Genomic DNA, 72,089 nt, shown 5'->3' on the forward strand with positions numbered 1-72,089 from the left:
TTCAAATTTTCTTGTAATCAGACCATATTTTTCGGTATATTAGATGGAATTTTTACCTGACATGTTTCGACTGTCATCTGCAGTCTTCTTCAGAAGGGTCACCTGACCACTGTGACGTGTTGCCTTTCAGCTGTACTTATGGGCGTGGCCAACCAGAAAGTAACAGATTCAAACGATGGATTAAGGAGGCGATCGAACTAAGGAATCAGCCCAAGGAAACCATCAATCGAGATGAGGGAGCATTCATGCTCTCGCATACCTGGGACTCCCTCCTCCATTGACCATTAAGCGGCGGGGGGGTCTAGTCTACCTGGTTTGTCAACCAGGTAGACTTGACAGGTCTGCCTGGTTGGCCACGCCTATAAGAACAGCTAAAAGGCAACACGTCACTGTGGTCAGGTGACCCTTCTGAAGAAGCACTATATGGAGCCTACTGACCAACTGCATCTCTGTCTGGACTGGAGCCTGCAGTGCCTCAGACTGGAAGTCTCTGCAGAGAGTGGCGAGGATGGCGGAAAAGATCACCAGAACTCCTCTTCCTCCTATCCAGGAAATCGCAAAAAGCCGCTGCCTGACCAGGGCTCAGAAAATCTGCAGAGACTCCTCCCACCCCCACCAAGGACTGTTTTCACAGCTGGACTCTAGAAAGAGGTTCCTCAGCCTCCGTAGCTGAACCTCAAGGTTCTGTAACAGCTTCTTCCCTCAGGCCATAAGACTCTTGAACGCATGATAATAATCCCCTCCATTCCCCCCCAAAAACTGATTAAGTCGTTGGAATATAAAGACAATATAACATACATCCATAAACATGGATGCATATACAAAAGTGTAATATATTTATCTGTAATCTATGTATTTATATTTGCACCTTATTGCTCTTTTATCCTGCACTACAACGAGCTAATGCAACAAAATGTTGTTCTTATCTGTACTGTAAAGTTCAAATTCGAATGACAGTAAAAAGAAGTCTAAGAAACATGTCAGGTAAATATTTAATCTAATATGCCGAAAAATATGGTCTGATTACAACAAAATTTGAAAGAGTATATGAATAAGAAGACATAATGAACCTTCTTGAGCAGGATCATTTTTTCATTTTAGTACACAGATATCAAACTCAAGGACTGGGGGCAAGATCTGGCTTGCCATGTCATTTTATGTGTTCCTCCACGTCGTTTTATGTGGCCGTTTTATGTATGATGAGGCTATTATCGTATTTTTCGGACTATAAGTCGCAGTTTTTTTTCATAGTTTGGCCGGGGGTGCGACTTATACTCTGGAGCGACTACATTACCGTAAAATATAAAATAATATTATTTAGCTCATTCACGTAAGAGACTAGACGAATACGATTTCATGGGATTTAGCGATTAGGAGTGACAGATTGTTTGGTAAACGTATAGCATGTTCTATATGTTATAGTTATTTGAATGACTCTTACCATAATATGTTACGTTAACATACCAGGCACGTTCTCAGTTGGTTATTTATGCGTCATATAACGTACACTTATTCAGCCTGTTGTTCACTATTCTTTATTTATTTTAAATTGCCTTTCAAATGTCTATTAAATTTCCCCCAAAAATGCGACTTATACTCCAGCGCGACTTATATATGTTTTTTCCCTTCTTTATTATGCATTTTCGGCCGATGCGACTTATACTCCGAAAAATACGGTATATGTTTATATTTACTGTTACAAGCGGTCCCTCTGGGGAATAACTGCAATGAGGAGAATCAGAATATTAGTCCTTGTTGTCATCCCATGTTTAGGTGTAAGAATGTATTTTAAGAGCAACAAAAAGACAGGAAAGTCATCTTACGTAAGGTTAAACCTAAAATTGAACTGCCAAGTTGATGTTCCCGGCGGGTATTCCCCATGTTCGTTCATAAATGTGAGGCCCAGTTGGATTATCTTCAGCAAGTCCACATTGCAGCGCATTAACTGGTACTGATAATCAGCATTGCTTCGGAATTCCCCGATGGGTCTGGCTACCACGCCTGGGAACTCGGTGTCCTGTCAACGACAAACAAAAAGGTCAAGACATACGTCACACGCCCCAGCGAGCATCACTCACCATGGCGATGTAGTTGTACTTTCGGATGATATTTCTTATTCTCTTCAGCTCCTCCTCCAGGTTGTCGGCCCAAACCTCACATATTCTTTGGCTGTGATCCACGGTCGCTGCGGGCATAGTGCCACTTCAACATGCAAACATACATAGTGTTATAAAAACTAGACTAATGCAATGGGAAAGTAATGTCAACCAACTGTTAGCTGTAAGAAAGACATGATAAATGGTGAGTATTAGTGAGGTTGGCAGTGATAAGTTAAGCAAACATTGTGAAGATCACTGATCAGCTGTGTCTTTGGAAGCTTAACATTAGCTTAGAGGAGCACTTTGGGCTAGCTGGGAGCTAGCAGGTCCCACAGTACAAATCATGTTTAGGACAGTTGGCTCTCAGGTTTGACTTCTTCACAACTGTATGACACTTTTAAAGAGTGCTGCTTCGACGTCAGAAGCAGAGTAACAAACACACACACACTATCTCACACACCCACACACTATCTCACACACAATGTTTCGTTAACTTACCCTTCCCTAAAACCGCGCGCTTTGAGTGTTTAAAGGGTGTACTAGCTTAACCTCTTAAATTCACCTGGGTTACCGCGCCACGGCTTTCCCCCGCTAACTTTGTTTGGTAGTCTACAATTCAGCATGGAAGATAAGTCAACCTGCGGGTTGCCATCATACTAGCTAACCTACAGTGTGACGTCATCACGCACATCCTTACGCCAAGTGCGTACGTAATACGTTGTCCCGGTGCGTTTCTCTGAGAATGCCCAGGCCTGCAGACGATGATGTTAATAATAGACCAACACTTTCTACTTACAAGTAGAAACTGTTTGAATAGATCGGGCCAATTAACAGCCATATAATTATATATATATATATATATATATATATATATATATATATATATATATATATATATATATATATATATATATATATATATATATATATATATATATATATATATATATATATATATATTAGGGGTGTGGGAAAAAATCGATTCGAACAATTTTTTTTTTTCCCACACCCCTAATATATATATATATATATATATATATATATTAGGGGTGTGGGAAAAAATCGATTCGAATTCGAATCGCGATTCTCACGTTGTGCGATTCAGAATCGATTCTCATTTTAAAAAAATCTATTTATTTATTTATTTTTTAACTAATCAATCCAACAAAACAATACACAGCAATACCATAACAATGCAATCCAATTCCAAAACCAAACCCGACCCAGCAACACTCAGAACTGCAATAAACAGAGCAATTGAGAGGAGACACAAACACGACACAGAACAAACCAAAAGTAGTGAAACAAAAATGAATATTATCAACAACAGTATCAATATTAGTTACAATTTCGTCATAGCAGTGATTAAAAATCCCTCATTGACATTATCATTAGACATTTATAAAAATTTAAAAAAAGAACAATAGTGTCACAGTGGCTTACACTTGCATCGCATCTCATACGCTTGACAACACACTGTGTCCAATATTTTCACAAAGATAAAATAAGTCATATGTTTGGTTCATTTAATGGTTAAAACAAATGTTTACATTATTGCAATCAGTTGATAAAACATTGTCCTTTACAATTATAAAAGCTTTTTACAAAATATACTACTCTGCTTGCATGTCAGCAGACTGGGGTAGATCCTGCTGATGTATTGAATGAATAGAGAATCGTTTTGAATCGGGAAAAATATCGTTTTTGAATCGAGAATCGTGTTGAATTGAAAAAAAAAAAAAATCGATTTTGAATCGAATCGTGACCCCAAGAATCGATATTGAATCGAATCGTGGGCCACCCAAAGACTCACAGCCCTAATATATATAGCTTTTATTTTTTATTTTTTTTTACCGGATTTTCATTTTTAATCAACTCTTATTTAAATATTTACTTGTTTAGTAGGCTGCGTCATGCGACCAAAGTCAGCCCATTCTAAAAAAATATATATATACAATTACCCAAGACAACTAAAAAAGACACCAATAATGGGGGAAAATAACGTAATATTTACAAAAATAAAGTAGAAATAATACATTTTTATTTACTTAATATCCGATTGATATGAACAACTGCCGTGTCATCCAACCAGAGTAAAAAACATTTCCAAGTTGTATAAAACACATTTTGAAATAATCCAGTTTTATTAGTCATATTTGCAGACTTTAACTAAACAAAACTCCTCTCTATTCATTAAGTATTCAGATTCAGTGGGGGGCCTTCAGTGATGTCTGCACTAAAAGAACACCTCCAGGCAACTTCAACCCTAAACTAACACCCTCCCTTCCACATCCTACCTCCCCGGATTGTAAATAATCAAATGTAAATAATCAAATGTAAATAATCAAATGTAGATACTTCTTCTTATGCTTTCTGGTCTCCCTCTCTATGTCCACTACTTGCTGTACATATCCTACCAAGTCAATCCTACACTGTTCTAATGTCCATTTTTCTGATGATGCAATTGTTGATGACTGAAGTGTTGATATCAACCAACCCCAACCCCCCCCTCCACATCCCACACCCCGGATTGTAAATAATGTAAATAATTCAATGTACATACTCTGATGATTATCTTGTGTGATGACTGTATTATGATGATAGTATATATCTATATCATGAATCAATTTAAGTGGACCCCGACTTAATCAAGTTGAAAAACTTATTCGGGTGTTACCATTTAGTGGTCAATTGTACGGAATATGCACTGTACTGTGCAATCTACTAATAAAAGTTTCAATCAATCAATTCAAAGATTACCTCTCCAAATACCATCATTTATGTCACCACATGACCATTGTTGGAGAAATACTATAAAGGAACACATTTACGCACTACTGGTCATTGAATCACCTCAACAGCGTACAAAACGGCTTATTTTCTGGCGCATTTAAAAATCAATAAACTCGCATCAGCAATTAAAACATATCTTATGTGGTACTGTCAAAATTAAAATTGCAAAAAACATACTAAATGTGAAAAAATAAAGAAATAAAATATTTGAACTCACAATTTGTAGCACCCATTCGACGCCATATAACGTTGATTCGTGTGGAAATGGCGGGCATTTCCCCATTTAATCGCGGACATCGTCTCACAAGATGTAGTTTCTCTTTAAATATCCTTCTTGAAAACGGCCTTGCAAATATATATCTGCCACCTAATCAACATTTTGTTTTCCTTCTTTGTGGGTCAACACTAACTGCTTCCTGCTAAATTGCAACTTGTGATTGGATACTCACTTTGGAATGACAAGTGAGTATCCAATCGCAGTCTCGTTAACATCAGGCTACCTAGATAGGCTACTGTCAACAACTTGTGATCTGATTGGGTATCGCATATGTCTGTCAACTGTATGTGTTCTCAAATTCATTCGCTAACGGTCCAGGTGAGTATACAATCACAGGACGCGTAAACGTCACGTTCAACGTGAGGCCAGCTAGAAGGCCTTACTGACAACAACTCGTGATCTGATTGGCTATCGCAATTATCTATCAACTGTACGTGTTCGTTCACTTATAGTGCTTGGACGCCTGCATTGTTGATTCTGAAGGCCCCGGGCAGATATCGTACAGCATGAATAGCTGAATTCTGATTGGGTACAAACTCTAACCTAAGAACAACAGCACTGGAAGGAGCATAATATGATATGAATACTTTTAGATATTTAGGGAAATTAAATTAAAAAGTACTTTTATCTTTAATTATTGGTTATGTTAGGTAGGCAGAGAAGGCCTTGCTGGCCCACCACTGTTTAGATCCGACCCAAATTAAACGGACAGCTTTTGCTACATATTTTTTACGTGATTACAGTAATGTATTTATTATCGGTCTACTGTACTGTTTCTCTTCATGTATTATCTATTGGATTTAAAACGCATTAATAAAAATATTCACATGTGGATCATGTGCAAATATAATCCAAAGATCTAACGCTATTTTGACACTTTATCAGTGTTTAGAATTCAAATTATTACTACAAGAATAAAGAACAGGGTCATCGATAAAACTACCAAGTTTAGTATTGAGTTAGATGGGTAACCTATATTCTGTTAAAGTATTTCAATGCCTTTACAACCTGAAGTTAATAACGCCAATGTATTTTTATGAATTTAATCCATTTGGAAGATAGCATTGCAATTTAATCCATTTGGTCCGCATTGCCCCGGCAGTAAGTCGGACACGTTTCCAGTGAGGGTTGGACTCCGCCAAGGCTGCCCTTTGTCACAGATTCTGTTCATAACTTTTATGGACAGAATTTCTAGGCACAGTCAAGGCGTTGAGGGGATCCGGTTTGGTGGCTGCAGGATTAGGTCTCTGCTTTTTGCAGATGATGTGGTCCTGATGGCTTCATCTGGCCAGGATCTTCAGCTCTCACTGGATCGGTTCGCAGCCGAGTGTGAAGCGACTGGGATGAGAATCAGCACCTCCAAGTCCGAGTCCATGGGTCTCGTCCGGAAAAGGGTGGAGTGCCATCTCCGGATTGCGGAGGAGACCCTGCCCCATGTGGAGGAGTTCAAGTACCTCGTAGTCTTGTTCACGAGTGAGGGAAGAGTGGATCGTGAGATCGACAGGCGGATCGGTGCGGCGTCTTCAGTAATGCGGACGCTGTATCGATCCGTTGTGGTGAAGAAGGAGCTGAGCCGGAAGGCAAAGCTCTCAATTTACCGGTCGATCTACGTTCCCATCCTCACCTATGGTCATGAGCTTTGGGTTATGACCAAAAGGACAAGATCACGGGTACAAGGGGCCGAAATGAGTTTCCTCCGCCGGGTGGCGGGGCTCTCCCTTAGAGATAGGGTGAGAAGCTCTGCCATCTGGGAGGAACTCAAAGTAAAGCCACTGCTCCTCCACATCGAGAGGAGCCAGATGAGGTGGTTCGGGCATCTGGTCAGGATGCCACCCGAACGCCTCCCTAGGGAGGTGTTTAGGGCATGTCCGACCGGTAGGAGGCCACAGGGAAGACCCAGGACACGTTGGGAAGACTATGTCTCCCGGCTGGCCTGGGAACGCCTCGGGATCCCCCGGGAAGAGCTGGACGAAGTGGCTGGGGAGAGGGAAGTCTGGCCTTCCCTGCTTAGGCTGCTGCCCCCGCGACCCGACCTCGGATAAGCGGAAGAAGATGGATGGATGGAAGATAGCATAAATAATGGGGAGTCAATGGGATAGGTGACAGTGATATCTTATTTTATTTGACCAAAAAATTACAATTAACAACACCAGAGTTCAATAATATTATTCACAGGGACATTCATTCCACATCAACAAATACATCCCCTTATCATGAGGTCGGACAAAATAATTTAAACATTTTGGATAGAACAAAATGACATGCATGCAAGGAGGATTACAAACCAAAAAAATACAGTACAAAAATATACTTGCATGCTGCATTGTTCATCGGCAATGTTATACAGTACAATAATAGGCAGATTCTCCTACTAACACAGTGATACTTTGTGTTCACATGCGGTCCACGGTTGGCGCCATCCACTAAATGTTCCACATGAAGGCTTCGAGTGACAATGTCACTATAGCAACAAAAAAAAAAATGACAAACCATATTCACCTTGTATCATGATTAAAATATTTGTTCCATTTGATAAGATGACTTTCTTCCATACATGATTGAAGCCCATTCAAGTAAATACCATTTGTTGCAATGCATCAACTATTATCAGGTTACTTCTGGTCTTTTTTTTTTTTTTGCATGTGTTTGCATTGTGAAGTAAACCATCTGCTGCATAAATACACCGAAGAGGCGATGTACATAAACACCCACTTCACATGCACTCTGAAGTCTGAAGTGTTTTGGCTCCTCACTCAAGATAATGTTTTTTTGGAGTGTATAATGGGCCTACAAAATGGCCCAGGAGGCACTTGACTATTTTAAACTGTCTGCACAGAGTAACGGTTTACTTTGGGAAAAAATATTCCATCCATCTGACACTTTGTTCTTTGTGTGGAAACTACAATGTGGTCCGCTACGGTAAACAGTGTTCAAGTATATGTTCAACACCACATGCAAACAAAACTTATTTATGCAACCTGAATATGACTTTAAAATGAAATTAGAAAAAAAGCCAGTTTTTTTTGAGTACATAATTATATAGGTAGTGTTTGTTCAGCGCTCCAGTGAGATTTCAGTAGCTGCTTACATTTTTTTAAGCAGCTGAGTAGGCGGTATCGTCAGAGTCTTGATCCCTGGCGCTGTCCTCGCTGAAGGGTGAACGGCAGCTCAGGTCCGCTATTCCAGACTCCCGGTCGCTGCCGTTGGAGTTGTTGGAGTCGAACGTTCGATTCAAATCTTGGGGCGAGAGGGTCAGGCCGCTGCGTAGCGCTTTGGGCTGACAGGGGCTGCTGGTGAGGAAGCCTGAGGTGTAGTCTTGAGGGGTGTTTGCCAAGCCCAGGTCGTTACTAACAACCCAGGCCGTGGGGCTTTTATCATAGGTGGTGGCTTTACGGGTGCATCTCCACACCTGCTCCTCTTCCAGTTCAGCAATTTTCTGTTGATCAGGTAAAATCATAGCAAATGTTTTAACTAGCAGTGTCGAGATACAACTTTTTCACTCCCGATGCGATACCGATATTGGAGCCTTAAAGGGGAACTGCACTTTTAGGGTAATTTTGCCTATCGTATACCTATACAATCATTATGAGACACAAGAACACACGTCTTTTTTAAATAATAATTTTAAATAGGTTAAAAAAAACACTTGGAAGATGCGGCTAATGGGAGCCACCGTTGTAGCCTTCAAAACCCTCTAAGACATGGGTGTCAAACGGCCGGATCAGGCCCGCGAACTGGTTTTATGCGGCCCGTGATATGAGTTTGCTAAGTATAAAATTGAGCTGAAATTGTTTATCGAAAGAAAGTGCTGTTCTAAATGCGTCCACTGGGGGTCGCAATAACAACTCTGTTGGGCAAGCAAACGCTTGATACCAGAGCCAAGCAAGAGGTACGCAGTAAAGCGCATATCGCTATGGTAGCGCGTGGCTGTGGCTCCTCTCCTCGAACAAATGAAACGCAAAACCTGCAGTTTTAGGTCTTCTGCTTCAAACGCATTGTTCATTGCCCCTAAATATCTGTCAAAAATGAGAAAAGTGAGTGTAACTCAACCATCTTCAACAGTTTCTACATCCGTATGTGTAGTTTGTTGAGTTAGCACATGGTTAATACCTGTACATGACAAATGAGGTATTTGACACCTAGAAGTTTATTTATTTTGTTCAATCCCAGATAGGCTGTGACTTTGTTTATCGGCTTTGAAGATACACTGAGACAAAGTCACACAAACATTTTTTTTTCCCTCAGAATTTTAAGTGTTTTGTCAAAAGGATTGTTTGTGAATTGTACATTTTCAGAATGTGCTTGTTCTATTTTTGGCCAAAGTAAGACAAAGAAAACAATCTGAAATCGTCTCTGTTTTTAAGTTATCATGCCATGATTTTACCATCACGGCCAACCTGGGAATAGATTTTCCTCCATGTGGCCCCTGAGCTAAAATGAGTTTGACACCCCTGCTCTAAGACAACATCAAACGCCTCCAATGTCCTCATATAATGTAGTAACAGACACGTTCATAACCATATGTAATATGTTCAATATTTACCATATTTTTCGGACTATAAGTCGCAGTTTTTTTCATAGTTTGGCCGGGGGTGCGACTTATACTCAGGAGCGACTTATGTGTGAAATTATTAACACATTACCGTAAAATATCAAATAATATTACTTAGCTCATTCACGTAAGGGACTAGACGTATAAGATTTCATGGGATTTAGCGATTAGGAGTGACAGATTGTTTGGTAAACGTATAGCATGTTCTATATGTTATAGTTATTTGAATGACTCTTACTATAATATGTTACGTTAACATACCAGGCACGTTCTCAGTTAGTCATTTATGCCTCATATAACGTACACTTATTCAGCCTGTTGTTCACTATTCTTTATTTATTTTAAATTGCCTTTCAAATGTCTATTCTTGGTGTTGGGTTTTATCAAATACATTTCCCCCAAAAATGCGACTTATACTCCGGTGCGACTTATATATGTTTTTTTCCTTCTTTATTATGCATTTTCGGCCGGTGCAATTTATACTCCGAAGCAACTTATACTCCGAAAAATACGGTACCGTATTTTGATAATTTTAATCAATTCCGGAGCTGACTTCTTCCGCGCATTGATATCTGTTTCCATAGCAGCATATGTCCGACTTCTGGCAACAATATGTGTTTTACTTCCGGATATAAAACGCTTGTGTGTGTTTTAATCATGGCAGACTTGGTAACAAACAATAACGGTGACTATTTGTGGACAAATTAGGATTCACAACCTTATCTGATTGAACATGAATGAACCGAGGATCCCCGTGACTGTGTGGGTTCCCTCCGGGTACTCCGGCTTCCTCCCACCTCCAAAGACATGCACCTGGGGATAGGTTGATTGGCAACACTAAATTGGCCCTAGTGTGTGAATGTGAGTGTGAATGTTGTCTGTCTATCTGTGTTGGCCCTGCGATGAGCTGGCAACTTGTCCAGGGTGTAACCCGCCTTCCGCCCGATTGTAGCTGAGATAGGCTTCAGCGCCCCCCGCGACCCCAAAGGGAAAAAGCGCTAGAAAATGGATGGATGGATGGATGGATGAACCGAGGATGAACTGATGCTTCTAGAAGCGAGCACAAAAAAAAAAGAGTGAAACGTTGGAGCAGACGGAAGCCGATAGAGTGAGGTGAAAGCCACTAAAAGCTGCAAATGCGGAATTTGAAGACAAGCTATTTCAACATAAATGGCGTGCTTACCCCACATCAACCAGAAAAACGTGCCTGTCCAGCTGGACCAAAGAGACAATTGTCCATCGAGTGAGTCACAATTTATATTGATCATGATACACACAGCACATCAAGCGTGTTATTACAACTACAGTACATACACTGTCTGGCTAGCTGTGTACAAACAAAACATCAAATGTAGGCTAATACTTTAGAAATACTGTAATATGATTGTTCATGTTTTTAAGTCAGTACAGATTATTGTCTTATCGCAGTATTGTGCATTACAAACTCAAATGTGTTTCGTGTTGATGTAGAAGCTAGCTTATCTCTTGCCGTAGTTAGCATTTACGGCTAATACCAAAGCACACCGATGTGTTACTACGCTAGAAAGAGAGTTCCTCAGTGTTCGCTCTTACAATAAATTTGACGATACAGCTTGGTTATTATACAGGTTACAGAACGTAAATGAAGTATTGGTGACAGATTTTGAATGCATTTTTAAAACGAGTTAGAGTATAATTGATTGCTCCCATTAGCTACATTGCTAGCTACCTAGAATGAGAGAGAATGCAAAAAAAACCTTTGTGATGATTGTTAACTATTTAAAAAAAGTGCAGTTTCTCCTTAAGTATTGGCCGACACTAGAGATGTCCGATATCGGCAGTCCGATATTATCGGCCAATAAATGCTTTAAAATGTAATATCGGAAATGATCGGTATCGGTTTTAAAATTACCGGTATCGGTTTCAAAAAGTAAAATTCATGACTTTTTAAAACGCCGCTGTACACAGACGTAGAGAGAAGTACAGAGCGCCAATAAACCTTAAAGGCACTGCCTTTGCGTGTCGGCCCAATCACATAATATCTACGGCTTTTCACACACACAAGTGAATGCATGCATACTTGGTCAACAGCCATACAGGTCACACTGAGGGTGGCCGTATAAACAACTTTAACACTGTTAAAAATATGCGCCACACTGTGAACCCACACCAAACAAGAATGACAAACACATTTCGGGAGAACATCCGCACTGTAACACAACATAAACACAACAGAACAAATACCCAGAACCCCTTGCAGTACTAACTCTTCCGGGACGCTACAATATACACACCCCGCTACCTCAACCCCCCCAACCCCACCCACCTCAACCTCCTCATGCTCTCTCAGGGAGAGCAGGTCCCAAATTCCAAGCTGCTGTTTTGAGGCATGTTAAAAAAAATAATGCACTTTGGGACTTCAATAATAAATATGGCAGTGCCATGTTGGCATTTTTTTTCCATAACTTGAGTTGATTTATTTTGGAAAACCTTGTTACATTGTTTAATGCATCAAGCGGGGCATCATAACAAAATTAGGCATAATAATGTGTTAATTCCACGACTGTATATATCGGTATCGGTTGATATCGGTATCGGTAATTAAGAGTTGGACAATATCGGAATATCGGCAAAAAAGCTATTATCGGACATCTCTAGCTGATACCAATATTGATTTGATACGAGCACGAATCAGACATACTTTTAATAATTTGGAGGTATGAAAAACTCTGACCTATTTATTATTAGGTGTCTGAAATGGACGTATGCGGTCTTTCAGTTGAAGTGGAGTGGTAATTGTTTTTGGCGACACCTAGTGGCCAAAATAACTCATTAGGTTTTCAGCCCTTTGAGACACTCGTGATTTAGGGCTATATAAGTAAACTTTGATTGATTGGAGTTCTTAACACAGTATGTTGAATGATGTGGACACTGGTTACTGGATACTTTCTAATATGCTTGTGCTTTGGAGATTTTATATCTTTAAGTAATACACAATTATGATTATTTGATATGTGTTTAGATTGACAAATGTGTATTGGACTCCAATATTGTTCATCGAAGGACACTTATAACTTGATTGCATGGACTCAATCTGCACCTTTTTCTAAGGGCTTAGACTTTCCTTGAAACAAATGTATTTGTATGGCTACTGTGTAATTCTACATTAGTATACTGTAAAAAACGTTTGTAAAAAATGTTGCGCAGTTGTTTTATTTTGAAGGTGGTGTTATTGTCATGTATAAATGTGTGTATTCTCCTTTGCTTTATTGAATTAAAGGGTTTTTAAAATGTTAGACCTCAGGAAGAATAGCCACTAGCAGTTAATGGGGATCTTGAACAAACTATCAATTTCAATTGCAGGTCAAATGTAGTGACTTTTTTAATCCAGCAGATGGCGAATGAACATTATCAAACACTAACACGCGCCGATACAGGTAGTGAGTATGCCATACACTCACCAAGGCACCATTTACCCATCAGTAGATAATACGGTTACCGAGCTTTGAGCAAAGAAATGTGTATTCACATAAAAACCTTTAAAAAATGTTTATGACTTTCTGAAAATCACATTGCTTTGTGTCAAAATATTGGTGTCTTTTTTTAAAGTTAATTTTAATTATGCGAGCAAGTAATATACCGTGAATAATTGAGATTAATCGAAAATACCAAATGTGATTATTTCTGATTGAGAAATTAATCATTTGACAGCACTCATATTTAACTTAAAGTCACTTAAACAAATACACTTTTAAATTATTGCATCCGACCTGCTTATGTGAGGCGAGCAGCTCCTCCAACTGCTGTGTTTCCTCTTGAATGGCCCTCAGGTAATCCTCGACAGATTGACGAGGATGCATCCCGCGGTCAAACCGGTTGTACAAACCCCTCCAAAATCTGCAAGACAAGAAGAGCCTTTCAACTCACAAATGACTAACATATTGTATTTGAAGTAATATTTCACAAATACAGTACAGTGGAATCTCCACGGGCAAATTAATCAGAGTGTTTGTTTTATATTACTGGTAAAATGTAACCCAATAATTACTGCATAAAAAAAAAGAAAAAACAGAGTGGCAGTATCTTGGAGCAGGTTATGTTTGACCTTAGAGCATGGGTGTCAAAACTCTGGCCCGCCGTGTAATTTCATTTGGCCCTAGAGGCAAAATCAAATTAACATTAGAGCTGGCCCGCCGGTACTATACCGCGGCGGTGCCGCTATAACACCGCATTCACCGCTAATACTCATACTTGTCAACCCTCCCGATTTTCAGTGCCCCTCTCGAAAGTCTCCCGGGGCAACCATTCTCTCGAATTTCTCCCGATTTCCACCCGGACAACAATATTGGGAGCGTGCCTTAAAGGCAATGCCTTTAGCGTCCTCTACAACCTGTCGTCACGTCTGCTTTTCCTCCATACAAACAGCGTATATGTGATATATGCGGCTTCTACACACACATAAGTGAATGTAAGGCATACTTGATCAACAGCCATACAGGTCACACTGAGGGTGGCCCCATAAACAACTTTAACACTGTTACAAATATGCGCCACACTGTGAAACCACACCAAACAAGAATGACAAACACATTTCGGGAGAACATCCGCACCGTAACACAACATAAACACAACAGAACAAATACTTTCTCTTGCTACTTCTAGGCTTGAATGTTTGATTCATTCATTATTGTTATTTAATTTTCAAATGTATTATTAGCTTGTGGAAACAGTTTATTTTGATGTTTACCTCAGAAGGCTGCAAATAGAAAAGAGGCATTCAATTTTTATGTAAATTTTATTTGATATGCCATTGATATTTTTGAATGATTATTATTATTATTTGAAACTCGATTTTGCATGTCACTATAAAGTTATATAAGCCTTGCTTGTTCAATATTCAATGCAAAACTTGTTTGGGTCCCTATTAAAAGGTTAATTTGTTCAACCTTGGCCCGCGGCTTTGTTAGTTTTAAATTTTGGCCCACTCTGTATTTGAGTTTGACACCCCTGCCTTAGAGGTTCTGTTGTGTTTTAGCCGAGCAAGGTGTTTACTGTATGGGTGGTACATACTTAAACCTGCAGGGGGCAGTAGATGGCCGCAGGAGGCCCTGTGCCTGGCTGTGGTTTGGTCTGTACAAGGGGTTGGCGTAATCTGCACGGTTTGACCACAGATAACTCCACAGAGAGTGGGTCCTTGTACAAAGTCTGCATTAATATCAAGTAAGGTGAAGAAAGGGGAAAGTCAAATATGAAAACAAGGAAAGGGATTTGGAACATTATCCAGTCATTTATAAACACTGTTAGAAGGAGAAACAAATAATGATCGCACCCCAGTTCTATCCTCTCCCGCTGGTTGTTTCCAATAAAGTTGCCATACTGGCAGGAGTAGATGTGGCTGTGAATGGTGATTAGGAACCGCTCATTGAACTCAAAGGCGCAGGGAAACTGCTCCATCAGCTGCCATACACACTCCAGGAACTGGTCGATAATAGGAGACACCTCTTTCGGGTCTCCAACCCGATGGTTGCATCTGGACAGGAGATGGAGATTGTCAGACCAAAACAAACCAAACAATCAATGGTGTGAATCAAATGCCTTCAAGTCAAACCTGTGAGAGAACTTGTGACCAAATGAGACCCAGTCTTTCTCGATTAGAACCTAAAAGTGGGTAAAAAAAACCATGTCAAAGTTATGTAATAAAAGTTGTTTTGCGTCACTCAGAATAAAAGTAATGGTGCCCACTTTTTCTCTGTGGAATGTAAACATTTTTTAGTGCATCATTATGTACAAAAGTATTGAGACGCACTTCTAAATCATATAGTCACTCAATCAGGGGCATACTTGCCAACCTTGAGACCTCCGAATTCGGGAGATAATAATAATACAATAGGTTATTTTGTCTTAACTTTAGACTCTTCTTCAAAAGGGACACAGTTCGACGGCAACAGTACCCTTGGATTAGCTCAGACCAAGAGGCAGTAGTATGGCGTCACATTAGTGCCAAAAATCCGAGCGCATAAAAACTGTTATCGCGCGCTGATTCTCCACTTATCGCGCGCTGATTCTCCACTTCGTGCGCGCGCGCGACACCCTTTTGCGCGCGCGTGGTGTCTTTTTGCGCGCGCGCGGTGCCTTTCTGTGCGCGCGCGGTGCCTTTTTGTGCGCGCGCGGTGCCTTTTTGCGCGCGCGCGCGGTGCCTTTCTGCGCGCTCTCTGTGTACTCCTGGCATCTCTCCTCACGCTGTCATGTTTCTTTTTGGCACTTTGGGGGCGGGTATGCTTAGACGGCCCCTTCTTTCTGATTGGTCAGGCGAAAAATGCTGAAAAATGCTCAGAGCCAATCAGAAGTATAGCAGGGCGGGTCATCGTCAATATGTATCAAGATTTACGGAGGAAGAAGTGGATAAAAAAATGTCGCGCGCTGATGAAGGTTATTTCATACCACATAAACACAATACAGGGTAATACAAAATGTGACCCAAATAAATAACAATACAACAAACACCATAATCACATCTTTCAGCCAGAACTGGTCCACCAGCAATAACATCCAACCATAACATTATTTTATATTTTCACTTCTTCTTGAACATTTGTTTTCTAATTTATGGAATTTCTTTTGATTCAGCCATAAAATGAATTAAATAATCTTTGAATTTTGTTTTTAAAATGTTAAAAATAGCTTTTAATAATGTATTCTGAAACAGTTTAAAATAATCAGAGAACTGACTAACACTGACCCTACACAACTATGTTGCACAATTAAGTCTTTTTTTTTTAAAGCGAAAGAGGTAATTTCAACAGGTACAGCATCCTATGTCATATCTACATGTAATAAGATTTGTAACAAGGCAAACCGTTTGTAAATTGGTCGAAAATCGAGCAAGTTATGGTAATTTAATTAGTACATGTACCATTGACATCAATGTAATGATTGAGGCTAGCTGTCCGAGGTAAGATGGCTACAACGTTGCTACACTGGAGAATGATTGGTCATATGAAAAATGCTCACAGCCAATCAGAAAGGAGGGGCCGTCTAAGCATACCCGCCCCCAAAATGCCAAAAAGAAACATGACAGCGCGAGGAGAGATGCCAGGAGTACACAGAGAGCGCGCAGAAAGGCACCGCGCGCGCGCAAAAAGGCACCACGCGCGCGCACAAAGTGGAGAATCAGCGCGCGATAACAGTTTTTATGCGCTCGGATTTTTGGCACTAATGTGACGCCATGCAGTAGGCGTTTAAAGTGATCAATCAGAAAGGATTTGCTTGGCCGTCTATTTAATGCTTGCCAAAAGGGTGGAACGCCGCACGTGTAGAAAAATACATCACAGGCGCAAACCAACAAGTCAGTGTGCGGGCAAAAAGACGCTGCGTGCAAAGAGGCCACACAAGTGTAAAGTGAGTCCGCATCTGCGTACAGGGGGCCACGCAGAGTGTTTTTATGTGCAACGATTGTGGTATTGTTTTGGTCCCCATATAATCCCATTGACATAAAAAAAAAACTAAGACATTTTAGACAATTGTATGATTAGAAAAATCTACACAACCTTGTAGAACGTATTTTCATATTATATGAAATCTGTAATAGCTGCAAAGGGAAGATTATTGTCATGTTTTCTGCCATTGTCATAAGTGTAGTGACCAGGTGTCTTATTACTTTTGTCTATATGTATATATTCATACAGTACTCTATATTTCCAAAATATTAATATGCTATATTTAAAAAAATCTGTTTATTTGTACCATGAGTCCTTTGATGGTCCGGTAGTAAGGCTCCAGCAGCACACAGGCCACTGAGCACACCTGAGCAGTACGATCCCAACCATCTGAACAGTGAATTAGGACGCTGACACCATCCTCTGCAACAGCCTGCACACAAACACGGCACTAAAAATTAAATTGACATCAACAAACATAAATTTTGTTTATGACATATCAAATTGATATAGGGTTAGGTCTTAGGGCTGTCCTGAGGCTCTCTGGCAGGCTGTTCCACAGGTGAGGGAAATAGTGTCTTACTGTGGGTCTTTGTTCTGGTATTTGGTAAAGATAAAAGGCCAGTCCCAGAGGATCTCAGGATCCGCGAGGGGTGATAAAAGCAGGTCAGATAGATAAGATGGCGCAAGGCAATTAAGACATTTAAGAACTAATAATAGAACTTTAAAATCGACCCTGAAGCGGACAGGGAGTCAATGCAACGACTTTAAAACTGCTGTAATGTACTTTGCAGTATATTGTTTAAAATACTTACGTTATTTGAAGTTGCATGAAGTGTAGAGTCATTTGCATATATAGTTATAGATGCACTTTTTACATGGAAAAAAGATCATTAGTAAAAAATAGAGAAGAGCAGAGGAACAAGGCAGCTTTTGGGGGGAACTCTGCAGTCTAATCTTCCTGCATTAGAAAGGTTACCATTAAAATACAAAGATTGAGACCTATTATTTTAAATAGCTCTCCATCAAATTAATTGCACAATTCCTAAACCCACATGCAAGAAGGTTTCTCAATGGTAAACCATGATCTAAACCGTCTGCACTAAAATCTAGTAAAACAGCATAAATTTGTTGCTGCCAATCATCAGTCATATAGACAATTGCTGTAGTTGCAGAGTGACCATATTTGGAGGCATGCTGGAACCAAGAGCATGATTAAAATAGTTAAAAATTTGAGAAACAAGTTTTTCCATGATTTTACTATGAACAGGAAGAATATTAATTGGTCTACTATTGGCACAACAGAAGTCTGTATAATTACGTTTTATTTTCCAACCTTGGGGAAATATACATCTTATTTGTTTTATATTTTGTATTTGTTTTATGGGTATCACTTTGGCTACTTTCCAAGCTTGGGGGAATATACAATATTTTAAACTCAGATTAAAAATATAACAACCAGGTTCGGAAATGTAATCTGACATATAATGTATTCATTTTCCATCAAGACAACGTAGCCCAAACTTATTTTGCACAGTGCCCAAAGGTTTTTCACATCATATGGTGATATTGGTCAAAAGGTGAAGTTGCAATTTTTCTCAAAATTTAGTATGCTTAAATTGTCCATTCATCAAATCGATTGTATTATTTTCTATTTGATGTACCTTACTCATAAACAAATATTAAAACAGTTGGCAATTTCACCAGATAGATTTGATTTGAATGTTTTTTCTGCTTGATCATGTTAGTCACCATATTTTTCCGTTTACGGTACCTGGATCATCAGATCTTACAGCAGCTTGCTTTGAATCATCTCGGTGAGCCATTCACGTTTTTAGTTATGTATCAAGGTGCTGTGGTCTTTTTATCATACATTTTCTTTAAAAGGTGCATGTTTATTGGCTACTTTCTGAAGCATCTTTACAAACACATTTGGAGCAACATTGGTCTGTTTTTCTGAATAAATATTATCCCAAATTAGTGACTTCATGCCGGGATTAAAACTTAAAAAATGATTTAAGAGATCTATGTGAGACAATTGTAGGCCCAGTCTTAGGAAGTCTCACTCTTATAATCAAGGGTATCAGGACTTTAAAGTAACTGTGCAAATGTATGTGTTTGGAGGAATAAATATGAACATATACAGTACATGGATGTATTGTATTATATAATTATATCTCCTGTTCATACAGTGGCTGTCAGGTAGTAGGGAGAAGTTATTGGGCTCAGACTGCAGCATTATGCTTTTGCATGGATTTTGGCTGTATTCCTAAAATAATATTCACAAGCTATATCACTCTTATAACTAAATGTGATGTGAATTAGAAATATACATTTTATTCTTATCATAATACTTCCTAATCATTTGTGCATACAATAATGTTTGTAAATTGTTTTCAGGAGTCTTAACTGCATTAAAGCAGACACACATGATGCAACACTAACAAGATAATAATGAAAATAGCGGTAATACAGACAGCAGGGATTACACTGCAGACTGACCTTGGCGATGAAGACGCTTGCATCCAAAACAGCTTTAATGTGTTTCAGCCAGCCTGAGCTCTCCAGGCCCTCCAGGAAGTCAGACATGGAGGGGGAACGCAGCTCACACACTGAAATAGCAACACAGCTGTCTCAGTGGCAGGAAACACAAGGAATAGCTTACGCACTTTATCAAACTACACACTTCTTCTACATAGGTACCGGTAAGTGTGAGGTGCCATTTAACTTCATAATCGTTCTTTGGACATTTTAAACCTATACTCCCTGCATTAAATAACTTTTTCAACAGCAGCAAGAACGATCACATTTAAAGCAAAGCCCCTTACTGGTAAATATATTTTTTCTGTCAAAGGGTTCTGTGTGCAATGAAACGTAAAACTGTGTTTGGCAGAAGATACAATGACTTCAATGTTATTTTTTTTGTTTATTACATTTCAATTTGAGACAAAAAAAATTCTGCCTACCTTTTGTCCCAGTTTTTGTTTATCGTCTCGATTATAGTACAGCCAAACATTGCGCCTAACAAACTAGTCCGTTTTTTGCATGCATATCATACCGCGAATCAAGTGCCCAAGAATTTAAGCCATAAGTGGCTCAGTCTCTGTGTTTGTTTATAGGATAGGATAGGATTAGAGATGTCCGATAATGGCTTTTTTGCCGATATCCGATATTCCGATATTGTCCAACTCTTAATTACCGATTCCGATATCAACCGATACCGATATATACAGTCGTGGAATCAACACATTATTATGCCTAATTTTGTTGTGATGCCCCGCTGGATCCATTAAACAATGTAACAAGGTTTTCCAAAATAAATCAACCCAAGTTATGGAAAAAAATGCCAACATGGCACTGCCATATTTATTATTGAAGTCACAAAGTGCATTATTTTTTGTAACATGCCTCAAAACAGCAGCTTGGAATGTGGGACATGCTCTCCCTGAGAGAGCATGAGGAGGTTGAGGTGGGCGGGGTTGGGGGGGGCGGGGTTGAGGTGGGGGTAGGGGGTAGCGGGTAGCGGGGGGTGTATATTGTAGCATCCCGGGAGAGTTAGTGCTGCAAGGGTTTCTGGATATTTGTTCTGTTGTATTTATGTTGTGTTACGGTGCGGATGTTCTCCCGAAATGTGTTTGTCATTCTTGTTTGGTGTGGGTTCACAGTGTGGCGCATATTTGTAACAATGTTAAAGTTGTTTATACGGCCACCCTCAGTGTGACCTGTATGGCTGTTGACCAAGTATGCCTTGCATTCACTTGTGTGTGTGAAAAGCCATAGATATTATGTGACTGGGCCGGTACGCAAAGGCAGTGCCTTTAAGGTTTTTTGGCGATCTGTACTTCTCCCTACGTCCGTGTACACAGCAGCGTTTTAAAAAGTTATACATTTTACTTTTTGAAACCGATACAGATAATTTTGAAACCGATACGGATAATTTCCAGCATTATATTTTAAAGCATTTATCGGCTGATAATATCGGCAGTCCGATATTATCGGACATCTCTAGATAGGATAGGACAGAGGTATTCATCCCACAATAAGGAAATTATGTGGTCGCAGTGCAGATTTTACAAAAAGTAATAAAAACTGAAAAAAACTAAAATGAGTAATAGTAATGATAATAACTAATTATATGTATGACCTTTTGGAGATAATAACAAAAACCGAGGTACCACTGTGCACTTTTACTTTCATTAGCAATTACCACACTGTCTGTGTTCCTGGGTCTATGAGTGAGCAGGTGAACAAGTTCTCTCCACCTTTAATGACTTTTGAAGAGCATTGCTACAAGCTAAATAACCCAAAGTTGATGCTGCCAGAAATTGTATTTAAGCGTGCAAAAGGACACGCTAGCAATCCCTAAAGGCCAAAGGCTTTGTCTCAAAACGTCATAAGACTTCTTCTGAGCTGCCAGGACGCCAAGAGTTATAACAAGTAAAGAGCGGCTACAACTTTTCAGACCACAAATCACATCATTCTCACGCCCTCAGTTTTGCTTTGGTGGGGTAGGTCGCAGATTGTGCTCTCCAGGAAACCAAAATAGCTCAGAAATAAAACCCAGATGGATTCAAAGTCTTCTTAGGAGAACCCCTGCATGATACCCAGAAATTCTCCAGTGGGCTCAGTGCAGTCTCGCTGAGTGCATCTGAGAGCCAAAGGGGTAACATGGGGCTGTGCCGCAATCATGTAAAGAAACAACACAGTTCTAAAGATGATGCCAAATATGATACATTTTGTTCCACAAATACTGAAGTGATGAAATATTCCTGACACACTAATGGATTCACTGCCAAGGAAATGTTCCAACAACAAATGAAGTCTCTGTGAGAATTTGTAATTACTGTACCTTCCAGCATTTTTTGTTGGCTGTTCCTCATTACATGGATGTTCTCGATGGCGACAAACTGGAATTTAATGTGAGCGTAGTTGTCCTCGTTTTCATAGCCTTTTCCTGCTGCTCGATTGGCCATCGCATTCAACTATAAAAGACATTTGGGAGATTGAAAGAACATTTAGTTATTCTAACAACCCATGGCGTACAAATGACCAACATTTCACCAAAAAATTCTCCTATGTATTTTTTACTTTTGAAAATGAATCTGACAGTCATTTCCATTAATATTAATTCGTTTTTGAGTTATTATTAAATAACTAATTTTGCTAGGAATGCCTCCTTTCAATCGCCAGACTCGATATGCTGCCCCCTCTTGGTGTGTCTTTGAATGTCTTTGGCGCCCTGGTCAATAAATACTTCAAAACTAGTTTTAACATCCATCCATCCATCCATTTTCTACCGCTTATTCCCTTTGGGGTCGCGGTACCAAAGGGAATAAGCGATGTTAAAACATCATGTTTTCCTAATGATGTTTTAACATCATTAGGAAAACATAAATATAAAATAATCGCTATTTCCAGGAGTCCTGCTCTTCCATCTCCTCTTCTAAAGACACCATAGCCTGTGTTTTCTCATGCTCTTACGGTATTTCCTCCAGAATCTTGAGAAAAAATCAGCAGAAGAGGAGACAAAATAGAATACTAAAGGCTTACTATCCTTGTTTTTCGTTTTTGAGTGTCGGGTCTGCTCTTCTTTGTCCGTTTTCCCCACATGTTCTGACTCAGTCTTTTGCTCCTCGAAGGTACTCCTGATTTTTGGGATCCCATTGGGCTGGAATCTTTTCAAAATGTTCCATTCAAACTCAGACTAAAACCCTTTTTCAAAATCAGTCATTAAAATGATCTCTGCAAATTACACTCTTTTCGCTTAGTCAATCCCATTTTGTGCCAGTCAAATTGCGAGGAAATGTTAATCTATTCTTCATATTTACATAATTTGGAAATGTATGCAGCCCGATCCCTTCTTTTGTTGTATTGCTACAACCTCCAACAATACATCTGGCAGACATATTTAAATTGTTCTTAAATTCTGTGCAAAAGTAATGTGATCCGTGATGAAGATGCTACCAAAACACATACCACACAATAGGGCTCGTGATTTCGCAATGCCCTGTGGGGCTGGGTAGCCATGGTTGCTGGACAAAGTATTTGTTTACATGGCTGTACTCGACCAGTGGTATTGTGAGAGAGCAACAAACTAGATTAAAATGGATTGTACAAAAGAAAAACATCTCGGGACTGTACCGAAGCAAACTGGACCCTGTTCCAAAGACTTGCCACCTTAAAAAATAAGTGAAATTGGTGGTCGAATGTGTCCTGTATCTCGATCGTCAACAAAGTCAGTTTGTATACAGTCCAAACATTTCAAAATACAAAGTTGATAAAGTGTCACGGACAAACCAACTTTGGGTGTGCGCAAGATCTCAGAATTTTACATTAAAAAAGGAAAACTGTCGTCCGTTCAGAGGTAAGCCAACAGGACTTCACTTTGTGGGTCTCCTGGAGAAATGTGTTACAAACTAAATATATTTCAAGTCTGAAATAAACTGTGCATTAATGTGGGAAATATTTAAAGTCTTCTCAGTTATTGATTTATGAATAGGGGTATTGCTTTTTTCCCCGAAATACTGGATGTTGTTCATGACCCGCAGCTAACGCTAATAGCCTACTAAGTGCAACTTGTGCAAATGAATAGAATGTTTTGATTCAAAAGTCTCAAGCTTGCTATCGAGGCTATTCATCGTCTCTTTATTAGCTCATTAACCCAACTTTCTTGGCTTTGCTTCTAGGCTTGAAGTAGACAGGTCTCACCAAATCCTTTTTTTTCCTCTGACGCGATCATGACTATCATTGTGGCAGTTAATTATGTCGCACGTTTGCACCATGTTCTTCACTTGTTAAAGAAAAGAACAACTTTATTTACATGGCTGAAGGCAAGACTGTGTCCTAATCTATTCAGAGGCCAGCAAGAACCACGATGAATTGCGTTTCCACGTCACACTTTCAAGCCCTGTATAAAATTGGCTCCAGTTTTCTGTAGGTGACGTCAGCAAGCTGATGCCCGCCCACAATTTGGATTCATAAAGTTAAAGTCCCAATGATTGTCACACACACACTAAGTGTGGTGAAATTTGTCCTCTGCATTTGACCCATCCCCTTGTCCACCCGCTGTGAGGTTAGGGTAGCAGTGAGCAGCAGCGTGTGCCGCGCTTGGTGTGGGTGTTCCCTAATTTGCTGTAACTCGTTTGACATGCCTAAAATCACTACGGTGTCTATTTTTTTTTAATCATTTTGAGGTACACAACTATGAAATGAGTGCCGCGATTGACAGCATTAGAGGGGCCCTTTAAAGGGGAACATTATCACCAGACCTATGTAAGCGTCAATATATACCTTGATGTTGCAGAAAAAAGACCATATATTTTTTTAACCGATTTCCGAACTCTAAATGGGTGAATTTTGGCAAATTAAACGCCTTTCTATTATTCGCTCTCGGAGCAATGACGTCACAACGTGACGTCACATCGGGAAGCAATCCGCCATTTTCTCAAACACATTACAAAACACTGAGTCAAATCAGCTCTGTTATTTTACGTTTTTTTGACTGTTTTCTGTATCTTGGAGACATCATGCCTCGTCGGTGTGTTGTCGAAGGGTGTAACAACACGAACAGGGACGGATTCAAGTTGCACCAGTGGCCCAAAGATGCGAAAGTGGCAAGAAATTGGACGTTTGTTCCGCACACTTTACCGACGAAAGCTATGCTACGACAGAGATGGCAAGAATGTGTGGATATCCTGCGACACTCAAAGCAGATGCATTTCCAACGATAAAGTCAAAGAAATCTGCCGCCAGACCCCCATTGAATCTGCCGGAGTGTGTGAGCAATTCAGGGACAAAGGACCTCAGTAGCACGGCAAGTAATGGCGGCAGTTTGTTCCCGCAGACGAGCGAGCTAAACCCCCTGGATGTCTTGGCTCACACCATCCCTTATGCCACCGAAGATGATCAAGAGAAGAATATCGACCCTAGCTTTCCTGGCCTGCTGACATCAACTCCAAAACTGGACAGATCAGCTTTCAGAAAAAGAGCGCGGATGAGGGTATGTCTACAGAATATATTAATTGATGAAAATTGGGCTGTCTGCACTCTCAAAGTGCATGTTGTTGCCAAATGTATTTCATATGCTGTAAACCTAGTTCATAGTTGTTAGTTTCCTTTACAAATGTATTTCATATGCTGTAAACCTACTTCATAGTTGCTAGTTTCCTTTAATACCAAACAAACACATACCAATCGTTGGTTAGAAGGCGATCGCCGAATTCGTCCTCGCTTTCTCCCGTGTCGCTGGCTGTCGTGTCGTTTTCGTCGGTTTCGCTTGCATACTGTTCAAACCGATATGGCTCAATAGCTTCAGTTTCTTCTTCAATTTCGTTTTCGCTACCTGCCTCCACACTACAACCATCCGTTTCAGTACATGCGTAATCTGTTGAATCGCTTAAACCGCTGAAATCCGAGTCTGAATCCGAGCTAATGTCGCTATAGCTTGCTGTTGTTCTATGCGCCATGTTTGTTTGAGTTGGCATCACTATGTGACGTCACAGGAAAATGGACGGGTGTATATAACGATGGTTAAAATCAGGCACTTTGAAGCTTTTTTTAGGGATATTGTGTGATGGGTAAAATTTAAAAAAAAATCTTCGAAAAATAAAATAAGCCACTGGGAACTGATTTTTAATGGTTTTAACCCTTCTGAAATTGTGATAATGTTCCCCTTTAAGACCTACTTAGTTGCATAATCCTGGTCACGGCTTAGTTAGACCAGAGGTAAGATGTTTCCACAAGTCACCTCCGTCCAGCTGCAAAAAGGCGGTATGGAAAAGCAACCACCTGAACATATAACACAATACAGCATGGCTTATGTTATTACAGTGTGTCCTTTCCATTCATGGGGCTCACCTTGGGCCTGGTGTCCACCACATACATGAAGTCTCTGCGGGGATTGGACCTCAGAATGGCCTTCAACATCTGCTCATCCTCCAGGCAGCGAGCGCTGAAGCCTGACAGGGGCTGACTGCTGCGGCAGATGGCAGCCTGGGAGGACCCAAGAAAAAGCTTCATATGTGGATCTCTTCCCCCCATAAGCTCATCTTAAGGACATTATTGCTTTACATGGATGTTTTGGGGAAAGAAAAACATCAACAAATAACCACAGTCCTTTTCTTGACACACATTAAAATGAATCATTTTCTCATATCTCCATTTATTATCCACCAGGGGACCAGACCAAGAATTATTATGTGGTTCACCCTTAAGGCCAATGAACCAAACATAAGATCGTTGTATGTTTGGGCTTGACGCATTGGACCCTCAACCCTGGGAAGTTGACCCAACACTCATAAAGCACTCCCAACTGTTCTGTTAAGTATTAACAAAATGAAATATGAACATTAGTCCTGATCACACTGGACCTCTGACAGAACCCCAGGCACATTTGCTGTTTTATACAGTGGCTGTAATCACCAGTGTTGGGTTAGTTACTGAAAACCAGTAACTAGTTACAGTTACTAGTTACTTTATTTCAAAAGTAACTCAGTTACTAACTATGTTACTTAAACCAAAAAGTAATGCGTTACTGTGAAAAGTAACTATTTAGTTACTTATATATATTTTTTATTTTTTTAAGGCCCCATTTAATGCCCTTTTAGCCTTCATTTCAGTACTGTTATTGCACTGGAGAATAATACAATGTGTTGATCAACTTGACATGCATTTGCATCACTGAACTCTGCTAAGCAATGTGGTCTACATACAACACACAAAGACAAAGATATGTTTCAAAGGGCCAATTTGTTTCAGGCCAGAACAAATTGACAAAACTATTTTAAATAGCTGCAACATAACATACATAAGTAACAAACAGCATAATAACAACATAGCTGTAAACCAAGGAAGGCACACACGACATACATAAAGCCTAACCAGGCCTTTTTTTCTCTCAAGGAATTCTGAAATAAAATCATGTCTGAAGCCCAGAACACTCTACACATTTCCCCACTTAGTTTAGAGAAAAGGAAAGATTGGCCTGGCCCACTAGCATCCCTCTTTATGTTTGTGAACTTTATAGTCTAAACATTTACAGTGATGTGATAATCAAACACTCTAGAAGTCTAGAATGAAAGAGTATATAAGAGAATTGACATAGTGTGTGTACCTTCAGTGTGCAGTGCCTCGTTAAAATTCAGCCGCTGTTGGAGGTGGATGTGAAGTGTGTGTCTCTTTACTAGCTTCGTCGAAGCATGTTGTTTTTGTAGCGGTTTCAGCATATTTGAATTGCTAGGATAGGATCTTTGATCCAAGACACAACTTACATTCATCTAAAATGTTATTTTCTTTGTGGTCGACAAAAGAAAAGTACTGAAAAGATCTCAATTTTAAGAAACTCGGCTTCGGGCTTCGCCATGACGTCTTGTTAGTAAACACAGACACGCCCCCTCCCCCACACACACACACATACACACACATTCACGTACACAGACAGCGCACGGCGCGCCTCTTTCTTGTTGCCTCTTCTGCAGCGCTGCAATAAAACACTCAGATCTTCTCAGTTTCTAGCCGATACTACATAAAAAATAACGCAAAAATAACGCAGTAACGCATGATGTAGTAACGGTAACTGAGTTACTGAATATAAAAAATAACGCGTTAGATTACTATTTACCGCCGATAGATTTAACGCTTTGTAACGCGTTAGTCCCAACACTGGTAATCACTATAGTTAGTAACTCTGGATTGCCGCTATTACTGGATGGTATAAACATGCACCTGAGTCTCACAAAAGAAAGGATGGAAGAAAAAAAGGGGTACGAAGTAGGAATCCATACTGAAACTTGCTGACGTCAACAGCTGTACCCAGTAGGTATGGACCACATGGCCTAAAATCTATATTGTGATATATATTACAGCCGTTTGCGATAACAATATAAATCACGATGTATAATTTGGCATATAAATGATAATAACTATTACAGTATGTAACGGGTTACAAATTAATTTGGCTGCTGACATATGCAAAAACGTATTGCGTCATTTCCGGTTTAATTATTTTATCAAAACTATTAATAATATACTTGCTAGTTTAATATTATTAGCTGGTTACTTTCAATTGTAAAATCTTTCCATCTAAGCTTATGTTAAAATGTACTTAATTGTATTGTTCTGTTGTTTAGTTAGTTAGTTTTGGGCAACACTAGACATTTGGGTATCGACCCAATACCACGTAGTTACCGTACATGGGCAAAACGAATGTGGATACCAACATGTTTAAGATCATTTAACTACGGTACTTATTTTTGGATCACAATTAGGGCTGCAACAACTAATCGATTAAAATCGATTATAAAAATAGTTGGCGATTAATTTAGTCATCGATTTGTTGGATCTATGCTGTGCGCAGAGGCTTTTTTTTTTTTTTTTTTAAATAAACCTTTATTTATAAACTGCAACATTTACAAACAGCTGAGAAACAATAATCAAAATAAGTATGGTGCCAGTATAGTGCCAGTATGCTGGTTTTTTTTCCAATAAAATACTCATCGATTAATCGAAGTAATAATCGACAGATTAATCGATTATCAAATTAGTTGTTAGTTGCAGCCCTAATGGTAAATGGTAAATGGGTCGTACTTGTATAGCGCTTTTCTACCTTTTTAAGGAACTCAAAGCGCTTTGACACTATTTTCCACATTCACCCATTCACACACACACATTCACACACTGATGGCAATTATAATCAGACAAAAACACAGGATGGCGGTGTATCAATCAGTTAAATACTCAAATAGTTTCCTTAGTCCCTTACATTACATGCAATATTTTGAGCAAAATAAAGTCAATAGTGCAAAATAACTAAACACAAGCAAAACTACGTTTGGTCTGATTTAAATCCTTTGTTTTTTTCCCTGAAAGACCTTAAAATTACGTATTTTTCTGCGTTTGTAAACAATAACAAAACTACAAAAAATATTTTGTGATAATAAAAAATATCGGTTTAATCACTGTAGTATTGACCATTTATTTATACTATATTCAGTATTGTTACTGTCAATATTTGTCGCCATCCGCCCAACTTTGTTTACATTCAAGAGCTCTTGAGGTTGAGCATTAGACTCCCTTCCTGTATCCTCCAATGATGTATAGTACAGCATGTCTAGCTAATCCTCATTCTCCAGTGATAATAATACTTGTAAGAAACATAATTTCTTTGTTGCCATTGAGGCAAGGATTAGTGATTTAAAGACAGTTTCTCAATGAGGACGGAGGTGGAGTCGTTAGCGAGGACGCAACATTGCGGTGAGGAAGCAGCTGTTTGATTGTCACTGTCAAATTTGTAGGACACAGCGAGAATGTGTCATCAACATACATTATCACAATATGATGATATATAAAAATAATGTTTTCACATTGTCATTATGGGTTATTGTCTGTAAAAATTTGAGGACAAAAATACATTTATTCCATTTTGGAATAAGGCTGTAACATAACAAAATGTGGAAAAAGTGAAGCGCTGTGAATACTTTCCGAATGCACTGTATAACAACGGTTGTGCTGTTCTGTGGGTGTTCAGCGAAGACTGTCAGGCATATACGAAAGGGGAAGACGGCTCGATCCATATATCGACGATGTTGATACCGAAGCATGATTAGATCAATATTTTTATTATCCCTAAAATCTTTTTTTTTCCTCATTTTTGTTTAAGTTTACAAACTCAGATAATTCCCTGGCACTTTGAGGGCAAAAGCCAAACGATTTACATGATTGGTAAATAGTAGTTTTTGCTTCTGTTTAGTTATTGTGTAATACTGACTTTTGATCAAACAATTGAATGTAATAAAATAAAATAAGGGACTAGTTAAAAAAATTGTGCTGATATTGTTACACCGTCAATAGCACTCACCTCTAACACATTTTAAAAATTATGGTAAATATATGCAATCGGTATCTGCCAATTTCACTCATTGATGATTGGAATCGACAGTAAAACCCTGATCAGAACATCTCTTATCTTTAACACAGGTACAACAGGAAATGTACCGTATAAATATTTTTTAATTAGATTTTCAAAATTAAAGTGAATCTTTGTGAAAGTGTACGTATGTGGAAAGAAACTTCTAAACATATTATATTCAAGTAAAGAGGATTGTAAATTGTAAATTGAACAGTACATTTTTGACCCTGCCTTTGAAAAGAATCAGAATCAAGAATCGCTGGGAACCAAATACAAACAATTCCCAACCCTAGATTTGAGAAAATACAACCAGATACGACACAATCTGTTAGCCCATACATCAGCATCTAAATAAGGAGCCATTTTAACTTGCTATCATTTATAACTCAAATAATATTGTGGTATATAAATTATCATCACAAGAGGCTGCAATATATATCTCAATATGGGTATTAGCCCATCCCTATTAGGTACCCGTATCAAATCGTATTTAAACAATACCCAACCCTAATAACAAAAAGCTCTTTCTCATAATTTTACATCCTCAGACTGCTGTAAGAAAAAAAAAACACTGATAGTAGCAAATTAGTTTCCTAAAAATACTCAAAATGACACGCACGCTGTCAACTTACATGATTGTCTTTGGAGTAGTACGACAGAGTAGGAAATCGACCTCTGCTCCTGAACTTGGAGCTTCCTGCGATGACCGAAGGAGTTGTTGACTCAGGGACAAAGAGTTCAGCAGGGTAAGTGTCACTCACCTAGGAAAAATAAACACAAATCAGTTATTGCATGATCCACAGTAGTATGACTATGATGTGCCTGGTCACTTCTTCACCTTGTAGTGCCGGTTGACCGAGGAGAGTTTCCACAGGGAGTTTGGGAGTCCCATTCTGCTGTACTCAGCTCGGAGGTCCACAAAGTCCCATTCCTGTCCTTTCTCATTCTCATCCATGTTCGGTTTATAGGAAAAACAATACAGCTCCTCATAGCGCTCTGCAAGGTAACAATAAAGTTGTCAGATGGCAGTCTGAGGAGAAGCATCGCATCTGGCATGTCTGTGATGGGTGACACCAGAAACTTTCAGATCTAAATATCCCTAAAAATATCATTACTAGCTATTAATTTGGGAGGTACTACAAATCTGGGGTATCGATCCAATACCAAGTAGTTACACAGGCAGGCAGTACTGGTCATACCAATGCTGATAAAACATTCAAGATCATTGAATGATTAAATTTGTTATCATAATTATAATTGGACAAAAACTGAGGATGCTATGTCAATTATATATTTAAATAATTTCATTATTCTTTTTCATTATCGTATTTACCAGACTATAAGCCGCTACTTTTTTCCAACGCTTTGAACCCTGCGGCTTATAAAACGGTAAGACTAATTTATAGATTTTTCTTCGCTAACAGCAACAATGTTTTGTATTTAACAAATAGTTCTCATATTACACCGACAGAGACACTGAAAAGGTGTGTTATTGTTTGTGCTATGGCAACATATTTTGGACGAGTTTGTTCACTGCAGGTGCTGCCGGTTGAAAATGTACTTCCTGTTTCGTGCCTTGACCCGAAATTATAACCGTGCATAGCATTTTTTTTAAATTTTTTGTCCTGTCCAGCTTTTCAGGCAATTCATGTAGTTGATGTAGATGCCCATATCGGCTGTACAAATGTACTTTACAAAAGAGAAGTGTGGGATACTTCTCTTGTTGCCTTATTTGTATTTGACTTTATTAAATGTATTTATATTATCATTTGGTGCTGTCGAGTCAGAGCAGGAGGGGATAGAAAGAGAAAAAAAGGAAGACAGAGGGGGAAATTGTGGGGACTAGAGGGGGATAAGACAGAGAGACAAAAACAACAACAACAGAACAACATCAGCAAATACAATATGTACAAATATGATAGTAAAAGTGATAGTAAAGAAGCAGTTAGTGAAATAAATAATAATACAGAAATGAAAATTAACATTATTGCATAGCATTTCTGCTCGAAAAGATTCTTCATTTATCACTCCAAGCAACGTTTTCAAGTTTTACAATATAGCAAGCTATTCATACTTACTAAACCGTCCAATGTGTGATGTAGGTAGAAGTGTTTTTCATGCATATTTAGACTTAGAGACTTAGACTTCCTTTTTATTGTCATTCAAATTTGAACTTTACAGTACAGATAAGAACAAAATGTCATTGCATTAGCTCATGGTAGTGCAGGATAAAAAAGCAATAAGGTGCAGATATAAATAAATAGATTACTGTACAGATAAATATATTGCACTTTTGCATATGCATCCAGGTTTATGGATGTATATTATATTGTCGTTATATTCCAGCGAGTTAATCCATATTTGTACGTCCTATCGTAATAATATAATGAAGCTAGTGTTCTTAGCATTAGCGAATATGCTAACACATTTACAAATGTCTGTGTTAGTATTAATAATTTACAATGGCATTATTTTTGCATTGTTTAATTTTCGTAAATTCACAGTGGAGTTATTGAGTCTGTTTAGCTGATTGGAGCGCTAGCATTCGCAGCCCGTGGGTCCATGACAAGGACTTCTGTTTTGTTTTATTCCCCGTTTTACTGCCATGTGACAGGCACCGTTTAGAAACAATTAAGGTATGCAAATAAACATTTACAAATGTCTCATTTTACAACGTATATAGCTGTGTCTTATAATCCAGTCCAACTAATATATGTAAAAAAAAAAAGGTTTTCTTCTAAAATTCGGGTGCAGCTTAAATATCGGTGCACTCAATAGCCCGGAAAATACGGTATATACAAATTTTGAGCAAAATAAAGTAAATAGTGCAAAATGACTAAACATAAGCAAAAACTATAATTGGCTTGGATTTAAATCCTTTGTTCTTGCACTTAGTCCTTCTGTGTCCAGGGACTTATTTTCCGTTGTGTCCTTGGGCAGGACACTTCACCCTTGCCCCCGGTGCCGCTCACACTGGTGAATGAATGATGAATGAATGATAGGTGGTGGTCGGAGGGGCCGTAGGCGCAAACTGGCAGCCTCGCTTCCGTCAGTCTACCCCAGGGCAGCTGTGGCTACAAATGTAGCTTACCACCACCAGGTGTGAATGAATGATGGGTCCTCACTTCTCTGTGAGCGCTTTGAGTACCGGTATCTAATAATAGAAAAGCGCTATATAAAATCTAATCCATTATTATTATTTTTTTTTTTTTCTTGAGTTTGTAAACCAAAACGACAAAAAATAGGATTTCATTATACTAAAAATGTTTGATCTAATCACTGTAGTATTGGCCATATACATTGTCCTTTCCATCCTTACACTTTCCATCATTGTAACTGAGCTACTGTGTTGAACAATTTCCCTTGTGGATCATTAAAGTTTGTCTAAGTCTAAGTCTATACTGATACTATACTTGGTATCATTACTGGCTGTTAGCTGAGGCGAATCGTATTTTTCACTTTGAAATGTCCTAATAGGCGGGGGGGCGAACCTGAAGTCAACTTGTCAAAGGTTTTCATACATAATTTCACGTCGCTGACAAAAATGGATGAGGACATGCTGATTCTAAAAGGTCCATATCAAAGAATCACATTACAGGCATATCCTGCACAGCTATTTAGGGGCATGTATCAAATACCAGCTAATGCGGAGGATGGGGAAACAGGGGAGTACTTAGCAGAGGTTGAATGTGTGTGTGTGTGGTTGTACATGTGTATGCGTGTGCGTGTGCGAATGTGTTTGTATGTATGCGTGTGTGTGTACAACGCTCGCCAGGGATAATGTTACTGTTGTGTTGTTACTTGCTACCAAAAAAATGTATATGTCATTCTACAGGGCAAAACTGTCATCTTTTTTACGAGTCAAATCTACCGTATTTTTCGGACAATAATTCGCAGTTTTTTTCATAGTTTGGCCGGGTTGCGACTTATACTCAGGAGCGACTTATGTGTGAAATTATTAACACATTACCGTAAAATATCAAATAATATTATTTAGCTCATTCACGTAAGACTAGATGTATAAGATTTCATGGGATTTAGCGATTAGGAGTGACAGATTGTTTGGTAAACGTATAGCATGTTCTATATGTTATAGTTATTTGAATGACTCTTACCATAATATGTTACGTTAACATACCAGGCACGTTCTCAGTTGGTTATTTATGCGTCATATAACGTACACTTATTCAGCCTGTTGTTCACTATTCTTTATTTATTTTAAATTGCCTTTCAAATGTCTATTCTTGGTGTTGGGTTTTATCAAATAAATTTCCCCAAAAAATGCGACTTATACTCCAGTGCGACTTATATGTGTTTTTTTCTTTCTTTGTTATGCATTTTCGGCCGGTGCGACTTATACTCTGGAGCGACTTATACTCCGAAAAATACGGTACATAGGCCCCGAAGGAACGTTTCCCCTGCGCCCCTCAACTACGGTCTGGGAGCTCCCACCCGGCCCCACCCACACAAAGCACGCCTTTTCTTTTCCTTGTGACACAGAAGGACGACACCGCAGCGCTCCAATAAAACACACTCAGATCTTCTGTTTCTAGCCGATACTACATAAAAAATAACATCATGTAGTAACGGTAACTGAGTTACTGAATATAAAAAATAACGCGTTAGATTACTAGTTACCACCGTAATTAGTTACTTTGTAACACGCTAGTTCCAACACTGCTTATCACATGATTTCGCGTGGATTCGCAAGATTTCGTAAAAGGCCACGCTAGACGTTCCATGGTGTCGCCGTTCTGCAGCAGTTATGCATCCAGTGGAAATCCGGGGTTGTATCCCACTACGGTGTGTAGTGTAGCATGTTAAACTATTCCTTGTCCTCCAATGATAATAACACTTGTAAGAAACAGTTTATTTGCCACCTTCATCATCATGGCAGCCTAGGAAACGAGGATCCGTTCTCCTTCATCATTAATTTCTTCACCTTCTGGACTCTCTGAGCTAGCTGGACTCACTGTCTGTGTGCATGCTAGTGACTGTGCAGTCCAAGGTGTATGTGGAAAAGCCTGGGGCAGTCTTCGCACTTAAGTGTTGGAGGTAAATGGGGAGGCAAAAGACGATGTAAGAACATCCATGATTGGTTGTTTACTATGATGAGTCACGATTGGTTGAGATTAGGCCAATCAGAGGCAAGATAGGGCGGGTCATCGAACCAGGAAGGGAAATCACAACAGACATCCCAAATGACGGCAAGAGAGTCGTAGAAGAGAAGAGCGATATATATATTAAAAAAACTAGTGGAAGATGGCAGAGGGATTCTTTTCTTTAGATGTTTCTTTTAGCGATGTAGACCACGTCCAGGAAAACTACAATGTGTCTACTTGGCCACATTTAGACAAATGTATGCATCTGGACAAAACATACATTTGAGTTGTTTACCATTTAAGCCCAAATCCAAACTGTTGTCCAGTTGCCAAGCTGGGCATACAGTATTTCGCACGAGAAATGCTGCCAAAAATGTATTATTTGCACAGCTATGTTATTTATTTTACGTAGAAATAATATCTTTCTATTTTATTTATGTTATGTAATTCTGTGCTACTTAACCAGTTTGTTTTCTGTGCTGTTAATACCCATCTTGACTAACTGGTTAATAAAAGTGCCACCGACTGTTTATAAGACAGTTGTCAGTCACTTCAATTTCAGTGAATCTCGCTCAAAAATTAATATCTTTATATGTATACTTTCACCGGAATATACCGTATTTTTCGGAGTATAAGTCGCTCCGGAGTATAAGTCGCACCGGCCGAAAATGCACAATAAAGAAGGAAAAAAACATATATAAGCCGCCCTGGAGTATAGGTCGCATTTTTGGGGGAAATTTATTTGATAAAACCCAACACCAAGAATAGACATTTGAAAGGCAATTTAAAATAAATAAAGAATAGTGAACAACAGTGTTGGTTATATGATGCATAAATAACCAACTGAGAACGTGCCTGGTATGTTAACGTAACATATTATGGTAAGAGTCATTCAAATAACTATAAGATATAGAACATGCTATACGTTTACCAAACAATCTGTCACTCCTAATCGCTAAATCCCATGAAATCTTATACGTCTAGTCTCTTACGTGAATGAGCTAAATAATATTATTTGATATTTTACAGTAATGTGTTAATAATTTCACACATAAGTCGCTCCTGAGTATAAGTCGCACCCCCGGCCAAACTATGAAAAAAACTGCGACTTATAGTCCGAAAAATACGGTAACTGGTTAATAAAAGTGCCACTGACTGTTTACAAGACAGTTGTCAGTCACTTCAATTTCAGTGAATCTCGCTCAAAAATGAATATCTTTATATGTATACTTTCACCGGAAAATATATCGAGATGTATATCGAATATCGAGTTTAAGTAAAATTATATCGAGATATACTTTTCCGTCCATATCTTCCAGCCCTACTTGTAAGAAACAGTTGATTTGTCACCGTAGAGGCAACAATTGGTGGAGGGATGTTAGCCGCTATCTCACTAACAAGGACGCTACATTGCGTTGAGGACACGGCCGTTTGTCGTTATGAAATTTGCATGTCACAGAATATGTCATCAACGTGCATGCATGACAATATTAAAAGCTCTGTCGTTGGCCAAATTTGTATAAGTTATAATTGTATATGGTCTATATTGCACTACCCTAGTGGATCCTGAGAAAGCTGAAATGGACAATAAATAATAATGGGAACCAAAAGTCAATTTTCACGCAACAGTTTGCTTTCGTAGTTAAAGAGAGTATAGTCTAATAAAGCAGGGGTCTGCTTATTTGTTATTACTTTTACCATCATATTTGTACATGTCGTATTTGCTGATGTTGCTCTATTGTTGTTGTTGTGTTTACTGTTGTTGTTTTTGTCTCTCTGTCTAATCCCCCTCTTGTCCCCACAATTTCCCCCTCTGTCTTCTTTTTTTCTCTTTCTATCCCCTCCTGCTCCGGCCCGGCTGCACCAAATGATAATATAAATACATTTAAGAAAGTCAAATACAAATAAGGCAACAAGATAAGTATCCTACACTTCTCTTTTGTAAAGTAAATCTGAACAGCCGACATGTATATGATTACATATATGATTTGCCTGAGAAGCTGGACAAAAAAATAATAAAATAAAAATAAAGCAGGGGTCTGCAATTTGCAGCCCTGCAGCAACTTAGCTATATTTATGGAGTAATCAGACCCATCTAGATACAAATTGTTACAAATGCCACTTTTTAAAAATGTTTTCTAAATGTTTTCTATGAAGAAAAATGGGACCTTTTTGCAACATGCCTGCTTGGTGGAGGCAATAATCTGTGACGTGCTGGTGTGCAAGCATCTCACCTGGCTGGGCGAGGCGCTGCAGAGACACATACACATCATGGCACTCTCGCTCTTGAGGAATGACAAAATAAAGAACTTGGAAGTTCTTGCAGCGCATTAGGAGGGGGCATCCTGATGGTGTGGATGTGTGTTTCTCCACACCAAAAACCAAACTGTGAAGCACCTAAAACAAAAAAGTACATAATCAGTCTGTGATTTGAGATGCAAGCAGGCAAGAGCTTGCTGGTGCTTTAATCAGAATCAGAATAGTTTTTATTGCCATTGTTTGAGAACGGGTTCACAAACTAGGAATTTTAATCCAGTGTTTTTCAACCTTTTTTGAGCCACAGGCAGATTTTTTTCATTGAAGAAATGCTGAGGCACACCACAAGCAGAAATCATTAAAAAACAAAACTCAGTAGCTGATATTTTACAATAAAAAGTTGTTCTCGCAATTGTTGGATATGAATTTAAACCATAACCAAGCATGCATCACTATAGCTCTTGTCTCAAAGTAGGTGTACTGTCACATCACGCCGTGACTTATTTTGAGTTGTTTTGTGTTTTTCTGTGGGTAGTGTTTTAGTCCTTCTCTTCCGCTCTTATTTTGGTGTTTTTTCGGTATTTTCCTGTTGCAGTTTCATGTCTTCCTTGAGCGCTAATCTCCACACCTGCTTTGTTTTCGCAATCCAGACTATTTGTGGGGACACTGTTGATTGTCATGTCATGTACGGATGTACTTCGTGGATGCCGTCTCTGTTCCACACGCTGTAAGTCTTTGCTGTCGTCCAGCATTTTGTGTTTTGTTTACTTTGCAGCCAGTTCAGTTTTAGTTTTGTTTTGCGTAGCCATACCTAAGCTTCAATGCCTTTTCTTTTTGGTTTAAGCATAAGATACCTTATTACCTGCACGCTGCTTCCCGCTGTCGTCTGCATATTGTGATCACGACACGACGTGTTCCCGACATCTACAAGTGAAGTGAATTCTATTTATATAGCGCTTTTCTCTAGTGACTCAAAGCGCTTTTACATAGTGAAACCCAATATCTAAGTTACATTTAAACCAGTGTGGGTGGCACTGGGAGCAGGTGGGTAAAGTGTCTTGCCCAAGGACACAACGGCAGTGACTAGGATGGCGGAAGCGGGGATCGAACCTGGAACTCTCAAGTTGCTGGCACGGCCACTCTACCAACCGAGCTATACCGCCAAAGCAATTAGCTACCTGCTGCCACCTGCTGATATGGAAGAGTATAACGTGGTTACTCTGCCGAGCTCTAGACCAGTGTTTTTCAGCCACTGTGCCGCGGCACACTAGTGTGACGTGAGATACAGTCTGGTGTGCCGTAGGAGATTATCTAATTTCACATATTTGGGTTAAAAAATTTTTTTGCAAACCAGTAATTAGCAAATGATGTGTTGTTGTTGAGTGTCGGTGCTGTCTAGAGCTCGGCAGAGTAACCATGTAATACTCTTCCATATCAATAGGTGGCAGCAGGTTTTGCTTTGTAGATGTCGGAAACAGCGGGAGGCAGCGTGCAGGTAAAAAGGCGTCTAATGCTTAAACCAAAAATAAACAAAAGGTGAGTGCCCCTAAGAAAAGGCAGTGGAACTTAGGGAAGGCTATGCAGAACGAAACTGGCGACAAAGTAAACAAAAACAGAATGCTGGACGACAGCAAAGACTTACTGCGGAGCAAAGACGGCGTCCACAATGTACATCCGAACAGGACGTGACGATCAACAATGTCCACACAAAGAAGGATAAAAACAACTGAAATATTCTTGAATGCTAAAACAAAGTAGATGCGGAAAAAATCGCTCAAAGGAAGACATGAAACTGCTACAGGAAAATACCAAAAAAAAAGGGAAAAGGGCCACCAAAATAGGAGCGCAAGACAAGAACTAAAACACTACACACAGGAAAACGGCAAACAACTCAAAATAAGTCATGGCGTGATGTGACAGGTCGTGACAGTACACCTACTTTGAGACAAGAGCTATAGTGATGCATGGTTGGTTATGCTTTAAAGTCCATCCATCCATTTCTACTGCTTGTCCCTTTCGGGGTCGCTGGAGCCTATCTCAGCTGCCTTCGGGCGGTATGGTTTAAAGTCGTATACAACAATTGCGACAACAACTTTTTACTGCCAACTGAGTTTCGTTTTTTAATGATTTCTGCTGTTTTTCCAACGCAAAAAATGTGCCTTGGCTCAAAAAAGGTTGAAAAACACTGCTCTACACAGTACAGGCACTACTATTATAATTACTTGTGTGCAAAATATTTTTTTAACCCAATCAGGTGAAATTACATAATCTCCCACGGCACACCAGACTGTATTTCACGGCACACTAGTGTGCCGCGGCACAGTGGTTGAAAAACACTGCTTTATTCAACATGAGTCTGCCTACCCATGTTTCATTGCGCATTCCATCACTCTCCACGAAGATGGTGTGAGTGGCCGTCAGGTAGAGGGTGCCCACGCTGCTTCTTCTGGGGAACACTTTGTCAAGCAGCCTCACCTTCTGCACCTGGAATATGCAAATACGGGATCAATCTCAACCATCCTATAGCATGACGTCATCTTCAATCAAATCTGGCACTGCTGGAGCCTGAATTGCCTTACGCTGACACACTGCAGTGGACTGACTGATACACACACCCTGCAACACTCGTCTACGTGGCACTTACTGTTAAAGTCGGTGTTATTATATCTAATATCTAATAAAACCTCAGTAGAGTGGTGGCTTTTCGAGGGTATTAGCGACAGCGAGGGGCTGAAATGCGGAAATGATGACCACAGTCAGACTCTCGTTTACCTTTGGTAGTCGGATGTGCTCCATCAGCAGATATGAACACAAACACAGTGACAATACAATGACCACTGAAGATGAACAAAGAGCAAACGTCACGGATGGGGTCACAACGCGTCGTCAGTGGGTGGCACTCAGGTAAACACCGCCATTGTTGTGTCAATGAGTTAAAGGGCTCCTGAGCGGTGCACCGCTGGGTCCTAAAGCCCGAAATGTCACACAGGGCTCCAGGCAATTTAGAAATCAAAGGTTGTAGAATTGTTTACATATGGAGGGTCAAATGGGACAAAATTAAATAATGTAAAATATTCAAACATACTTAAATGTGTTATTAATAATCAAAATGTATATATTAATTAGGTCATGAAATAATCAATTAAATCATGAAATAATTAAATCAGTAGTTAATTTAAATATTACACCGGGGACAGCGTGGTGCGGTTGGGAGAGTGGCCGTGCCAGCAACGCGAGGGTTTTTGGTTCGATCCCCACCTTCTACCAACCTCGTCATGTTTGTTGTGTCCTTGAGCAAGACACTTCACCCTTGCTCCTGATGGGTCGGGGTTAGGGCCTTGCATGGCAGCTCCTGCCATCAGTGTGTGAATGGGTGAATGTGGAAATAGTGTCAAAGCGCTTTGAGTACCTTGAAGGTAGAAAAGCGCTATACAAGTATAACCCATTTACATCGCTAAATGTAATTTTACATTTAAAAAGACTCATTTAATAACACATTTATGTATTTGATTTCAATTGTAATTAATTCATGACACATTTCATTAATTATTTATAGTAAATTATATTTACATAGCACTTTTTCTCTAGAGTCTCAAAGCACTTTACATGGTTAAACCCTGTGTCTATAATGCAGTTTATGGTCGCAGCTTATTACTCAGTGGCCTAGTGGTTAGAGTGTCCGCCCTGAGATCGGTAGGTTGTGAGTTCAAACCCCGGCCGAGTCATACCAAAGACTATAAAAATGGGACCCATTACCTCCCTGCTTGGCACTCAGCATCAAGGGTTGGAATTGGGGGATAAATCACCAAAATGATTCCCGGGCGCGGCCACCGCTGCTGCCCACTGCTCCCCTCACCTCCCAGGGGGTGATCAAGGGTGATGGGTCAAATGCAGAGAATAATCTTGCCACACCTAGTGTGTGTGTGACAATCATTGGTACTTTAACTTTAACTTTAACTTTATTGTCAATTCTCACCATGTACAAGACATACAAAAATTGAAATTGTGCGTAGTCCCGCTAAGAGCAGACATACATTACAGGGAGAAAAGACAGGACCGCCTAATTACGGCGCCCCTTAAAAAGGTAAGAAATAGGCAACATTTGGGGAAGGGGTGGGAGGGGGGTGAGTAAAAAAAATATTCAGTCTAAGGCTGGACTCCCTAGAGTGATGTCCAGACAGAGACCAAGGAAAAAAACTCATAGCCATAGCACACATAAACAAAAACATATCACATAGAGTCCACAAAACTTGCACAGAGGGGAGGGAGTTAAGGGCCACGATTGCCAGCCGATGCTGTGAGCGTCGCCACGCCGTCCATCACCCCAAGGGATACATATATATATATGTATATAAATATATATGTATATATGATAGACAGACAACATTCACTCTCACAATCACACACTAGGGCCAATTTAGTGTTGCCAATCAACCTATCCCCAGGTGCATGTCTTTGGAGGTGGGAGGAAGCCGGAGTACCCTGAGGAAACCCACACAGTCACGGGGAGAACATGCAAACTCCACACAGAAAGATCCCGAGCCCGGGATTGAACTCAGGAATACTCAAGACCTTCGTATTGTGAGGCACATGCACTAACCCCTGTTCCACTGTGCTGCTCCTACTATATATATATATATATATATATATATATATATATATATATATATATATATATATACAGGTAAAAGCCAGTAAATTAGAATATTTTGAAAAACTTGATTTATTTCAGTAATTGCATTCAAAAGGTGTAACTTGTACATTATATTTATTCATTGCACACAGACTGATGCATTCAAATGTTTATTTCATTTAATTTTGATGATTTGAAGTGGCAACAAATGAAAATCCAAAATTCCGTGTGTCACAAAATTAGAATATTACTTAAGGCTAATACAAAAAAGGGATTTTTAGAAATGTTGGCCAACTGAAAAGTATGAAAATGAAAAATATGAGCATGTACAATACTCAATACTTGGTTGGAGCTCCTTTTGCCTCAATTACTGCGTTAATGCGGCGTGGCATGGAGTCGATGAGTTTCTGGCACTGCTCAGGTGTTATGAGAGCCCAGGTTGCTCTGATAGTGGCCTTCAACTCTTCTGCGTTTTTGGGTCTGGCATTCTGCATCTTCCTTTTCACAATACCCCACAGATTTTCTATGGGGCTAAGGTCAGGGGAGTTGGCGGGCCAATTTAGAACAGAAATACCATGGTCCGTAAACCAGGCACGGGTAGATTTTGCGCTGTGTGCAGGCGCCAAGTCCTGTTGGAACTTGAAATCTCCATCTCCATAGAGCAGGTCAGCAGCAGGAAGCATGAAGTGCTCTAAAACTTGCTGGTAGACGGCTGCGTTGACCCTGGATCTCAGGAAACAGAGTGGACCGACACCAGCAGATGACATGGCACCCCAAACCATCACTGATGGTGGAAACTTTACACTAGACTTCAGGCAACGTGGATCCTGTGCCTCTCCTGTCTTCCTCCAGACTCTGGGACCTCGATTTCCAAAGGAAATGCAAAATTTGCATGGTTGGGTGATGGTTTGGGGTGCCATGTCATCTGCTGGTGTTGGTCCACTCTGTTTCCTGAGATCCAGGGTCAACGCAGCCGTCTACCAGCAAGTTTTAGAGCACTTCATGCTTCCTGCTGCTGACCTGCTCTATGGAGATGGAGATTTCAAGTTCCAACAGGACTTGGCGCCTGCACACAGCGCAAAATCTCTCATAACACCTGAGCAGTGCCAGAAACTCATCGACTCCATGCCACGCCGCATTAACGCAGTAATTGAGGCAAAAGGAGCTCCAACCAAGTATTGAGTATTGTACATGCTCATATTTTTCATTTTCATACTTTTCAGTTGGCCAACATTTCTAAAAATCCCTTTTTTGTATTAGCCTTAAGTAATATTCTAATTTTGTGACACACGGAATTTTGGATTTTCATTTGTTGCCACTTCAAATCATCAAAATTAAATGAAATAAACATTTGAATGCATCAGTCTGTGTGCAATGAATAAATATAATGTACAAGTTACACCTTTTGAATGCAATTACTGAAATAAATCAAGTTTTTCAAAATATTCTAATTTACTGGCTTTTACCTGTATATATATACATATTTACCCTACTATATATATATATATATATATATATATATATATATATATATATATATATACATACACATATTTATATATACATGTATATGTATTAAGTAAAGTTGATTTACTTATTAAACTGCTGAAAGATTACACGTGTGTTGTGATGTGATAATAGGCAAAGACACTGTTTGAATCTTTGATGGCTTTTAGGTTTGTGTCGTATATATCTTGGCCTAAGCACTACCGGTGTACAGTATACATCTACACACAAGCTCAGCATCTACACACAAGCTCAGGATTGATGTTCACCCTCAAGCTGGGCTGTCAACATGAACCGTGTTCTGCATGCTTTCTCAGGTGTCACTACTAAGAAAACGAGCAATGCTGTGTTTTACCATCTGGAAGAGTCTGCACCTAAAAGTGAGGAGAAGATGGTGCACAGGGTCGTGGAAATGATCCTGGAGAAGGCCAGTTTGAAGGTGCATTTGGTTTTGGTTGAGAAAAAAGCAGAGGTCATCATCAACCATCTGCACGAGTGTACCTGGACTGAGGTAAAAGGTGCCGATATTGTGTCCGCAGACCCAGAACTGCTTGTTGAGGTGATCTTTAAAGACCTGCTGGCTGAGTGGGGCAGTGCGATGAAGCTTTTTGTTTCTCTATACTCATGTCCTGAAAGCAACCTCATCTCCGCCAACCTCACCTCCATATTCGCACACCATCTTGTTGCGCCTCCAAAGAAGCGTTCTGCCTTCCAAAGATTTTTCTCTTCTTTGGGCAAGAAAATCTCTAAGTCTTTCACTCAAGCCTTTAAAGTCTGAAAATGGTGGTCCTACTTTGGCAATGGGAACACACAGCCAGAAGACTGTCTTGGGGTTTCCAGCTTTTAAGGCCTTCTGATTCAACATACTAGCTTTATGCTGTCAACTTAATAAATGATTGAAAATTGAGTGATGTCATTTGTACATACTGCTTATTTGATGAAGTATTTATTTTAGTCACTATAGCCATCAGATTTGGTAAATTACCGGTAACAATCTAGGGACATTTGTTTTACTCAACTTTAATGCCAAATAGGACACAACAATTTTGGATTCACATTTTATTTAACTTTGTTTGCTCAATAAGCTTTAGTCAGAAACAAAAATATTACTTACATAATGATTTTTTTTTTTTACATTGCAATCCTTTTGACGGCCTTTTGTCATATGTTAGAATCAGTTATGCAAATTTATACAAACTCAAAACATTTTCATTTGATCAAAATTTAAAGGGTTAACATTACAATTAATAACATTACATGTTTAGTATTTATTTTTGGGCTGAAGTTGAATGCAAAAGAAATACAATTAATTAAAAAAATATATACATATATAAATATATATATACATATATACACCCACACACACACATATATATATATATATATATATATATATATATATATATATATATATATATATATATATATATGTCTTAATAAGGTTATCCAAAAAATAGTGCTCGATACCGTAGTAGAGCGCAATATATGTATGTGTGGGAAAAAAATCACAAGACTACTTCATCTCTACAGGCCTGTTTCATGAGGGGTTTCCTCAATCATCAGGAGATTTTAATGGGAGCATTCACATACCATGGTTTATATAGGGCACAGAGTGGGTGGGTACAGGCTGGCGTAGGGGTGTGGTGATTGGCTCGTGTGTTACCTAGGAGGTGTTTCCGTCTGTGGCGGCATGCTGATACAATTTCGCTGCGCTTGTTGAGGGATGACAGGTCTGGACGATATATAATAAACAGTTTCTCTTTCAAGCATAGGTTGCATCTTTTATTACCACTATTGTAAGGTGTGCTGGATGCAAGAATTTGCCAAGTTATTGAATATTCAACATTATTGTCTTTGAGGTCCCAAATGTGTTTGCTGAGTTCTGTGGTATTCCGCAGGTTTTGGTTCCTGAAAGAAGCCTTGTGATTGTTCCATCTGGTTTTTAATTCTCCCTCGGTTAATCCTACATATGTGTCGGATGTGTTAATGTCCTTGCGTGTTACCTTAGATTGGTAAACAACTGATGTTTGTAAGCACCCACCAGCATCGATAGCCTATCGATGCTGTCATCTAGCAAAGCTGAATTTGACCAAGCAACCCCCCCGTACCAAAAAGCCCTTGATGAAAGCGGATACAATTTCACCCTCACCTATGAACCCACGCCAGGAAACCAACCAAAAAAAGAACAGAAAACGAAACAACATCATCTGGTACAACCCCCCATACAGCAAAAACGTCTCAACTAACATTGGCCACAAATTCCTCAGTCTGATTGACAAACACTTCCCCAAAGGCAACACCCTAAGAAAAGTATTCAACAAGAACAACATTAAATTGAGCTACAGCTGTATGAACAATATACGACAAATTATCTCAAACCACAACAAAACAATTGCAAATGAGCCGTCGGCCCCCGGACAGAGCGACCCCAAAACCAACAAAGGCTGCAACTGCCGCAAGAAACCTGATTGCCCTCTCAACGGTGGGTGCTTACAAACATCAGTTGTTTACCAATCTAAGGTAACACGCAAGGACATTAACACATCCGACACATATGTAGGATTAACCGAGGGAGAATTAAAAACCAGATGGAACAATCACAAGGCTTCTTTCAGGAACAAAAACCTGCGAAATACCACAGAACTCAGCAAACACATTTGGGACCTCAAAGACAATAATGTTGAATATTCAATAACTTGGCAAATTCTTGCATCCAGCACACCTTACAATAGTGGTAATAAAAGATGAAACCTATGCTTGAAAGAGAAACTGTTTATTATATATCGTCCAGACCTGTCATCCCTCAACAAGCGCAGCGAAATTGTATCAGCATGCCGCCACAGACGGAAACACCTCCTAGGTAACACATGAGCCAATCACCACGCCCCTACGCCAGCCTGTACCCACCCACTCTGTGCCCTATATAAACCATGGTATGTGAATGCTCCCATTAAAATCTCCTGATGATTGAGGAAACCCCTCATGAAACAGGCCTGTAGAGATGAAGTAGTCTTATATATATATATATATATACACACACACATATATTGTCGAGGTTTCTGTGGTTTACAGTGCTCAATACCGGGGTAGAGCGGAATATACATTAGGTCAGGATATATCATCCCTACAAGCCTGCTCGTCAGGGGATTTTAAAATAAAATCCCCTGACAATTCTAATAATTGTAAAAACATTTAAAAGAAACTTCAAATAAATCAAAATTTTAAAAAGATCTACTGCAATGTGTTTTCTTTAGTTGGAAGTGGAATTCTTGCCGGCCGAAAATGTTAATATTTCTACCCACACAAATGATGTGATTGATATAAATGTGTTTTGGTAGTTTGTACGTAAATGCCATCATGTCACTTTTTACCATGAATTGATTACGTGGACCCCGACTTAAACAAGTTGAAAAACTTATTTTCGGGTGTTACCATTTAGTGGTCAATTGTACGGAATATGTACTGAACTGTGCAATCTACTAATAAAAGTTTCAATCAATCAATTCTCAATAGGAGATGTTTTGTAAAAAATTCATTGTATGTGATTGGATTAACCATGAATTGATTTACGTGGACCCTGACTTAAACAAGTTGAAAAACTTATTCGGGTGTTACTATTAGTGGTCAATTGTACGGAATATGTACTGTACTGTGCAATCTACTAATAAAAGTTTCAATCAATCAATCAATCAATCAAACAGTGTGAGTCCAACAGTGTGGTCATGTGACAGCCAGGCTCCATTTGATTGGAGAAAAGAGTCAATTGTCTCTAGTGCTTACGTAGGATTGGTGAAACCAAGTCATGTGACAGCGCCCGCATGAAGAAGTAGCTGAGTTAAAGTATAACTTCTTCTTCTCAAAAATACTCAAGTGAAAGTAAAATATGTTGCAGTTAAATTACTCTGACAAGTCAAATTTATCCAAACAGTTACTAAAGTAAATGTAACAGAGTAAATGTAGCTTTTTACTTAGTAGTGCCCATTAAGGAGTGGCCAAAAAATGCAATCAAAGATAAGTTAAAAACACACTAACCTAATGACAGGCGTAAAATATTTTCAATAATATACATAAGTCTGAAAAGTTGTAAATGTAGGATAGTGCCACAAATGTTAACAGTCGAGTAATGACAGTGAAACGAAACAGACAGCTATTAAACAAACACATGGCCAACAACATCTGTTTTATTTCCCCCAAAATACCTTTAATTAGTCTGATATCCACAAAACTTTTGCCAGTGAAAAATATTCATATTTTCACATATTTTTTCAGATTCTGCACTATTGACAGGTACTAGACCTCCTGGCAGGTCAGCCATCTGCTGCAGGACACTAGAGGGAAGAAAAACAATAAAAGTAGTTAGTTAAACTAAGCAGAAGCGATTAACTTACTGATGCACGCCCTCTCCCGATGCTCTGCATTCATGCATGAGGAAAGCTTAATTGTCCACTGATTATATAACAGGGCTCCGTTCTAATGACATCATACAGTACAGAGCAGATGCCTCACCTCTGCTGCTAATTGACAGTCTAATCTTTATTGAACATATGTTTTACGACTGATATTTGTTGCATAACAGGTGCATGTAAGCATTATTAAGTCATGTATAAAAGGTCAAACAAGACACTAAATTACAAATATTGAATTATTGTAGGCTTGTAGTGTCATAAAAGGTTTTTTCATTGATGATCCTGGATAAACATGACCTACTTTTAATCAAACCATTTGGACTACAACGCTTGACTTCATAAGGGATGGAAAGGGAGTGTGAAGGACAGTGCTGAGAAGAAGAACTGGGTGATATACATTGAATTAAAGAAATAAATCATCAAATAGATGTCGCCAACTTGGCAAAGCAATTCGAGCGTATCACTGCTAGTCTGCACCAAACTGAAGCAGAATGTGTCTAACGGCAGCCAAGGATGTTAAAATAATATCTTAAAGGCAGACATTTATCAATGAAAATACGGAGAAGCTGCTGATAGTGTGTTTGACGGAGAAGCAGCTGGAAGGAGAAACCGTAGAATTGCTCAGACTCCAGCAGAAGAGGAAATTTACAGGCATACCAGAACAGTAACGTTAGAGATTAAGAATTAGATTGAAGCGATTAAAAAACACAACACACTAAATATGGCTGTTGTTAATTAATCACAATTACCACAATAACTTGAGACCCCTAACAATGACCACAAAGAAGTTACTAGAATGTCACGTTGTAGAGCTCGCACTTCTGCCAAGGCCTCACGCAAAAGTAAAAAAAAATATGTTATGTTGTGTTTGTCCTTCTGTTTGTTAGTTGGCAGGTTTTTCTTCTGACCTGTTGTCAACAGGTTGTCAACCCTTCTAGGACTTTGATAGTTTGATGACATTGACATGCTGGATTTCACATGACGTCACGGCCAGAGGCCACATCTTCTCATAAAGGGCCAACATGGGTATTCCAAGCAAGAAGTCCATTGAAAGCATTAAGCCTGTGGAACGGGTTAAAATAGGGATTTTGGTAAAAGTTCCTTGAGAGTCCCTGAGATCATGGGTGTCAAACTCTGCCCCGCGGGCCAAAATTGGCCCGCCGTATAATTTCACTTGGCCCTTGAGGCGATATCAAATTAACACTAGAGCTGGCCCGCCGATTATATACAGCGGCGGTGCCGCGGTATCACCACATTCACCGCTAATTCTCATACTTGCCAACACTCCCAGGAGACTCACAAATTTCAGTGCCCCTCCCGAAAATCGTCACGTCCGCTTTTCACCCAGTCCAACGAATGCCGACCTAGTCACATAATACATGCGGCTTCTGCACGCACACACACACACACGTGAATGCAACGCATACTTGACCAACAGCGATACAGGTTACACTGAGGGTGCCCGTATAAATAACTTGAACATTGTTAGAAATATGCGCCACACTGTGAATCCACACCAAACAAGAATGACACACACACATTTCGGGAGAACATCCGCACTGTAACACAACATAAACACAACAAAACAAATACTCAGAATTCCATGCAGCCCTAACTCTTCCGGGCTGCAATATACACCCCTGCTACCACCAAACCCCGCCCCCCGACCCCGCCCACCTCAACCAACGCACGGAGGGGGGGTTGGTGGTAGCGGGGGTGTATATTGCAGCCCGGAAGAGTTAGGGCTGCATGGGATTCTGGGTATTTGTTTTGTTGTGTTTATGTTGTGTTTATGTTGTGTTTCGGTGCGGATGTTCTCCCGAAATGTGTTTGTCATTCTTGTTTGGTGTGGATTCACAGTGTGGCGCATATTTCTAACAGTGTTAAAGTTATCTACACGGGCACCCTCAGTGTAACCTGTATCGCTGTTGGTCAAGTATGCGTGGCATTCACGTGAGTGTGCATACAGAAGCCGCACATATCTTGTGACTGGGCCGGCACGTTGGTAGGAGCGATGAAAAGCGGACTTGACGACAGCTCGTAGAGGACGTTAAACACAGTGCCTTTAAGGCATGCCCCGAAGACTGTGGTCCGGGTGGAATACGAGATATAATGACTGATGAACAACTACGTTCGATAATGAAGGTTGCCTCAGCTCAAAGCCCGAGCCCCGACATTAATGAACTAGCATCCAAGAAAAGATGGCAGGTATCTGGCTTGGGCACATCAGATTAGATCAGTGTGTTGCAAACTGAGCAGTTTAAAGTCCTGAATGGTTGGTTTATTCATTGTTATTTTATTTTCAAATTTTTTAGCCTGTGGAAAAAGTTAATGTTGATATTTACCTCAGAAGGCTGCAAATAGAAAAGAGGCATTCAATTTTTATTTAAATTGTATTTGATATGCCAATGATATTTTTTTATTATTATTATTATTGTTTGAAACTCGATTTTGCATGTCACTATAAAGTTGTATAAGCCTTGCTTGTTCAATATCCAATGCAAAACTTGTTTGGGTCCCTATTAAAAGGTTAATTTGTTCAACCTTGGCCCGCGGATTTGTTCAGTTTTAAATTTTGGCCCACTCTGTATTTGAGTTTGACACCCCTGCCTTAGATAGTTTGCAGCGACCACTTTGTTCATGTCTGTATGAACAGAATGTAGGTGTTATCGCTTGTACAAAAACCTTTGCACCCGTGTGTCATCGACTGTATTGTACTGTATCTGTACTGTGTGACATTGTGTGTGAGACTTTAAAACTGACCATTTTTAAACTGGTTTCCTATGATGCACTATCATAATTATGTAATAGTTGGCATGAAGTTGATGTGTGTAACAACAATATGTGTAGTACTAGTTAGCAGGGGCGCCGCTAGGGATTTTGGGCCCCATGAAAATAATCTTTACAGGGCCCCCAACACAGTGTCATTATTTTTTCTGTATTATAATTTCATCATCATTAGGGGCCTCTCTGGGCCCCCCTCCATCATGGGCCCCTAGAATCCGTCTCCTTTACCCCCCCTTTTCGGCGCCCCTGCTAGTTAGCATCAAAAAAATATGACATTCCTTCAGCGGCGAAGGTATTTATTAACACTCATTAAATATATTTTTTACAGATGCATTAATAAGTCATGGTTTAATGCGTAATTTGTTGACCCATACAGATGTAAAGAATTTATGTACCTCCATACTTTTGGGTTTCGACTCGTTCCAAAAGAAATGCAGTCGACCAGATAGCTTGAAAAGTCTACTTTGGTGATGTTCTAAAAATAAAAATAAAAATGTATTCTTAAAAAAAGCATTGAGCTAGTGATTCCACTTCATCACATCAGCTAGTTTTTTGATTATATAATGCTTGTAAAATCTGCACTGCAGGGGAAATTCATGGAGGACGTTAAGTTAAGGGGAAAATAAACCCCTTCAGGATTTTGCCGTTTTTTGGTTTTTTTGTGATTGTTGCCTTGAATGCCTAAATTCGAGGCAGTCTTTCAAGAAAATTGTGGCAGAAGTTGCAACAAAAGGTGCCATGTATAGAGAGACTAGGTCTGTCAAACCATTAAAATATTTAATCGCGATTAATCACACTTTGTTCATAGTTAACTCAAAGTTAGTCAGGATAGATCGCAGATAGATATGATTTTTAATCATTAGTAACCCTGCATACTTTGACTTTTTAGTCTGTGGCCCTTGTTGGAAAAAAGTTGCGACACCCCTGTAATATTAACATCCATCCATTTTCCACCGCTTATTCCCTTCGGGGTCGCTGGAGCCTATCTCAGCTACAATCGGGCGGAAGGCGGGGCACACCCTGGACAAGTCGCCACCTCATCGCAGGGCCAACACAGATAGACAGACAACATTCACACTCACATTCACACACTAGGGCCAATTTAGTGTTGCCAATCAACCTATCCCCAGGTGCATGTCTTTTGGTTAACATATATTCCAAAAATGTTTTGTTAGAACAAAATGATTGTCCCGCTGACCTTTAATTTCAAAAACATACATTATCCGTAAACAAATGTAATAATCAAATCCATAGGGAATTGTGAAATAACATAATGAGGCGATTATACATTTAGGATTTATATTTAGTCACTGTAAGAAGCGGCAATATGCTACAATATGGCCCTCAATTAAAACGAGCTTGAAACTCCTGAACTTCAACAGCTGGCAGGGAGAAGACGCAGTCCAAGTGGAGGCACGTTAATAAGACCATCCACAAAACTGAAGAGATGGTCAGAAAGCGGCTTGAACTGAATCTATGCAACAATAGGACCAAAGAACCACCATTACATGTAATGTAGACCACAAAGAAGTGTTTTAAATGTAGAAAAAAAATCATACCCTCTTAAGTTATGGCTGAATTAATAAATTGATTATTCACATTACTCACATTGGACAAACTAGTGATGTTCACTCGTCATCATCTTCCACTTATATGCTAGGTTGGCTATAAAAAAAACAACTACTGTTTTAATATTTACTTTTTATAATTGCATGATATACCCTCGTCGTACCGCCACGACAGGAAATCACTTTTAGCAAAGCACTGAGGTGCACATAAGGCACGACGAATGCACTGATAAGACTTCATCCTGCTTAATAAAAAGAGCATTAAGTAAGTGCAGGTGATGTCTGCAGGCTTTTGTCCTGAGATTAAAATGTAATATATCAAGGCTTTGTACACTTCACCTAAATTCAAGAGGCATGTCATATACTATTTGCACTTACCAAATATTTTGACCACTCTTAAAGTCTATACGATGCAATGAGCTGAATGGAAAATGTCATCGAACGTAAGACTATGTTTATTATTATGGTACGTTGTTAAAAGCCTACTGAAACCCACTACTACCGACCACGCAGTCTGATAGTTTATATATCAATGATGAAATCTTAACATTGCAACACATGCCAATACGGCCGGGTTAACTTATAAAGTGCAATTTTAAATTTCCCGGGAAACTTCCGGTTGAAAACGTCTAGGTATGATGACGTTTGCGCGTGACGTCAAGGGTTGAAGCGGAAGTATTCGGACACCATTGTATCCAAATACAAACAGCTCTGTTTTCATCGCAAAATTCCACAGTATTCTGGACATCTGTGTTGGTGAATCTTTTGCAATTTGTTCAATGAACAATGGAGACAGCAAAGAAGAAACCTGTAGGTGGGCTCGTGTATTAGCGCTTGGCTACAGCAACACAACCAGGAGGACTTTGAGTTGGATAGCAGATGCGCTACCGTGACTACAGCTTTGGCTTTCAAACATTTGATCGCTTGCCCGTACGTGCGTGCCGCTATGTGCATGTCACGTACGTAACTTTGGGGAAATATATGTTTCTTGCCGATTCTGATGGCGGCCGGGGTGTCGTCGAAAGCTACAACGCCCGCCGCCGCACCGCTGTCGTCACCTGTCTGGGTTGACTTCCTCCTTCTCCGGGCCGCCGACCGCATCGATGATCGGGTGAAGTCCTTCGTCGCGCCGTCGATCGCTGGAACGCAGGTGAGCTCCGGTGTTGATGAGCAGATGAGAGCTGGCGTAGGTGGAGAGCTAATGTTTTTATCATAGCTCTGTCGAGGTCCCGTAGCTAAGTTTGCTTCAATGGCGCAGTTAGCAACAGCATTGCTAACGACGGTTAATGCTGTGATAGGCGGCACAGCATTAACCGTGTGGTTACAGGTCCAGAGTTTGGTAGTATTGTTGATCTTAATTCTGTCTATCCTTCCAGTCAGGGGCTTATTTCTTTTGTTTCTATCTGCATTTAAGCACAATGCTATCACGTTAGCTCCGAAGCTAAAGTGCTTCACTGATGTGTTGTCGTGGAGATAAAAGTCACTGTGAATGTCCATTTCGCGTTCTCGACTCTCATTTTCAAGAGGATATAGTATCCGAGGTGGTTTGAAATACAAATCCGTGATCCACAATAGAAAGAGGAGAGAGTGTGGAATCCAACGAGCCCTTGTACCTAAGTTACGGTCAGAGCGAAAAAAGATGCCTCCTGCACTGCACTCTAGTCCTTCACTCTCACATTCCTCATCGACGAATCTTTCATCCTGGCTCAAATAAATGGGGTAGTCGTCGCTTTCTCGGTCCGAATCGCTCTGGTGTAAACAATGAGGAAATGTGAGGAGACTTTCAACTTGTGACGTCACGCTACTTCCGGTACAGGTAAGGCTTTTTTTTTTATCAGCGATCAAAAGTTGCGAACTTTATCGTCGTTGTTCTATACTAAATCCTTTCAGCAAAAATATGGCAATATCGCGAAATGATCAAGTATGACACATAGAATGGATCTGCTATCCTCGTTTAAATAAAACAGTTTCATTTCAGTAAGCCTTTAATATTACCTCTCTGACATGTTTTATCATCAATCAATCAATCAATCTTTATTTATATAGCCCTAAATCACAAGTGTCTCAAAGGGCTGCACAAGCCACAACGACATCCTCGGTACAAAGCCCACATACGGGCAAGGAAAAACTCACCCCAGTGGGACGTCGATGTGAATGACTATGAGAAACCTTGGAGAGGACCGCATATGTGGGTAACCCCCCCCCCCTCTAGGGGAGACCGAAAGCAATGGATGTCGAGTGGGTCTGACATAATATTGTGAGAGTCCAGTCCATAGTGGATCCAACATAATAGTAAGAGTCCAGTCCATAGTGGGGCCAGCAGGACACCATCCCGAGCGGAGACGGGTCAGCAGCGTAGAGATGTTCCCAGCCGATGCACAGGCGAGCGGTCCACCCCGGGTCCCGACTCTGGACAGCCAGCACTTCATCCATGGCCACCGGACCTGTGCCCCCCCCCCCCTCAAGGAAAAGGGGAGCAGAGGAGAAAAGAAAAGAAACGGCAGATCAACTGGTCTAACAGGGGGGCTATTTAAAGGCTAGAGTATACAAATGAGTTTTAAGATGGGACTTAAATGCTTCTACTGAGGTAGCATCTCTAATTGTTACCGGGAGGGCATTCCATAGTACTGGAGCCCGAATAGAAAACGCTCTATAGCCCGCAGACTTTTTTTTATTTATTTTTTTATATTGTGGTCAGTCATTTCATCGTCCAGTCAGTAAGTGCAACAACATATTGATGATTATGATGTGGCTGCTTTACCTTCAAACCCTTCTTCAGTCAGGAGTTGTTGTCCACCACCATATCAGTGAATGTTCACGCAAACATTTCGTGGTGACCCCGGTGCTAATTGGAGCGAACAGTCCGGCGTCCACAAGGCAAACACCACTCAATCTGTTGACCATATCCACGTTTTTGAAGCTAGGTCACTCAGCCATTGGAGGGCAAATGAATTCAATTGGCTTCACACAATTAGTGCAAGTCAACAATGAGATAGGTGGAGCAGGGCGCTGCTTTCTAAGCGGTTCCCTGGCAACACAGCCTGCCTGCATGAGGGAGTGCATGCTATTAACAACTGCAATACAATGTTCACTTTATCTAAAAGTAAGTTTCATTGTGTAATAGTGTTGTCCCGATACCAATATTTTGGTAGCGGTACCGCTACCAAAATGTATTTCGGTACTTTTCTAGATAAAGGGGACCACAAAAAATTGAATTATTGGCTTTATTTTAACAAAAAATCTAATCTAATTGCAAGTTAGTCCTTAAGTAAAATAGTGAACAAACAAGACAACTTGTCTTTTAGTAGTAAGTAAACAAACAACGTTTCCTAATTTAGTCTGCTTACATATGCAGCAACATATTGTGTCATTTATCATTCTATTATTTTGTCAACATTATTAAGGACAAGTGGTAGAAAATTAATTATTAATCTACTTGTTCATTTACTGTTCATATCTCCTTACTTTCTCTTTTAACATGTTCTATCTACACTTCTGTTAAAATGTAATAATCACTTATTCTTCTGTTGTTTGGATACTTTACAATAGTTTTGGATGATACCACAAAATTGGGTATCAATCCGATATCAAGTCGTTAAAGGCATATACATTGGTCATATTCAAAGTACTCATATGTCCAAGGACATATTTCCTGAGTTTATAAACATAATATAAATTAAAAATAAGATTTTGTGGTACTAAAAAATATCGATGTAATCATAGTAGTATCGACTAGATACGCTCCTGTACTTGGTATCATTACAGTAGATCCACCAATGGCGTTTGTTTATATTGTAGCGTCCCGGAAGAGTTGGTGCTGCAGGGAACTCTGGGAATTTGTTCTGTAGTATTTGTGCTGTGTTGCGGTGTAAATATTCTCCCAGAATGTGTTTGTCATTATTGTTTAGTGGGGTTTCACTATATGGCACATGTTTATGACAGTGTTGGCATTGTTCATACGGCCACCCTTAGTGTGACATGTATGGCTGTTGACTAAGTATGCTCTTCATTCACTTGTGAGTAGTGTGTCCAAAGTTAGGATAATCTTCTAGAATGTTATTGATCGGACATAGTGAAATCTTGTCTTGACTATGTATAACATTAGATAATTATTAATATATCAGATATCAAGATTCCGGTGTGTCGCGGTATGTAGTGAAGCATAAGTGGCTGTCCCTCACTCACGGGGACGATGCTTGGATCCAATTAACTATATTTGTCGCCATGGAGACAAGAATTAGTGGTTTGGAAGTACAAACCCTGTTTCCATATGAGTTGGGAAATTGTGTTAGATGTAAATATAAACGGAATACAATGATTTGCAAATAATTTTCAACCCATATTCAGTTGAATATGCTACAAAGACAACACATTTGATGTTCAAACTGATAAACCTTTTTTTGTTTTGCAAATAATCATTAACTTTAGAATTTGATACCAGCAACACGTGACAAAGAAGTTGGGAAAGGTGGCAAAAAATACTGATAAAGTTGAGGAATGCTCATCAAACACTTATTTGGAACATCCCACAGGTGTGCAGGCTAATTGGGAACAGGTGGGTGCCATGATTGGGTATAAAAACAGCTTCCCAAAAAATGCTCAGTCTTTCACAAGAAAGGATGGGGCGAGGTACACCCCTTTGTCCACAACTGCGTGAGCAAATAGTCAAACAGTTTAAGAACAACGTTTCTCAAAGTGCAATTGCAAGAAATTTAGGGATTTCAACATCTACGGTCCATAATATCATCAAAAGGTTCAGAGAATCTGGAGAAATCACTCCACGTAAGCGGCATGGCCGGAAACCAACATTGAATGACCGTGACCTTCGATCCCTCAGACGGCACTGTATCAAAAACCGACATCAATCTCTAAAGGATAAAAAAAAAAATAACTGGGATTTATATAGCGCTTTTCTAAGTACCCAAAGTCGCTTTACATGTAGAACCCATCAATCATTCACACCTGGTGGTGGTAAGCTACTTTCATAGCCACAGCTGCCCTGGGGTAGACTGACGGAAGCGTGGCTGCAATTTGCGCCAACGGCCCCTCCGACCACCACCTATCATTCAATTCACCGGTGTGAGTGGCACCGGGGGCAAAGGGTGAAGTGTCCCGCCCAAGGACACAACGGCAGCGATTTTTGGATGGTAAGAGGCGGGAAGCGAACCTGCAACCCTCAGGTTTCTGGCACGGTTGCTCTACCCACTACGCCATGCCGCCCATGTGGATATCACCACATGGGCTCAGGAACACTTCAGAAAACCACTGTCACTAAATACAGTTGGTCGCTACATCTGTAAGTGCAAGTTAAAGCTCTACTATGCAAAGCGAAAGCCATTTATCAACAACATCCAGAAATGCCGCCGGCTTCTCTGGGCCCGAGATCATCTAAGACGGACTGATGCAAAGTGGAAAAGTGTTCTGTGGTCTTCTAACGAGTCCACATTTCAAATTGTTTTTGGAAATATTCGACATCGTGTCATCCGGACCAAAGGGGAAGCGAACCATTCAGACTGTTATCGATGCAAAGTTCAAAAGCCAGCATCTATGATGGTATGGGGGTGCATTAGTAATGGGTAACTTACACATCTGTGAAGGTACCATTAATGCTGAAAGGTACATACAGGTTTTGGAACAACATATGCTGCCATCTAAGCGCCGTCTTTTTCATGGACGCCCCTGCTTATTTCAGCAAGACAATGCCAAGCCACATTCAGCATGTGTTACAACAGCGTGGCTTCGTAAAAAAATAGTGCGGGTACTTTCCTGGGCCGCCCGCAGTCCAGACCTGTCTCCCATCGAAAATGTGTGGCGCATTATGAAGCGTAAAATACGACAGCGGAGACCCCGGACTGTTGAATGACTGAAGCTCTACATTAAACAAGAATGGGAAAGAATTCCACTTTCAAAGCTTCAACAATTAGTTTCCTCAGTTCCCAATCGTTTATTGAGTGTTGTTAAAAGAAAAGTGGTGAACATGCCCTTTCCCAACTACTTTGGCACGTGTTGCAGCCATGAAATTCTAAGTTAATTATTATTTGCAAAAAAAAAAAAAAGTTTATGAGTTTGAACATCAAATATCTTGTCTTTGTAGTGCATTCAATTGAATATGGGTTGAAAAGGATTTGCAAATCATTGTATTCCGTTTATATTTACATCTAACACAATTTCCCAACTCATATGGAAACAGGGTTTGTATTACATGCTCCTACACTAGATGACGGAAAGTACATACTTAACCTGTGGATCCACCTGTTGCCAACATTTTGGTTTGGTGGTGATCTGTGATATTTTTCCAATGCAACATTTGCCTTGTAAGGCCCAATAAAGGTTGGGAAACACTGAAAGCCACATTAACAACGTGTGGTTTGCCATCAGTATGCAGGTCACAGAAATGGCCTCTGCAGCCAAAGAATGATTGTGAGTTGTGAGCGTAAGGACACTCTCTGAGCAAGAGCAGCTTGTTCATTCCATCGAGTCTCTGGTCTGTGGCTCCATTGATGTCTCTGGAGGCCAGCTGCTACCTTCCCACTGATGTTTTAGGCCAGTTTGAGCTTTTGCCAGAAATAGGCTACTCCCCGCTATACCTCAGCTACAATAACATTTTCCCTCAATTTTGACGGCGTAACTGTACCAAACGAAGTAGCAATGCAGGATTGTGTTTCCTGATGCGACCCCAAACGTGAGCCGTAATATCGATTCACGTCCGTGGGTCCAACAGCTCAGAGAGCATTGAGCAATACCTGTCATCCATTAGGAGGAGTACACACCACCCCTTTGCTGTTGCTCGTCTACCCTTCATTGACCAATCAGCTGCCATGCTTTTAGCAGCCTGCACTGGGTAAACACAAGCTCTGACACGTTGTTTGTCAATGCCGGTTGCTTAAGCATTTATCAGTGCTCGGTAAGCATCCACACCTGGGCTGTAGACCTCAGTGGGCATCAACAACGACTATTTCCACCATAACAGTATTTACCCTTCTTTTTCTCGCTTGCGGGGAAGTGTGTGTTAAAATATGGCAATATTCCAATTGAACAGCATGGAAATGAAGAACGGGGACATCTCTCACCAGGCTATCGAGGCAGAGTACAGGGGCAAGGCTGGGCAGACCCTATGAAAGAACACTTGGGACAGAGGGGAGGAGTAAATATCCTCTGTGCACAGTTTGTACAGTCAAAGAGGTGAATTAGTGTGAAGCCCAGAAACTTAGGCTGCAGCTCAAGTCCTACTTAGTTGATCTGCAAATGATCCAAGCTGACACGCCGTGCTACTTTTTGCTGTTTTACCTGAATTCTGGGCTTCTAACATCCACTCAGGAATCACTCTAACAGGTAGGACCATAAGGCATTTATAATCAAGCAAATATTTGCTTTAAATGTGTCACTTTATGTCTTTAGCATGGTTTAATCTTTTTGAACAATAGGAGAAAATAACATTTCTGTTGTTTAAATGTGCTATACAAATAAAGTGGATTGGATTGGATTGAGAAAAGCGCTGCAAAATATTTACATTGATTACAACGTCATCAGGGGTGTCCAAACTTTTACTGAAATATACTGTAAAATGACATTTTGATACATTTTGTACATTATAGATCAGTATATGCTAGGTAATTTGCAAAAACATGACATTATCTTAGCTTATGTGTTGTAGGTGACAAAGCAAAGTAGTTGTGTTGTGTCCAATATGCATCATTATGAATTAATGTAATTTCCTGAACATAAAAAGATAGCTGCCAACCGCAAGTTGGTCTAAATTGTGTGTTTCTTTTGCATACACTGTAATATAATGCAAGAGGCGCTGTAACAAATTGTCCACAATGTAATGATAATGAGCTGCCATGTCCATAATACACTTGTCATGGTTTAAATATCCACTCTTTAGTGCAGATTAATGCACATTTAGATGGTTATCAGGGTTCATTAATGGTTAATTTAATCCAAATTTAGAGCAAAGCAACGTATTGAGTGCTAATGATAAATGTGCAAAATTCTATAGAACTTTTGTGTACATTGTACAGTAGAGTAGTAAAGAAGAACTACTCTGCAGCTTCTCTGTTTCTGAGCGATATTGGAATGCGGTTGGTGGGCCATACTGATGCATTCAGGGCCCCTTAGTGAATGCATCCCTTTCATGTCATACTGTATGCACCGTAACTCCAAACAATAGAGTTCTAATAGGATGTTCACTTAATGAATGGCACCCCACAACACACCTTGGCAGCATTCCTAAAAAACGTATGTCATAGGTTTAAGTCTATAGTTCATCCCTCAACAAAACCCCTTGTGTTCTATTTTAACTGACTCGTCTGCATTTTTCCCCAAAAATATCTGTTTTTCTGCGGTACTCAGTTGTAATCCACTCTTCCACCACTTGTGGCAGTAATGACAATATCAAACAAACAGAAGAAGTCTGGAGCTAAAGTCGTAGAAAAGTTTCTTAAGCGCAAAAAATATGACTACAGTTGGACTTCAATTTTATTTAACGTTTAGTAAAGAAACATAAATTATTTATTATTAATTTAGTTAGAATACTGCGTAATTGTATGTAAATTGATTTTTCATCAGTTTTTTTGAGTGTCTTCTTTTGCAGTATATTTGATTAGTATTTATTTTTGTAATCAGCCGGACCTAAGCCTTGATAATCATCTTTGTGATTAACACATGCTTTCATATAATTTGACAAGGTTCATTTGACACGACGTCCACAGTTTCCAAAAAAATTTGAAATGTTGACTCGTCAGACCACAGAACATTTTTCCACTTTGTATCAGTCCATCTGGGTTTCTGGGAGTTGTTGATAAACGGTTTTCGCCTTGCATAGGAAAGTTTTAACTTGCACTTACAGACCAACTGTAGTTACTGACAGTGGGTTTCTGAAGTGTTCCTGAGCCCATGTGGTTATATCCTTTACACACTGATGTCGCCTGTTGATGCAGTACAGCCTGAGGGATCGAAGGTCACGGGCTTAGCTGCTTACGTGCAGTGATTTCTCCAGATTCTCTGAACCCTTTGATGATATTACGGACCGTAGATGGTGAAATCCCTCAATTCCTTGCAATAGCTGGTTGAGAAATGTTTTTCTTAAGCTGTTCAACAATTTGCTGACACATTTGTTGACAAAGTGGTGACCCTCGCCCCATCCTTGTTTGTGAATGACTGAGCATTTCATGGAATCTACTTTTATACCCAATCATGGCACCCACCTGTTCCCAATTTGCCTGTTCACCTGTGGGATGTTCCAAATAAGTGTTTGATGAGCATTCCTCAACTTTATCAGTATTTATTGCCACCTTTCCCAACTTCTTTGTCACGTGTTGCTGGCATCAAATTCTAAAGTTAATGATTATTTGCAAAAAAAAAATGTTTATCAGTTAGAACATCAAATATGTTGTCTTTGTAGCATATTCAACTGAATATGGGTTGAAAAGGATTTGCAAATCATTGCATTCCGTTTATATTTACATCTAACACAATTTCCCAACTCATATGGAAACAGGTTATATATAATTATTGAATAAGATTAAAATCAAGAGTAAGATTACTAAGTGTTAATATCTGAGTGGGCCCCCGGTCCTATATGGAGTGGACAAGTTGGGCCCCGAGGTCAAAAAGGTTAAGAGCCGAATGCCACAGTGCACCCCGTAAGATCGTTTTTACTCATTAGCATTAGATTACGTATAGCTATAGACACTATTTAGTTTTTCCAACCGTTGGAAAGAAGAAAGTGAGTATCTTATTTATTGAATTAAAGAAGGACATCATTAAAACAAATCAAAATGACGAAGCAGTTTGAATGTGTATCACTGCCAGTCTGCACCATACTGAAGAAAGAAATGATTCTAACGCCAGCCAAAGACGTTAAAATAATATCTAAACGGCAGACATTTTTCATGAAAATCTGGAGAAGCTGATTATGGTGTATTTGAAAGAGAAGCAGCTTGAAGGGGGTTAATGCATGAGTCCACTCTCCAGGGTAAATGGTGTCCATTATTATTACATCACTTCATAAAACTACGGTAGTTGTTTGTACTATATTCTATTGTATTGTTTTTAAACAATATTTACGTTTGTATTATCTAAAAGTGTGTTTTTTGGGGGGGTTTTTTGAGGGGGGGGGGGGGACAAGCATAAATAACATGTTTCCATTCATTTCAATGGGCAACGTTTTTTCCCCAATTGTATGCCAAGTCACCACTGTAGGCTATATGGCAAATGCAAATACTGTAAAGAAACTCAGCAATTATTTTCTATCTCAGCAGGCCACAACATGTTGGAGCAAGTTCTGTCGTTCGGCCGCTCTCTGGTGCGCCGAAAGTTGGTTGACCTCAGCAGCTTGGAGGATTCGAAGCTCTGCCGCTGCCTGGGTACCGTGGACCTCATCGCCCTGGGTGTGGGCAGCACTCTCGGTGCTGGTGTTTATGTACTGGCTGGAGAAGTGGCCAAGGGAGACTCCGGTCCCAGCATTGTTATCTCCTTCTTAATTGCGGCACTGGCCTCCGTTATGGCCGGCCTTTGTTATGCAGAGTTTGGAGCCCGTGTCCCAAAGACCGGTTCTGCTTACCTTTACAGTTACGTGACTGTAGGGGAGGTCTGGGCCTTTATCACTGGTTGGAACCTGATCCTCTCTTACGTGATTGGTGAGTTGTTTACCAAATGACCGGCATTGCTGCGTTATCTAGATGCTGCGTTCTCATTTTGTCTTCTGTTTTCTTACAGGAACCTCCTCAGTAGCTCGGGCTTGGAGTGGAACGTTTGATGAAATGACAGGAGGACACATTGAGATATTTTGCAAAACTTACTTCAGAATGAACTCTCCTGGTCTGGCCCAGTACCCCGACTTCTTTGCTGTCTGTCTGATTCTGCTGCTGTCTGGTAAGATATCAAATAATGACTGGATGAGGAAAAATGAATAAGGAATTGTCATAGACGACTGAGGTATCTCGCCAGGCATCTTCTAACTGTTTACGATACTACACTGCAAATTATTTGCCCAGAATTCCAGGCTAGTAAAATGCGTGTTTTAAAAATTTTGAGTTCAGTATAAAAAAAAATGTAGTGCTGAAAAATTCAGTGCGTAAAAATGTGTTGCTGCAAAACGCAAGACCCATCCATCCATTTTCTACCGCAGTTTTTGGAGAAATTTATTTGATAAAACCCAACAGCAAGAATAGACATTTGAAAGGCAATTTAAAATAAATAAAGAATAGTGAACAACAGGCTGAATAAGTGTACGTTATATGACGCATAAATAACCAACTGAGAACGTGCCTGGTATGTTAACGTAACATATTATGGTAAGAGTCATTCAAATAACTATAACATATAGAACATGCTATATGTTTACCAAACAATCTGTCACTCCTAATCGCTAAATCCCATGAAATCTTATACGTCTAGTCTCTTATGTGAATGAGCTAAATAATATTATTTGATATTTTACGGTAATGTGTTAATGATTTCACACATAAGTCGCTCCTGAGTATAAGTCGCACCCCCGGCCAAACTATGAAAAAAACTGCAACTTATAGTCCAAAAAATACGGTATATATATACATATATACACACACATTTAGATAGAAATCAAGTTTAAAAAATGATGAATCAATTTAGAATCGGAATAAATAAAAATAGCGATTTGGATGTGAATCTTTTTTTTTGGTTACAATAATTTGAACAGCAGAGGTGTGCAGCGGATGCAAGTCTACAGCATTGCTGTACCTTTTAATTCAAAGTTTTCACATTCGCTGTCATCGTGCTCACGCAGGACTTCTGTCGTTCGGAGTGAAGGAATCCGCGTGGGTAAATAAAGTCTTCACCTCAGTCAACGTGCTTGTACTCCTCTTCGTCATTATCTCCGGCTTTGTCAAAGGAGACACGCGCAACTGGAAGATAACGGAGGAATCTCTCGTAAATGTCACCATAATTGTCAGGTACAGTACTTCCATTAACACACAGTACAGAACTCTGTCCACCAGATAATCACTTAGTTGTTATTATTGTTTTTAGGAACTTATCGGTGACGGCCAACGTGAGCAGTGATTACGGAGCAGGAGGATTCATGCCGTATGGTTTCAGTGGAACGTTAGCCGGGGCCGCCACTTGCTTCTATGCTTTTGTGGGGTTTGACTGCATAGCAACAACGGGTAGGACCTCACATTTACTAGAAATAATTCAAAATCTGTGAACTGCATTTGGTGGTGACAATAGTATACAGTATAGCCTTATGGGAATACTGGTTTCCTTTCTTACCAATTAGAATGAAAAAAACAAACATATTTCACATATTTTTGGCCTAAATTAGGTTTTATATATATTAAAAAAAAAATAAAAAAAATAAAAAATATATATATATATATATATATACATACACACACACATTACAGAGCATTATTTGTCTCTTATATTATTATATATTATTATATTATATTATTAATATTATTATGTTGTGGCGATCAAAAAATTTACCAAGCAGTACTTACGTTCCGGCTAATTTTGGGAGTATCTTCACAATCTGTAGTGGCCCAACTTTTGGCAGAACAACTTTTTGACGGACTTTATCTTCAACTCCTGCCTCATCAATAACACATCTCCACATTTGTGAGCGATGTGGAAGGATGTCAGCTGTACGTAGCATTGAGCATTCGGTGCAGTACTTCAGGCTAATTGAGACTGCTATCAGCTATCAACAGCTCTCTCAAAGTGGAGACAAACTCTTTTGATGCACTTGATCTTCGACAAAAATAACTTTGGTCGATGTGGAGTGACATCGCAGACATGCAATGCTAACAGAGAATGCTAACATCACAGCTAATGATCGTGGCTGTGAGTGATCTACAGTAGAACAAACTCAAGGCTACTACATTGGGTGAAACGCGTGTTAAGGTGATTATATGGGCGTTATTTTATGTTTAGGGGCATCTACAAAAGGAATTTACCTGACACATGAAAGGTGACAAAATGAGGGGGTTCACTATCCACTTCAGCCGCCAGATGGCAGTAGAGCGTTGAATATCTTAAAATGTGTTTTGTGGAAATTCCAACTTTGAACACAGCGTCAGTTGGCTATCTAGAGTGGCACTTTCCATTATTTTCAGCAGACTGCAAATGATTAACCCCTCATCTTCCTCTCATGCAAAAATCCACCCAGGAATGGGGCCATATGAATCCCGTCCCCACTGTAATAATTTCAAAAAATATATTTGGAAAGTTGTGAAGACTTTTTGCATGCTCCAGCTATGAAAATATTTGATTTTTTAATGATAATCCTACTTTGCGGGAATTCTTTTGTGACGATCATGTCCGGTCCCAAATTAACCGAGATAAAAGAGGCACGACTGTATAATTAATATAGAACATTATTAATTTAACCAGCAAGTTAATATGTAAAATTTTACTCAGTATTATTGCTGTTATCGGAATACATTTTAAATTAAAACATTTTTTTTAAGCCTTTTAAAAAAGGCTTAAAAACCCATCTTATTAAAAAAGCCTTTTTATAGATATATGCATACGAGTTCTAGCTATTAGGCTGTTCTAGTTTTTATTTTTATTTTTTTATTATCTTTTTATCTTTTTTTCAATACACTGTAGCACTTTGAGGTTGTTTGCTCAATGTAAAGTGCTTTTTTACAAATAACATCTATTATTATTATTATTATTATTATTTAATATACAGTCAGTTGTTGGTACCACGCCATTATTTCCATATAAAAACACTGTAAAAATGTTTTGCTGCTACAGGTGAGGAGGTGAAGAACCCTCAAAGGGCCATTCCCATCGGCATAGTGGTGTCACTGACTGTGTGTTTCCTGGCCTACTTTGGTGTTTCGGCTGCGCTCACACTTATGATGCCCTACTACCTGCTGGATGAGAAGAGCCCACTGCCCATGGCTTTTGAATATGTGGGATGGAGCCCTGCCAAATATGTGGTGGCTGTTGGTTCACTTTGTGCCCTGTCCACCAGGTAACCAACTGATTGTTTTTACACTAGGATTATCAATGTCTGATTATAAATGTGCATGCTGTAATACTTACTATCGAATTGATTTATGCTGCTAAATGGTGGGTGCAGGGCTGAATTGTTTTCATTGTTTATTTGCATTGCTTTTCCCATGACTGTTAGAACTATACACAGCCAATCATGTTGTACGCAGGTCGGTCTCCAGACTGTGTATACAAAACCCAAAACCAGTGAAGTTGGCACGTTGTGTAAATTGTACATAAAAACAGAATACAATGATTTGCAAATCCTTTTCAACTTATATTCAATTGAATAGACTGCAAAGACAATATATTTTTAATGTTCGAACTGAGAAACTTCATTTTTTTTTGCAAATAATCATTAATTTAGAATTTAATGGCAGCAAAACATTGCAAAAAAGTTGGCACAGGGGCATTTTTACCACTGTGTTACATGGCCTTTCCTTTTAACAACACTCAGTAAACGTTTGGGAACTGAGGAGACCAATTTTTGAAACTTTTCAGGTGGAATTCCTTCCCATTCTTGCTTGATGTACAGCTTAAGTTGCTCAACAGTCCCTGGTCTCCGTTGCCGTACTTTACGCTTCATCATGCGCCACACATTTTCAATGGGAAACAGGTCTGGACTACACCGTACCCGCACTCTTTTACTCTTGTAACACGTGCAGAATGGGGCTTGGCATTGTCTTGCTGAAATAAGCAGGGGCGCTGTTGCATTTAGACCAGATGTTCCTCCAAGGGAATTTAAGTTACTGGTCAATCCCAAGTTCTTTTGATGACACATAAGCTGAGTTTAAATTATCACCAAAAGAGAATAGGTATTTTGTAATTTATTTTCAAAGCTTTGAAGATAGAGACCAGCCTAGGACAACACATTCAATTGCGCAGCCAAGTTGATCTGAAAACATTACGGAAGTGCTGTGTTCTTCAATATGTCCCTCGCCCCCGCCCTCCAGAACGAATACACAAGTCAATTGTTCTACTCTGAGAAGAGACAGGATAGGATAAGAAAAAGGAGTATTGCTACTCCCTGCATTCCGAGCTCAAGGTAGTCCACAGTGTACCCTCGGTCATGAGATGGAGAAAAAATAGAAAGAGCATAAAGAGAAAACACTAGTTATTTCAAACGTGACTATAGAAAGAAATAACTCTTAAATATGGATATATGTATATCTTCGTCAGCGCCCATGATAACGTTGCTTGGATGGCAACATATGTTGCTCCAAAACCTGTATGTACCTTTCAGCATTAATGGTGCCTTCACAGATGTGTAAGTTACACATGCCTTGGGCACTAATACACCCCCCTATACCATCACAGATGCTGGCTTTTCAACTTTGAGCCGTTAACAGTCTGGATGGTTCTTTTCCTCTTTGTTCTGGAGGACACGATGTCCACAGTTTCTAAAAATAATTTCAAATGTGGACTTGTCAGACCACAGAACACTTTTCCACTCCATCTTAGATGAGCTCGGGCCCAGCAAAGCCGGCGCCATTTCTGGGTGTTGTTGATAAATGGCTTTCGCTTTGCATAGTAGAGTTTTAACTTGCACTTACAGATGTAGCGACAAACTGAAGCTACTGACAGTGGTTTTCTGAAGTGTTCCTGAGCCCATGTGGTGATATCATTTACACACTGATGTCGCTTTTTGATGCAGTACCGCCTGAGGGATCGAAGGTCCGTAATATCATCGCTTTCGTGCAATGATTTCTCCAGATTCTCTGAAGTTTTTGATGATATTACGGACCGTAGATGGTGAAATTCCTAAATTCCTTGCAATAGCTCGTTGAGAAATGTTGTTCTTAAACTGTTCGACAATTTGCTCACGCATTTGTTCACAAAGTGGTGACCCACGCCCCATCCTTGTTTGTGAATGACTGAGCATTTCATGGAAGCTGCTTTTATACCCAATCATGGCACCCATCTATTCCCAATAAGACTGTTCACCTGTGGGAAATTCCAAATACATGTTTGATCATTCCTCAACTTTCTCAGTCTATTTTGCACCTTTTGCCAGCTTTTTTGAAACATGTTGCAGGCATCAAATTCCAAATTAGATAATATTTGCAATATCAGTTCGAACGTTAAATATCTTGTCTTTGCAGTCTATTCAATTGAATATAGGTTGAAAAGGATTTGCAAATCATTGTATTCTGTTTTTATTTCCGATTTACACAACGTGCCAACTTCAAATAAAATGGTCACATGTTCAATCAAATCTAAGTCATTAAGAGTTGAGGACATGGGATGTTAGACAAACACACTACAACTATGTTTTGCATCGAGAGGGTGCACTCTTGTTGCAGGACTAAGAAGAACAATAAAACTAAATAAAACACCCTAGAGCTGCGTTGTAAGCTCAATCATAAATTGGTATTAAGTTGAAGACAAAACAACAGATAAGCAGTAAAAAGTTGTAAAAAAACCCACATTTGGTAACACAACAATATAAAAATAGTCTGGAGCCTATTGTGCCTCTCTTCCCTGAAGGGTTATGTTTATCTTTATTAGTTATTCAGATGAGTCTTGAGCTTGTGATGTGCATTCTTGAATATGTTCAAATTTAACTTGAATGGATTTTAATTTGGCCACGGTATACTATTTGTGTTTGTGTGGTAACCAGGCCTTCGGCACTTCCATTGTGCAGCCGATTGATTTAGACCAGGGGTGTCAAACTCAATTTAGATCAGGGGCCACATGGAGAAAAATCTACTCCCAAGTGGGCGAGACTGGTAAAATCACGACACGATAACTTAAACATAAAGGCAGCTTCAGATTGTTTTCTTCGTTTAAAAATAGAACAAGCGCATTCTGAAAATGTACAAATCATAATGTTGTTGTTTTTTTACACTTACATGTTGCGGTTAATAGTGTTGCATCTTTATTTGTGGTTATTTATACTTTCTGAATAAATGATGTGATAATGTTCATCAGCCAACTCATTGGTGTTTATTTTCAATCTATCAAGATAAAGAAATAATATCAAAATCAAATTACAGGATGTTATTTATGTAGTTTGATCATTTTCTTGAACTGGTGCACTAACATTATGTGGTTTATTTTTTTTTTTTTTACTATGTAGCATAATCTACAAAGATACAAATGATTGCTATTGCGGCATCTAGTGGACACATTTAGAACTGCGGTTTCATTCATCCAACAATTTTGGCTCATTTTTATACTTAGTATACTCATCCCGCGGTCCGGATAAAAGCCGTACGTTTGACATCTCTGATTTAGACCCATTTGCGATTCTTTGGTTTGGCTTAGTTCTAAATCACATCATAGATGTAATTTTTTTTTAAAACTGACAATATTCCACCAGAAAAGAAAGGCACGTCCATCCTGCTTGTGTTTGCCGTGTGTTCCTGTGTTTGCTTTGGTGTTGTTTTTTTTTGACTAACGTGTTGGTCTTGCATGTCTCTGCTGTCTCATGCAGTTTGCTGGGCTCCATTTTCCCTATGCCTCGTGTAATCTATGCTATGGCAGAGGATGGGGTGCTTTTCAAAGCCTTAGCCCGAATCAATCCTAAAACGAAGACCCCCCTTATTGCCACTATGACCTCTGGTGTAGTCGCAGGTGAGAGCCGGGGGCCGTGGAGCGTCTGATTCTGATCTCATCCACCAATCAACTGTGAAAGACACCCAACAATTATCACAGCAACCCATTTGAGAAAAAATGTGACCAAAAATTGAACATTGACATCCGAGCATTTCTTCATGTCGTGCTTTCACGGTTGTGTCGGTGAAGTGTGTTCTCTCCTCAGTGAACTCCAGCTTAACCATAAACCCTCTTCTCCATAGCCTGTTGGGTGCCATGTTCCCTCTGCCACGCATTCTCTTTGCCATGGCACGAGATGGCATTCTGTTCAAATTTATGTCCAAAGTGAGTAAGCGCCAGTCACCTGTGGCTGCCACCATGGTGGCAGGTACTACTGCGGGTAAGCGGCCGAGACAAGGACTTACCTGTAAAACCAGCTGGTGGTGGCTTTCAATCGTCACGTGGTGTTGGTGCTGTTGGCTGCATGTTGACGTTTGTGATTGTGTCCTCAAATGCATGTGATTTTTGGAGCTGGTCACACTAAGATCGGTAATATTGAGGGATAACAGTTAACTAAGGCTGCTGCAGGGCAGTTTACTGTGTAAAATTAGCCAGTCCCTCCAGGAATTTGCAATGTCAATTCAGGTAAATTCAACCTAGTACCGTATTTTTCGGAGTATAAGTCGCACCGGAGTATAAGTCGCACCTGCCGAAAATGCATAATAAAGAAGGAAAAAAACATATATAAATCGCACTAGAGCCCGGCCAAACTATGAAAAAAAACTGCGACATATAGTCCGAAAAATACGGTACTATTTATGCGTGGCCTTGCCATTTTGTCCAAAGCCTAAAACTTCAAACCCATTTTGCCCAATAAGCGCAATTTTTACCAACCAAATTTGTCTCTGAGCGGCGCTGAAACGTGCAGTCAACTTTCTAATCAAAACGTACGTTTGTTTCTTTCATTTCTATGCAGATGATATTCAACCAGTGACGTGCGGTCACTAGAGGCAGGTGAGGTGGGGCCTCACCTGCCATCATGGAAAGAAAAAAAATGTAAAAAGAAAAAAAATTAATTAAATTGTTAAATGTATTCAGTGATTATACTATAAAGTTATTTTCCATTTAACTTCACCAGTTTTCGATTATTTTTATTCAAAATCGCTGAATTTTCACATTTGCCGTTCAAATACTGAGAAGAGACGGTGCGGTGATCATCAGCCAGTTGAGGCACGTCACTCAGTTGTGCCTCACCATGGATTGCGGACTCAGCTAACTGCTGGCCTGCTGTACAGTGAGACTGTATTGCTATATGAATTATATTATACATTTCCATAGTTTAGTTAGCTGAGGTATATAATGTACAGTGTATTTTGTCAACAACTGTATGTGTGTAACGTATTTCTTGTGCTGAGCGATCATAAAACTGCTGCGAAGACGCACTGTGTGAGGCGCTTTCTAAATAAAATATACCGTATTTTTCGAAGTATAAGTCGCTCCGGAGTATAAGTCGCACCGGCCGAAAATGCATAATAAAGAATGAAAAAAACATATATAAGTCGCACTGGAGTATAAGTTTCATTTTTTGGGGAAATTTATTTGATAAAACCCAACACCAAGAATAGACATTTGAAAGGCAATTTAAAATAAATAAAGAATAGTGAACAACAGGCTGAATAAGTGTACGTTATATGAGGCATAAATAACCAACTGAGAACGTGCCTGGTATGTTAACGTAACATATTATGGTAAGAGTCATTCAAATAACTATAACATATAGAACATGCTATACGTTTACCAAACAATCTGTCACTCCTAATCGCTAAATCCCATGAAATCTTATACGTCTAGTCTCTTACATGAATGAGCTAAATAATATTATTTGATATTTTACGGTAATGTGTTAATCATTTCAGACATAAGTCGCTCCTGAGTATAAGTCGCACCCCCGGCCAAACTGTGAAAAAAACTGCGACTTATAGTCCGAAAAATACGGTACTTACTTGCTTTCTTGTGTAGACAAAGCAGTAACATGTAAAACTATATTAAATGTGTGAATGCTCCAGAGCATTCACACATATGGTTTTCTACACCAAAAATTCATCTATTTATTCAACTTCTTCTTCTCCAGATTTTGGCGCTCTCTACCTTCCACATTTCCCCCCCGATTCAAACCGTTCCAACTTCAAGCTGTTCAGCGGGAATGGCGGGATTTCCCTTGACAAATTCCCCAAATTCCGAGATTTCCCAGAATTCCAGGTTTTCCGG

At 39.6% G+C, this 72,089-nt stretch overlaps 3 protein-coding genes across 7 annotated transcripts in view; 1 reads left to right on the forward strand and 2 right to left on the reverse strand.

The window, feature by feature from the left end:
- cnot7 (CCR4-NOT transcription complex, subunit 7) overlaps nt 1–2,824 on the reverse strand; it is an 11,409-nt gene extending 8,585 nt beyond the window's left edge. The window contains exons 1-3 of one of the 3 annotated variants that reach the window (XM_061927838.2): nt 2,662–2,824; nt 2,079–2,202; nt 1,824–2,017 (exon numbers count right to left, since the gene is read on the reverse strand). In XM_061927838.2, coding sequence (XP_061783822.1) covers nt 1,824–2,017; nt 2,079–2,195 — 311 coding nt within the window. In that variant the 5' untranslated portion in view covers nt 2,196–2,202; nt 2,662–2,824. Of the gene's footprint in view, nt 1–1,823; nt 2,018–2,078; nt 2,203–2,597 lie in introns of all 3 variants that reach the window. The other 2 variants (XM_061927839.2, XM_061927837.2) reach the window with 2 other exon arrangements.
- A 4,449-nt stretch (nt 2,825–7,273) lies between these two features.
- mtmr7a (myotubularin related protein 7a) lies at nt 7,274–40,325 on the reverse strand. Its single transcript, XM_061927545.2, has 14 exons — nt 40,171–40,325; nt 39,763–39,882; nt 37,377–37,539; nt 30,879–31,036; nt 30,673–30,801; nt 25,993–26,127; nt 21,986–22,118; nt 19,639–19,748; nt 17,444–17,569; nt 15,309–15,358; nt 15,030–15,230; nt 14,771–14,905; nt 13,471–13,597; nt 7,274–8,605 (listed from the first exon to the last, which is right to left on the reverse strand). The coding sequence occupies exons 1-14, from the start codon at nt 40,192–40,194 to the stop codon at nt 8,264–8,266; spliced, it is 1,953 nt and encodes a 650-aa protein (XP_061783529.2). The 5' UTR covers nt 40,195–40,325; the 3' UTR covers nt 7,274–8,263.
- An 18,944-nt stretch (nt 40,326–59,269) lies between these two features.
- The window catches only part of slc7a2 (solute carrier family 7 member 2), a 23,639-nt gene continuing 10,819 nt past the window's right edge, over nt 59,270–72,089 (forward strand). The window contains exons 1-7 of one of the 3 annotated variants that reach the window (XM_061927762.2): nt 59,270–59,630; nt 62,558–62,938; nt 63,018–63,173; nt 64,066–64,231; nt 64,308–64,444; nt 66,042–66,264; nt 69,721–69,860. In XM_061927762.2, the coding sequence (XP_061783746.2) occupies nt 62,569–62,938; nt 63,018–63,173; nt 64,066–64,231; nt 64,308–64,444; nt 66,042–66,264; nt 69,721–69,860 (1,192 nt within the window). In that variant the 5' untranslated portion in view covers nt 59,270–59,630; nt 62,558–62,568. Of the gene's footprint in view, nt 59,631–62,557; nt 62,939–63,017; nt 63,174–64,065; nt 64,232–64,307; nt 64,445–66,041; nt 66,265–69,720; nt 69,861–70,084; nt 70,222–72,089 lie in introns of all 3 variants that reach the window. The other 2 variants (XM_061927764.2, XM_061927763.2) reach the window with 2 other exon arrangements.

Source organism: Nerophis lumbriciformis, linkage group LG35 (assembly GCF_033978685.3).
Source record: "Nerophis lumbriciformis linkage group LG35, RoL_Nlum_v2.1, whole genome shotgun sequence".
Taxonomy (NCBI): Eukaryota; Metazoa; Chordata; class Actinopteri; order Syngnathiformes; family Syngnathidae; genus Nerophis; species Nerophis lumbriciformis.

Coding starts and splice junctions, on each gene's coding strand:
- mtmr7a (XM_061927545.2), bottom strand. CDS start 40,194: ATGGAGCACATCCGACTACCAAAG. Junction 31,037..37,376: donor GCAGCGCCTCGCCCAGCCAG/GTGAGATGCTTG, acceptor GTTACCTTGCAG/AGCGCTATGAGGAGCTGTAT. Junction 17,570..19,638: donor CAAGCGTCTTCATCGCCAAG/GTCAGTCTGCAG, acceptor GTTTGTGTGCAG/GCTGTTGCAGAGGATGGTGT.